The 72,089-nt window shown below is 33.5% G+C and overlaps 3 protein-coding genes and 1 long non-coding RNA gene across 8 annotated transcripts in view; 2 read left to right on the top strand and 2 right to left on the bottom strand.

The window, feature by feature from the left end:
- Positions 1-936: 936 nt before the first annotated feature.
- Positions 937-4,000, top strand: LOC108344462 (SWI/SNF complex component SNF12 homolog). Of its 2 annotated transcripts, XM_017582904.2 has the most exons (3): positions 937-1,260; positions 1,498-3,082; positions 3,488-4,000. In XM_017582904.2, exons 2-3 carry the CDS (start codon positions 1,518-1,520, stop codon positions 3,558-3,560), a joined length of 1,638 nt encoding a protein of 545 aa, XP_017438393.2. In that variant the 5' UTR covers positions 937-1,260; positions 1,498-1,517; the 3' UTR covers positions 3,561-4,000. The 2 variants fall into 2 exon arrangements, with proteins under 2 accessions (XP_017438393.2, XP_052722950.1); XM_052866990.1 differs by having other exon boundaries at positions 937-3,082.
- An 11,107-nt stretch (positions 4,001-15,107) lies between these two features.
- On the bottom strand, positions 15,108-23,490 carry LOC108346040 (uncharacterized). Of its 3 annotated transcripts, none has more exons than XM_017584969.2 (7): positions 23,358-23,490; positions 22,990-23,169; positions 22,013-22,148; positions 21,143-21,227; positions 20,996-21,043; positions 16,481-16,581; positions 15,108-15,466 (listed from the first exon to the last, which is right to left on the bottom strand). In XM_017584969.2, exons 2-7 carry the CDS (start codon positions 23,153-23,155, stop codon positions 15,325-15,327), a joined length of 678 nt encoding a protein of 225 aa, XP_017440458.1. In that variant the 5' UTR covers positions 23,156-23,169; positions 23,358-23,490; the 3' UTR covers positions 15,108-15,324. The 3 variants fall into 3 exon arrangements, with proteins under 3 accessions (XP_017440458.1, XP_052723415.1, XP_017440459.1); XM_052867455.1 differs by having other exon boundaries at positions 23,376-23,464; XM_017584970.2 differs by having other exon boundaries at positions 22,990-23,172; positions 23,358-23,437.
- Positions 23,491-27,476: 3,986 nt separating this feature from the next.
- LOC108345677 (sulfite oxidase) lies at positions 27,477-40,282 on the bottom strand. Its single transcript, XM_017584344.2, has 12 exons — positions 40,108-40,282; positions 39,895-40,010; positions 39,755-39,817; positions 38,559-38,595; positions 38,384-38,465; positions 37,852-37,970; positions 37,639-37,734; positions 32,199-32,309; positions 32,011-32,112; positions 31,306-31,353; positions 30,488-30,703; positions 27,477-27,822 (listed from the first exon to the last, which is right to left on the bottom strand). The coding sequence occupies exons 1-12, from the start codon at positions 40,180-40,182 to the stop codon at positions 27,706-27,708; spliced, it is 1,182 nt and encodes a 393-aa protein (XP_017439833.1). The 5' UTR covers positions 40,183-40,282; the 3' UTR covers positions 27,477-27,705.
- A 29,980-nt stretch (positions 40,283-70,262) lies between these two features.
- LOC128193459 (uncharacterized) overlaps positions 70,263-72,089 on the top strand; it is a 2,799-nt gene continuing 972 nt past the window's right edge. Inside the window, exons 1-2 of one of the 2 annotated variants that reach the window (XR_008244692.1) lie at positions 70,263-71,339; positions 71,462-71,788. This is a non-coding gene — a long non-coding RNA (uncharacterized LOC128193459). Of the gene's footprint in view, positions 71,340-71,461 lie in introns of both variants that reach the window. The other variant, XR_008244691.1, reaches the window with a different exon arrangement.

Raw genomic sequence — 72,089 nt, 5'->3', positions numbered from 1 at the left:
TTGATTTTTATTTAAAGTTAAAGGTCTTTGATTACTGTATAATTTTAGTTTTTATTTGATTTCCGCGAATACAGAATATTTCTCTTTGTTTTAATATATTAAAAACCCTTTTAATTTATTAAAATGGGTTAATATGGAAATTTTAGTAGTTTTAATTGATTAAAAAGTTAATTTACTTTATTAATAACAGCATATTATTGTTTTCAAAACTCTACCAATACATTTAACACATTAAATTTCCTTTTAATAGTTAAAATGATTTTATTATAATCTATTTCTTTTGAATTTTAATTTGTTTTAATCACCATAAGAAGTCCCTTTATGTCAAAATCAACCAATTACCTATTGTGTTTTACTAAATTAAAATACCAAATTCAATGATCTTATGTTCAAATGGGTCGAATGCACCAAAGTTTGACTGACTCCTGACTACTTACCAAATTTGGAAAAATTCTATTTTAAAGTGACCAGTCTAGTTAGTAAGTTAATTCCATTGCAGTTAAAACCGTTGGACTAGTTAAGCTTTTGAAATCATAACTCGGGTATCAAAGTTTATTTTCTTCCTAATATTAAAAGTTGATTATATTTTTAAAGTCTTACCAAATATGTTCCTCAATATTTTAAAATTTTTATTTTCCTTATCTAATATTGCAAAGTCACTTAACATTTTAAAAGATATAGTTAATTATTGAATGTAAAACAAACAGAAATACATCAAGTTATTTTAGCTGTGCTTTAAATAATATTTTAAAACTTTCTCAAAAACATGTATAGAGATGTCCCTAATTTAGTATTTTATAATAACTAGCAATCATTTATAATGAGATCAAAATGAATAAAATAAATTCATAATGAAAAAACAAAACAAAAAAAAATAACTATATACTTATTATTAAAATATTTGTAGAAAATATCACTTTGTAGGAAGGACGATGCAACACGAACGACGGCGTTTTGCTGGAAAGCTAGAAGGGAAGGCGTACTCATTCAGTGACTAAACTTTGAGGTTTGACCTCCCAAAATTGGGCCATTTTCCTAACCCTAGCCACGCTTCACCGCAATCATCGTCCACCTTCCAGAAAAGAACCACTCCCAATTTTTCTCACTCTTTCCCATTTCTCTAATTTAGCCCTCTTTCTCCTCAAGTTCCAGATCCTTCCAATCCATCCCTCTCTCCCACCGAAGCCCCATGCGCCGAAGCTAATCTCGTGTTCTTCTAATCACCTGGAGTTACGTGGATCCTTCCAAAGCCAGATCGAGGTAAACCCTAGTCGATTCAGTGGTTTTTCGTTTTCGGTTCTTTGTAATTTTCCGGGGCAATGCAAATTCGTAGTTGGTGGCGACTCACGCGAGTTTTGAATTTGGACGCTTGATTTTGTTGGTTATTTTCCCACTTGGTTCACTGGTTAAGATCGAGAGTTAAAAGACAGGATCTCTTCATTTTGGTATTGAGGTTTTTGTTTTTGTTTTTTGTTTTGCCCATTTCTGGTTGACTAGTGGATTAGGTTTGGACAGTGATGTCTGTGAACAATAATAACCCTTCTAAGGGCATTGGGGCATCTTCGTCATCCTTTGGCAATGCTGGAATACCCTCCAATTCTATACCTGCAAACCATGGTTTTTCACAGTCCCAAGGACAAGGCCAGATTCCCGTTGGTTTTCAAGGGCAGTTTCCACTTTCCCAGGCTCATGCTATTGTCCAAGCTCAGTCCAAGGCCCAGGCCCAGGCTCAGGCCCATGCCCAAGCAGCAGCTGCAGCCCATGCTCAAATCCAGGCTCATTTGCAAGCACAGGGGTTGACTCTTAATCAGAACCAAGGTGGTGGTTTGGGGAGTTTGGGGCTGTCGTCGGCTATTTCCACACCGGGAAGTGGGAAACGGATCCCTCTAAAACCCCCAATTCGGCCAGTGGGATTTTCCCCTCCTAACAGCTTCTCCCCTTTGAGACCGATGGAGCTCACACCTGCTTCGCGGAGGAAGAAGCAGAAGCTTCCCGAGAAACAGCTGCAAGATAAAGTGGCAGCTATACTACCTGAGTCTGCACTGTACACACAGCTTCTAGAGTTTGAGTCTCGTGTTGATGCGTCACTTGCTAGAAAGAAGGCTGACATCCAGGAAGCGCTCAAAAACCCACCCTGTATTCAGAAAACTCTTCGCATCTATGTATTTAACACTTTTGCTAATCAAATTCGCACAATTCCAAAGAAGCCGAGTGCAGAGCCTCCAACCTGGACGCTGAAGATAGTTGGAAGGATATTGGAAGATGGTGTAGACCCTGATCAGCCAGGAGTGGTTCAGAAGTCCACTCCTCTGTATCCGAAGTTTTCAGCTTTCTTCAAAAGAGTAACCATTTCTTTAGATCAGAGACTATATCCAGATAATCACATTATTATGTGGGAGAATGCTCGATCACCTGCTCCACATGAAGGTTTTGAAGTAAAGAGGAAAGGGGATAAAGAGTTTACCGTGAATATACGTCTGGAAATGCATTATGTGCCTGAGAAGTTTAAGCTTTCACCAGCTTTGACAGAGGTTCTTGGTATTGAGGTTGATACCCGCCCAAGGATTGTTGCTGCGATCTGGCACTATGTAAAGGCCAGGAAGTTGCAAAACCCTAATGACCCTTCTTTCTTTCACTGTGATCAGCCTCTTCAGAAAGTATTTGGAGAAGAAAAGATGAAGTTTACAATGGTTTCGCAGAAAATATCTTCACATTTATTCCCTCCACAGCCTATACTTTTGGAACACAAGATCAAGCTATCGGGAAACAGTCCAGTTGGGACTGCTTGTTATGATGTGATGGTTGATGTTCCTTTCCCAATTCAGAGGGAGTTGTCTGCTTTATTGGCTAATGTGGAAAAGAACAAAGAGATTGAGACATGTGATGAAGCAATATGTGGAATCATTAGAAAAATTCATGAGCACAGAAGGAGACGGTCATTCTTTCTTGGTTTCAGTCAATCGCCAGTAGAATTTATTAATGCATTGATTGAATCGCAAAGCAGGGATCTGAAACTTGTTTCCGGAGAACCAAGTCGCAATGCAGAGAAAGAGCGTCGATCAGATTTCTTCAACCAACCATGGTAAGCTTTAACATTTATCTTATTTTTTGTTCATTATACTGTCAACATTGCTACCATTGATGTAATGAGAATAATTTAAAATCTAGCTTTATAGTTTAGAGATTAATAGTTTACTTGGATATGCTGCCTTTGTTTAGTGTGATGTATGATATTCTTTGGATTCTATTTTACTTGACTGATGCACTTTCACCAATTCATATCCATGGGAGGATTTCATTTCAAAATTCAGATGTGACTAAAAGTGAATAACATGTTTTTCCTTTGAGCAAATCATATTGACACCCCTGAGGCTTCTCAAGATTGCACTTATAAAATCAGTGTTTATGTGCTTTTTCTTCGATGTTATATAAATGCACGTCAGTTACAATCATTGTAAAATTTGATCTTGTTTGACAACTTGAACAGGGTTGAAGATGCTGTTATTCGATATCTGAATCGCAAACCAGCTGTGGGAAGTGATGCTCCAGGAAGCACATGACACCGGGATTTCGAGGGCCTCATACTCAGTTATTCATCCCTTTTGGCGATGTATTTGAAGATATATACTACGAGAATTTCTGAAGTAGCTAGTTTTCCGACTTCCATGCTGTATTAGTGGCGGGAAGGAATGCTGCTCCATGGTAATTAATATATACAATATGTTGTTGTATGGGTAGTATGAGCACAACTAGTTGCAGTGCTGATGATTGTTTATTAGGATAAATGGTACCACAGTTTCACGTCTAGTTGTAGTCAACTGTGGTGAATTCTTTGGTAACCTCACTTCATTTCTCCGCGCAAGATGCTTGTCGTTATGGAAAATTGTATTAGGAAGGATTTGATTGGTGTACAGTATCTTCAGTTGTCATGCGACAACACGAGAAAGAACAAATGTTGCACCCCATGGCTCCTATTTCATCCATCTCTAGGTTCTGTTCACATTGATTTTTGGACTGTTACTTGCTCAGTATGAATGTTAGTGTTAGTGGTACATAAATAATTCTGTAACAGTAAAATTTGGTTGCTGTTCTTCTTTTACTTTAACTCAACCTCAAACAATGCAACACTATGTAACAGGCATAACCATGGCGTACGCTTTACCAATAATGGTTATTGGATTAGTTGATAATTTATAATGATTATACATGAAAATTATACTCAATAATCTGATTTATTCTAGTATGATTTGCTGAACATAGTTTCATTTTAGTTATCAAAGCAACATAAGGTTCTAACTGTGTGAAATTGTTCAGGTCATCTCCAGTACAGTTGTTCGTTGCGTAACTGTGGCCTAACATAATTTGTTTGATGCTTAACATAACTGTTGTCGAACATAAGTTATCACTAGAGCAAACAATATGACGTGGTAATACAAACACCGTTGTTTATATGATGCTTTGAATAAGCAAAACTAACAGAGATATTACTTTTAAGTAATAAAGTGGAGTTAATTATGCAACTAGCAAAATTATATTAAACACTAATTTTGAAAACGTGTATATTCGGATAACAAAATTAAAATTTTAAACATTTCTTTATAGTTTGTGCGTGTTCTTTATAAATGTAATTTAGTCCATTTTATTTTAGTACTCCACTAACATGATATTTGATTTATTAAAACACTTACAACTAATATTTTTCAATCGAGGAGATCATTTGTTGAGATGATATTTTTAACTTTTTCAACCCATAAAAAGAAAATACAAGATTGATGAAAGAAAAGGAAAAAACCATCAATTTTTTTACTGGTTTGATTCAACTTGAACATACCACATGTTTCTTTCAAGCAACCTGAGTTTAGAAGATTTGTACTATAGTCAAAGAGTTTATAGAATTATAAGTACACCTTAATAATTCTAAACCTTAAGATATCAAGAACTTGATATACCTATTAAGAACCAAAACTCTAGATGCAATACTTCACACAATTACATCAAGATTATCATTTGCAACGTAAATACAATTCAAGAAATGGAAAAATGTAAAAAGTAAATGAAATGAGTATACCCAAAGTGTAAACTTACGAATGAGTTCTATATCCAAGCAAGATATCAATCAAATTCATCTTGATAGCTTTTTCATGAATTTTAGAAAACCTAACAATTGCTCTTTTCAAGAACTCAAGAATGGTTTTTTTCTTACATTATCAACTCTTAGGTATGAAAATTTGTGTATTAGAAAGATAATAGAGTTTGTTTTTTTTAAAGAAAAAACAATTTACTTATGTGTTTTTATGATGGCCAACCTGCATTTAAGATCAAATACCTTTCTCCCCCTTTCGACATTAGCAAACATAGGGAGAGACAAATATCAAAGACAAATGAACCATGAAACATAAAGATAGATTTATTTCTAATTATATCAATTGATGGTAGAAATGGATTGTTCACAATAGCATGATAGACCATAACTATTGAACCACAACATTAAAGTAAATTATTTAGCAAAGCATACCAGATTGTTCAGTAACAGAACAAACATGAACAGAGCAAACAAAAGATCAAGTGAACAAAAGGTGTAACAACAAAGCAGGCAATCTAAGGTTCTAAGCAATCAAAGTAATTTAAGATGTAACAAAAGAAATAACAAAGAGAAAGAGCATTTAGTCTTCTTCAGATGTCTCTGTGTCTTTTTCTTATAGCTCATCTTCCTCATCAGCATCAACATCGAAGTCCTCACTGCCACCGCCAATATTGTGCTCTTTGAGTTGTTTGTGGATGCTTGCAATTTCCTTATATAAGTTGAATGGTTCGAGACAAGCATGGTCAGTTGCTTCAACACACATTTTCCAAAATCATTCTTTGGTCTCACAATAGGTGAAATATGTGACTTATCAACAATCATTGGATCGACATCTTCCCCTTGGTCAACTTGAGGCTCATCTTTGGACTATGTGAAGTGCCAAAATTTTCAATCTTATTTGTGTTATTGTAACCCATGGATACTTTATCATTTAGATTCACATGGTAACATTCAAATACTTTGGAGAGAAAGACAACATAAGGTAATCTAGCCATAGGTACCTTTGTAGTTTCTATAATGGTGTCACTTAGTTTGAATGTGCCCTTTGAGTACATGGATGAGGTAGATGTCTTATGTAGTTAATTGAGCATGGTTACTCCCCCTGAGAATCAGAACCCATGCAAGAATAAATGTTAACAGTTTGTCATCCCTTTTCATGATATCATATTTAAACAAAGTGTAATCTCTTGGTCAAGGGCCTGCTACTCGGCCTCATCCATCAATCGTTCAGGACACCAGCTAGTCCCCCTAAATGTTGTTCTCTCCTGAGATCAAGCGGACCAAGGGAAGAAAAGATGTAGCATGGAGGGCGAGAAATCATCCTCACACAAAAGAAGTCGTAAGGAGACCAGGCCCCCAAGCAACTAGCTCGTGAGATCTTTGGTAGAGAGTTCTATCTCGGCAACAAGCTGAACTTCCGTCTGGCTCCAAATGAGAAAGATATGATTGAACAATTGTTCGAGTAAGAACTAGCGGACACGGCCCTAGAACTCGATGCTCGGGCTACGCTAATGAATTGACACTTAGCATATGCCTTCGACCAAAGGTCCAACGAGAGGTTGCACGCTTAATTGTCCGAGTCGCAAGAGTTCGCCAATTGTTTATGCACGAAATCGAAAGAGGCCACCATTTCTCATGCTGGGTGCCAGGAGAAACAATAGGAGGTCAATCGGCTTCTTCAAGAGGCTCACAAGGTGATGAAGGATACCACCGAAGTTGGTTGGGCCCTCCAACAAGATTATGACATCTTGGGTGAAGCGAATCGTAATCTCAAAGTGATAATGACCGAGCTATCTTCCCAATATGTTGAACTAATAGAAGAAAAGGGGAATTTAGTCAAGGAGAACGTCAGCCTATCGACTCGAGCTGAAGACTTGACCGTCAAGGTGCGTGAAACGAATGAGGCTATCTTTGAGGAGCACTAGGCGAGCTTCAACAAGGCCATCCGTCAAGCGACTTTTCTTTTCAATAACTCAACGGATGAAGCGGCTTTGACCCGACGTTTACAACGGAGACCTCGTGCCTATTGCCAACATTCTTGAGGAGGAAGAGGTAAATGTTGTAGGGCTGGACAGGGGGATAACACTACACGGAGGGAGTAGATCTCAAATGACCCGATCGAGGTAGAGGTGATTGGGCATGAATAGACCATAAGGGTTTATTATTTTTTGTGGTGGTCGGGCAACAAACAACCTCTTTCGTTTGGTTGTTTGTGCGCCAACCACCTATTCTTTTTGTACACCACAGTTCCATCAATGAAATACTTGAGTTTGGCTTTGCTCTTATGGTTATGTATGCCTTTTTTTTAATTTACTTGTCATTGTCGCGAATATTGTGTTCGAACCGATCGAGTTCCTCTATTCTTGCATCTTTCTTACGGGACTTATATTAACTTAATGAAGTTAGAAATTCAAGTAGAATGTTACTGAACTTATCAATTTTCTTCATTTTCCCAGCCTTATCTCGTGGATAATTTAAACGAAGTTAATAGTGGTGCGAGTAAGAACGTATCATTAGAAGTACCTGAAAAACACTAAAAGGGGGCTGAATAATGTTAATGGAAAACTTTTCGCAACCCTTCTGATATAGCACATTATCAAGCTCTTGAAATTTTCCTTTAAATGATTGGTAGCTCGACTTAATAGATTTGTATAATAATAGCTTTTAACGTGCTATTTAGAATGTAGATACTGCAACGTTTTGTTAAGAACTTCCTTTATGAACAAGATTGTTTAGCTTGGAAGATTCTTATGTTTAAAAATAAAGCATAACTACAGGTTTTCACAAGAAGATCGTTTAGGTAAGAGAAGATATAATTACACAATAGATTTTATACTGGTTCGCTCCAACTGAGCTACGTCTTGTCTCCTCCATAAAGGGTTCCACTATAATCTTCAAACGACTACAAATGAGTATTAGCACCACTTCTGATACTCAGCAACCTCGTCGATATTTCCTTTGAGGTCGCACTACTCCTGGTACTTAGCAACCCCGTCAAGATTTCCTTTAAGTATTTGCACTACTCCTGACACTCAGCAACCCTGCCGATTTTTCCTTTAAGTATTCGAACAACTTCTGGTACTTATCAACATTGCCAAGATTCCTTTACTCAAACAGAGTTCAGTTGTAAGTATTTTAATTCTCTTTAGAATTGCAATCAACGATTGGTTACAAACAATTCAGACTATATCTCTCATAGAGAGAATTTAATTAAAATACAAAGTAGTCTAAACACTCGCAAGTGTTTCTCTCTTCTCTCTAACAATAATAAGAAATATGACAATGAAGCTTAAGAGTATTTCTTTCTCTTTTTCTCTTCTCTTATGTTTTCTTCAGCTCATATGTATTCTTTTTCTTAAGTTCTTTCTCTACTTCTTTTTAGGATGAATATATCGTTGTAAGCTTTGCTTTTGTTATTCTCTTATGTTATCATCTTGATTTTCTTCTTGAGAGATCTTCTATTTATAAGCTTTAAGATTATTTTTTCGTTAGACCGAGTTTGTAGCCTTGATACTTGTGTTTTCTCTTTCTTCTTTCCACAGTAGCCATTGGGTAAGTCAACTTCTTAAAGCAGACATGCTTTTTCAATCATTTCCTTGAAGTAGGTTGTACGATATTTTTAGACTTTGCTTCAAGTGAGGAACATTCTGTTAATATCTCCTTGTCTCTAACATCCACTTTTTGATATTTGATTTGTAGTACTGTGGATGTGTGTATAATAGCTTATCTACAAGATTAGAGTAAATTGTGCATGCAGAAGATACGTCTTTTCTCATCACTTTTATTGTTTTTGAACGTTGAGCATTTAATGTCATTTAATGCTTGCTCAAAACAACGAAGTGCTTTTTGATTTTCTACCGTTAGGTAGCATTTTTTTTATTAAGCTTTTTTCTCTAAGGATACCAAGCATAGATATATACTTCATCATAAGATGAGGTACTTGTTAAGCTCATGACATCGTATAGTCAAGTAAACGCTTCTTTAGCTTGCTTAAGCTAGAAGCTGAATACATATTCCAGATATTATAAGGAGTAAGCTTTTAACTCAATCTCTCTTGGACGCTTTAGGCACAACAATGTTTAGCCATGCATCTGCATGTTTGAACCTAGATGTTTTTCTATTTCCTAAGACCTAAGTGTTTACCTAAGTTTTTCTATGTTTGGGGATTTTGGTTCTAGGTTGTGTATGTTTGGGGTTCAAGCTCTAAGTCTTCTATTTTCACCCTAAGTTATTTTCTGATTATTGTCTCGTTTTAATGTTATTTTATTAAACTTCAAAACATGAGAGCTTTTGGGCGCATAGATGATTTCATCTTTAACATTGCCCGCTAACTTTTTTGTTATTCTTAGATTGATTGGTGAGGTTGGTTGTGGTTCACGAATAAGCACTATGTTCATCAACCTTTGATTAATAATGTTTCAAATAAGCGACAGTGGTTCACAAGGGGAACTCGTTGTTCACCAACCTATAACAGGCATATAAAGGCATCTATTCGTGCACTTTTTTGGAGTTTTTTCCAAGAACACCTCGTTCCATTAATTGACTTAAAATTGTTACAATTGATCAACTGAAATAAAACTTCAAGTGAGAGGCGTTTCGCATGTTGGACACTACTTTCCTGTCTGGGTGACATAAGCGATAGGCTTCATTGTTCAAGTCCTCTACCACTCTGAATGGTCCCTCCAGTTAGCTACAAGCTTATTGTGGCGTTGGCATTTTTCGTGATTCGCAGGTCTTTCGCCATTACCAAGTCTCCTTCGTTAAAGCCCCTCGGTCAAACCTTGGTGTTGTACCTCCATGCGACCATCTTTTTACACACCTCTGATCGCTTGGCTGCAGCTTCCATTTCCTTTAGCAAGGTGTCCAACTCGACTCAAAGCTCATCCTCATTAATGCTCATATCCTGGATTTTCCTTCTCAACGATGGCTTTCCCACTTCAACCGGTAGTATAACATTAGTAATATACGTGAGATTGAACGAGGTTTCTCTATTTGTATCGTGCAGTGAACAACGTTACGCCCATAGGACTTCAGGAAACTCATCTACCCAAGCACTGTTTGCCTCCCTTAAACGTCTCTTGAGCTCAGACACAATGCTTTTGTTGACGACCTCTACTTGGTCATTCGTCCAGGGATGCTCCACTGAGCTTGTAACATATTTGATGTCCAGGTTCTTGTAAAATTTTGATAGCTTCTTGTCGATGAAGTGGTGGCCATTGTCTGTAATAATTGTTCAAGGTAGCCCGAAACGACATATCAGTTTCCACACAAACTTTTGAACTTGCTGAGCAATGATGATGACTAAGGCTTTTGCTTCCACCCATTTCATGAAGTAATCAATGGCCACCAGAAGGAACCTCTATTGGGCTTGGCTGATCGGGAATGGTCCAACGATATTCATTCCCCACTAAACGAACAACTAAGGAGAGTTAATGTTGTGCAGCTCAACGAGAGGTATTTTAACATTGATGATATGCTCTTGGAAACTCTTTCATTTCTGGGTGAAGGTCTTACAGTCCTCCTCCATGGTCAGCCAATATTAATCTGCTTGTAGCGTCCTTGCCTTCAACATGCACCGTCCGGTGTGAAATCCATTAACACCGTTATGCAGCTTGTTCAACACATATTGTGATTCTTCTAGCAATAAGCACTTCAAGAGTAGGGTGGTGAACCCTTTTCTACACAGGTCTTCGCCAACAAGAACGAATCGTGCAATCTTTTTGGTCCCGGTCAAGCGTATGGTTTCACCTTCTTCTTCCTTTCGCAAAATCTCTTTGATTTCCTCCCTCTAATCCTTTTGGCTGAGCGTTGTCGTGGTTATGCATTCCACGAATTACTTCACTAGTATCTAACAGATGATTGTGGACAGTTGGCCATTTTCCTTACCACTTGCAAGTTTGGATAGCATGTCTGCTCGGTTGTTCTTCGCCCGAGGGATGTGCCTGATTTCCACGCATTGGAACTCCTTGATAAGCTCTGTTACCTTGTGGAAATACTGGAGGTGGTGGTCGTCTTTAACTTAGAATTAGGCCTTCATTTGTCTTACAAGAAATTGGAAATTCGTTCAACATTCAACCTACCAAGCCCCCACGTCCTTTGCCAACAGTAGCTTGGCCACAAAGCCCTTGTATTTGGCCTGGTTATTAGAAATTTTAAATCTAAAAATGAGCGAGTGCTTAATTCTTATATCGTTTGGTCCTTCAAGCACCACAACTGCTCCTCCTACTTTTTTGTTTGACGAGTTATCCACAAACAACTTCCAAAATGGATCCGGGTGGTTGTCTTTCTAAAGGAGCTTAACTATGAACTTTGTTAGGTGTTTCCTTTTGACGAAACCGCGTGATTCAAAATGCAGCACGAACTCTGACAGTTCTACTAACCATCAATCATACAGCCTGCTAGGTCGAGCTTCCTATGGATTTTTGCAATTGGGTGGTCCGTGCGAACCACCATTTAATGACTTTAGAAGTAAGGCCTTAGCCACCTTGCTATCGTTAACAAGCCAACACTAGCTTTTCAAGTTTCTAGATCCTGGAAAACCCTGAAATAAACTAGTTTAGGCTCGAGGGTTTCTTGGAATAGAGCGACATTAATGGCCTCATTAGAGACTGCGAGTTGCAACTGCAACTCCTTGCCCTTAACTGATTGACATATAACGGGCGTGTTAGCCAACAATGCCTTTACCTCCGTGAACGTGATCTCGCACTACTCATCCCATCTTTAGGAGGAGTTCTTCTTCATCATCTTCAAGACCAACTGTATCTTCTCCACCAATATTGGGATAAAATGGGAAAGGGAGATCAAACAGTCCATCAACCACCGCGCCTTTGTTAGGTTTTGTGGGCTCCTCATCTTCAAGATTCACCTTTTTACCCCGAGTAGTCAACATGAACCACGTTGGCTAGTCATGTGGTATAGGTAACCTCTTAAACAAAATCTGCCTCCCTCAACTTCTTCACTTCCACTTCTACTGCATTTCTCTTCTCCTCGCTTAAGCATCGTTTCTTCTAAGCGACCGAACGTGCCTCCTTGAAAAGGGATAGCTCTTGGGACATCACTGCTGGATGAATGTCAACATGTTTGTGGCAATCCACATGAAAAAGTCGCTATTATCCTTCAACACCTTGATCAATGCCCCTTCGGCCTCCTTCTCCAGTTCGTTGGCCAAGATGGTAACTTGGCCCTTTTCCTTCCCTAAAGGGAGCTTATTGGTCTCACATTGTAGCTCTTTCTGGTTATCCATGTTCGTTCGGGTGGATAGTGTTAAGTGTTTGAATTCTCTTTAGAATTTTCAATCAATTACATCGCTTACAAGTCCTTAAATGATTACTCTCACAGAGAGGATGTGTATACAATAGAATTCAATCTAACAGACTTTTAGAGTTTTCTTTCTTCTTACAATAAAGCTTATGATTTTATGAAGCTTGAGAGTATTTTCTTTCTCGTTTAAGCTCGCTTTTCTTAACAAATATTTTCTTCCATGTTTGTGTGCTTATTCTCATACTCTTTTCTTCAATGTTATTCAATTTATAGGCTTCAAGAAAATGTCTGTTAGATAGTACTTGCTTTGATCTTCGGATCTTCTTAGCCTTGTCATAGGTACAACCATTGATTAAAGTCAATTTGTTAGAGCAGACATGTTTTTTCATTACTTTATCAAAAGTAGGTTGTACGAACTTTTTGGCGCGGATTTTGATAAAGAGAACATTCCATGAATGTCTTCTTTGTCTCTAACATTCACTTCTTAACCTTGTCATAGGTAGCGGTCATTTTGTTAAAGTCAATTTGTTAGAGTAAACATGTTTTTTCAGTACTTTATCAAAAGTAGGTTGTACGAACTTTTTGGCGCGACTTTTGATAGAGAGAACATACCGTGAATGTCTTCTTTGTCTCTAACATCCATTTCTGATTTGTATATGGTAGAGCAGGTGGATACTTGACATAGGTAAACTACACAAAGTAGAGTAGATATGGATGTAGGCATATATGTACTTTTTCTTATCAGTTTTGTTGTTTTTAAACATTGTACATTTAATGTGATTTAATGTTCGTTCATAACAACTATAAGCATTTCAAAATTTCATTGCTCAAGCAATATTTGATCGTTTAAGCCTTCTAGTAGAGATACCTAACAATTCATAAGAGTTTCATCGTTAAATGAAAACTTCGTTTAGCATAGGGTATCGTTTAGCCTATGCAAGGCTTTTCCTAATAGTGCCTTGTTTAGTAAAAAGTCATTTGATTCAAGTGCGCATTTAGTGAGATATCTTTCAACATAAGTTTTTGGAGCAATGTTTGTACCTTTTAGTACGTTTACCAAAAACATCGTTTTATATATCATGGTGAGAGCTCATCTAACTTTGTTTAGCAAAGTATAACACGAGTGCATTTAGCAAGACTCTCTCATATAGCACATTGACACATTTAGTAGGAAAATCGTTTAGTAGTGTGTCTACCTATGTATTAGCGCGTTTACTACCTATGTGATCTAGCTTATGCACCTCCACTTTAACTGTAAAGTCAAATGTCCTCACCATAGAGACCACTTTGAAATACCACATATCCACGTCAGCCTTTGTTTAAGTTGTCACGTATGTGAGAAAGTTACATCTCATTCACTCATGGCTCACGTAGACACTGTTATTAACGATTTAGACGTCGTCATAGAAAAGGTCCAAATTAAACAAACATTACAAAAATTTGGACCATTTTAAATACTCAAAAAAAGTCGAGAATCATTTTAAATAAACCTGATGAAACTATAGATAACAAGAGTTATTAAGTATTATATTTATATGTTCAATCAAAAAATCAAGATGTTGGACTTTTGCTCTAATAGTTTGATTATTAACATTACATGCAATAAATAACTTAAAAGTCCTATGATTTAGCACAATGTTAGGAGGTCATTATTTAGAATGTAATGAAACCAAACTGTGTAATGAAAAAGTAAAATCTAAAGTATGAATAAAACTATGGATACATTATTGTTAAGCTCTTTCAAGGAAATGAAATGTCTATCAATAGAACCAAATGAATGAGAACAAGATTAGGTGATTTATCACTGTACATAAATGTAACTACAATTAGACCTGCTCTTTTAACTGCATGATGAGATTATCAATTATGGACAGGATGTAAGCATGATAAGTTTTATAAAATCATGTTATTTAAAGATAAAATGATCAAATTAAAATTAATCGTTTAAATATATGATAAAAAGAGCTCTTGAAATCTTCTAGCAAATATTACGTTATTTTGAAGTTGACTTAATAATGGTATTTTTGTGGAGTTTTTGGATAAATCAAATAATTCCAAAACTTAAACTCTTCAATTTAAGATGAAAGTAACGTGCAGATAAAGAATCAATCAATTCTAACTTTAACTAACTAAACTAAAATTGAGACAAAACTGATCAAAGAAAGTCAAAAGTCAACCATTTATAATAGAGACCAAATTTATCAGCAAGTTAGAAACAAAAAATTGGCAACTACAAAATCTTTTGCAATTTACCATCTTTATTGTACTTTAACCCAAGTGTGTCTTTTTCAACTTAGAGGAGTCATCCCACAATACTTGCCATAATTTTGGCTCAAGTTAATATATTATTCTTAATAGGTTATAAATGTGAAAATAATTCTTTTACGGTTGTCTAATATTTCTTTTCTGGAAAGAAATTGTTTCTTCAGTATTCCTTTTTGAATTTAACTCTTCCTCTCTGGAAACTTCGTCACATTCTTAACCAAATTCATGTTTGGCAATAATTTCTGCTGCACATTTATGTGTTTGCTAACATATTTACATAACTTTCTAACAAAATATCCACATATATTTATTCAAAGAACTAGACTACGCGAACATACGTATAATTAATAACTGGAAAGTTGCTAGTTTTATATCAGCATGCAAATAAGACACACTGACATATAGAATTTGAAAAGTCAAATTCTCATACAATCAACACCACGATTTCAAGTCATTGGAAAACGTTGAATAATTGGTTAGATAAAAACACATTTCAATATAAAGAAAAACCAACCTCTTCATCACTAACCGATCAACTAATTTGTCAAGTGTTACTACTCAAGGTAGACATTTTACCACAATTTTAACATTTCCTTAAACCAGAGAGGCATTATGAAAATCCCAAATAACCATGAAATGAAAAAAAAACTAGTTAAATACTCTATGCTCTGTTAAAGTAGTACTAATATAATACCAGCACCAGTAAGGGGCATGCATTACTGCAAAATTTGTACCGAAATGCGACTGTTTTGGCAAAATGTTCCATTTTTTGCGATGAATGCATTAATTGCTTGAGTCCTTGAATGGAAACGCACTGTGGCCAATTTAATAGGTTCTGCAGCCCACTCTTCTCCTCGCCTGAAAGTAAGAAAAGAATTACCATTTTGAAAATATAATCCAAGCAGCAGTTTGTTTCAAGGCATCGTGAAAGTGAACTTGAGAATATGATATTCTCATGTTTGAGACAAGTTTTGTAAACACATTCTCAGGAATGGTTCTTGCAAATGAATATAAATTACACTTTTGTGTTACTTCTTATTCCATTACCTAAGTATTTTGTATTCCCATTTGAATAAAAGTTACTTTCTACAACAATTACCTACCTCACCTCATCCCTTTTTGTTCAATTAAATAAACTCTAATTCTTTTATAAACTACTAGCATTTTTCGGGAATAATGTTCCCGACAATGTGGTTCCGGAGGAGAGGATGGTTGGGAACAAAGATACAATTTATTAAAGTACAAAATTGAGAGATCCTTCGATAAAGTGAGACCTGCCAAAATTTGTGATTTTCAGTAAATTTCAATAAATGAGTGTGTTTTCAGAATGTTAAGAGCGTAGTATTCCAAGCATTTCTTTCTACAAATACATGAGAGGGTTTAAACATTAATTTAGTCCTTATCAATGCAGAACTGTTCACCTTGAGACCCTAAAACTAAAACGATCGCATCTAATTCATTAGCTTACAAAAATGTGTCAAGTGTGATCCTTGTCCACTACAGAAGTTTTTCTCTTTTGGGTCTCCTTTGAAAATGGGGATCACATATGATACATTTCCATTAAGGTGACTAAAAGCACTTGTAGAGAAGAAAATAAGAAATGCACTAAACGTCTCCATAAACTAAAATTGATTTATGCATTTAGAAGAAGTTCTCTCGTTAGTTTTTCAAAAATAAGATTTTTAACTAAAGCGTAAAGTAGTAATTAGTAGAAGTTTTCTCACTTATTTTAATTTTATCTTCTCCTATATGTATGAAGAAGTTAAAACACACACATTCTTAACCAAACTAAAAACTGCCCTATTTACAAAGACTAAAAACCTGTCTAACTCTAAAATAAAATATAAAATTTCAAGTATATTTGATGTTTACCTCAAAAACAAGTTGATGGAGGAGGAATCATATTCACAACCGGACAGGGTTCGCACTACATCTTCAAAATTAGCAGTTCGAGCCATTCCTTGAATCAAAATCTAAAAAAAAAAATAGACACTGTTAGGTAAATGTGCTATTTCCATAGTAATGTTTGCATGAAACAAAAATTATAACACTTCAACTAGTAGCCTTCAGTTTAAAAAGTTATTCTAAATATAAGTTCAGTCTCAGCCAGCATATCACACAACAGTGGTAAACGGAAGCACAACACTAAATACCAAATATTTATGGAATTCGCACCACAATCTTGGTACTTTTTCCATACCGATAATTCAAGCGATCATAATGCATTCAATAAGTCATGCATAGATAAACTGAATAAATTTGATGTCGTAACTTGTTGTAAATAAAGGATTATTATTATAAAAATATTTTTAATATCTTTATAGTAATTAAAAGAAAAATATATTTAGAATCTTCTTATTCATTTACTTGAACAAAAAAGATAGAGGAAAATCAGTGCATTCCACCTACATGGTTTTTCATTGATGTATACATAGGAGTTACCAAAGGTAAGGCACTTTTCTTATACTCTAACCCTAAAGCTGGGTATATACAACAGAAATTATAATAAAATAACATTACATTTTAATACTCCCCCTCAAGTTGAAACATATAGGTCATAGGTACCAAACTTGGAACATACAAACTAAATTGTAGGTCCTCCCAGAGATTTAGTTACAGTGATTTAAGTGGTTTGTTAGAACTGGCAAACTTAGTAATAAAATCTTTGGATAACAATTTCTCTCTGAAAAAATGACAATCAATTTTTGTATATTTAGTTCTCTCATGAAATACTGGATTGGAGGCTATATGAAAAGTTGCCTAATTGTCACAATACAACTTTATTAGTTCCTTTTCACAAAATTTCAACTCTTGAACGAGTTGTTTACCCCACACAAGTTCACGTGTTACTAAAGTCATGGATCTATATTAGATTTCTACCCTAGATCAGGTAACAAAACTTTGTTTCTTACTTTTCCACCATAAGAGATTTCCCTCCAAGGAATACACAAACATCCTATGGTAGATCTCTTATCAATGGGACAATCAACCTAATCTGCATCACAATACTCAATCTACAATACAATACCCTAAGGGTTGAGCATTTCCCTTGTTTTAGTGTTATCCATATAGGATAATGAAAAATATCGATGACCTAAAAATACATAATAAAGTTATAACGGAAACTATAACGGGTTATGACGGAAACATTGCAGTCAAAAGAAATATAATACCACCACATAATTCTAATGCAAAAGTAATGATAATATGTCTAAAAATTCAAAATAATAATAACATCATATCAAAACACCATAAATTTGTAGTTCAAAACATAAAATGAATGTATTAAGTTTCTAATAATCAGACTCTTCTTCAATCCCAACATATTGTCTTCAATATTATCACCCAATGGGGCATATCCATCCTCTTCTTCCCTTTTTGAGAGACTCTTGTCAAAGTTAAGTAATCTTTCAAACTCGGAATCAGAGTTATCATGCAATTCATTCTGAACCCCAATTTGAGTCTTCTCTTTACCCTTCCCTGTTAGTGTTGGAGTTGCGCCTAGACCTGTCTTAGAAGCATGGGAAGATCCAATAACAATACCACCACTTAATGGTTGCTTTCTTTCATTGGTTGCTTGTCTCCTTGTATAAACTATTGGTTCTCCAATACCTGAAGCTTCATAAACAGTTGCCCAATTAAGAGTGGGATCATCATCAAAAACCAACCATTTCCCACCTATTCATTATCATTATCATCATCAACTTCTCCCACTAACCACTCATTACATTCATCAATGTCATTCAATACAATAGGGTCAGTCTATTTCATCCCTAATATTGTATCTGTGAACAAGTTGTTGATTATACTTTATGTAAACCAAATCATGCAACCCTTTGTGGTCCAGCCTATTCCTTTTCTTTGAATGAATCTGCATTATAAATAAGTAAAATGTGAATTAATTTCTCTACACTCTACAAATAAGATAATGAAATGAGTCATGTCTTATTACTTGCTCAACAAAACTCCAATTGTGCTCACATCCCGATGAACTACATGTCAAACTTAATATCTTAATTGCTAGCTTTTGTATGTTGGGAGCTGCATGCCCATAATTCTTCCAACATTGAGCTACAAAAGTAAAGAAAGTAACTTAGAATGTAACCATTATATCTTGGCGCAATAACTTAGAATGTAACCATTATATCTTGGTGCAATTTAGAAAGTGTTTAAGTGTCTGAACTAGGGCTGTGCTCTTCTTTGATTCTTTGGCAAAATCATCACCATAGAGTCTACTTGCACCATTAAGTGTTTAAGTCTATTTAGCTGCACATCTTTCCTTGGCACCAACCTCCTTATGCAACCATACAATCCATTTGTAACTTCCAAATCATATTCCATGTCTGGATTGGAATAATAGAACTTCGGGTTCAAAAAGTGAAGCTGCATGCAAGGGGCGATGAAATGTCCATCAATTATCAATGATTGTAAATACATCATTGTATTTACTTTCATTGTTGTTGAATGACTTCATTATTATTTCCTTGACTTTCTCCATTGCTTCATATATATAGCCCATAACTTATTTTCTTTCCCCATCCACTAGATGAAGCACATGAACAAGAGGAGCCATGACTTTGACAATAAATACGACATGATTCCAAAATGAAGGCATAGAACAATTTTTGTAGCCTCCCTGCCCTTAGTTTCCTTAAACAGCTTGTTATTGCTCAATTCATCAAAAGTGAACATCTTTCTCAAATTTCCCTTCTCTTGATGCAACCTTTGTAATGATATAAATAAGAGGTACCAAACCTTGTAACAACATATCTTACTAATTCCCTCTTATTTGTAAATTGTCTCAACAAACTCAAGGTACTAGAATGGCCATAGATAAAGCCAATAAGACTAACTCCTCTTTGAACGTCTTCTTTATCAAAGGAAGCTTTCCAATGTCTTCAAGCATCAAATCTATACAATGGGCACCATAAGGAGTCCAATAGAGATGGGATCTTTTCTCTTCCAACAACTTACCATCCAGCACATAATTGCTCCCATTATCTGTTATAACTTGAACAACATTTTCTTCTCCAATTTCCCCCACAGGGAATCACGCATCCCAAATAGTTTTTCTCCTGTCTTCATAAATTTAGAACCATCAATGGACTTGACAAACATTGTCCCTGCAGGAGAGCTCACCAAAATGTTAATTAAGCATCATTGGTTTCAATCCGTCCATGCATCTGACATAATATAACAGCTATGTTTGCTTCATTGCAATTTATGATCTTGCAACAACTTCTCAATATAGTCAACTTCCTTGTTGAGAAGTGAAACTCTGATTTCATGATAGGTAGGAACCATATCTTGAAAAATTTTCAACCTCACAAGGTTGAATGACAATCCTGCTTGGTACCAAAACCGAGCAATATATTGATGAACCAAGGCCTCCAAATTTTTGTCACATGACTCTTTGATATTAGCTTGCCTTAGTTTTTTCTTTTTTTGTCTTCTCTATTGCAGCAGCTATGTTTGCTCCATTGCAATTTATGATCTTGCAACAACTTCTCAATATAGTCAACTTCCTTGTTGAGAAGTGAAACTCTGATTTCATGATAGGTAGGAACCATATCTTGAAAATTTTTCAACCTCACAAGGTTGAATGCATAAATTGACTAGTAACTCACAATGGATAAGAAAGATCAGCTCTTATTATTGTATAAATGAGTTTTCCCACCAACCTCCTATATCTCTCTAGATTTGAGAAAATTTCATAGTGGTTTCTCATTAACATTAGAGTTGAGTCCATAGGACTATCAATGAGCCTACAATTTGCTAAGTTTGTATCCTGCAAAATATCAAGAACATATTTGAAATGATAACACCCCTTGATTGTGTCACTTCAATAATAAAAATATTTTAGTTAGTCCAAATCTTTGGTATGAAAGAGGCACAATAAATGTTGTTTTAATTGAGCAATTCTAGTGATATCTATCCATGTAATAACAATAGCATCAACAAAGAGCATAAGATAAACACACTTCCCATGATAAGTATGACAGTAAAACACTAAATGATTTGCCTCACCCCGATCCAAAAATCAACAAAATGGACAAATGTTCTAAATTTTTCATTTACCAACAGAGAAACAATAATTTTCACTCTTAACAAAGAATAAAGACGTTACATAAAAGATTAAAACTTTTAAGAATTTACCTCCAAATTGGTGTGATTTACTCACAACTTAAAAATCGAACAATAAGAGAACCTTATGGTTATGGGAAAAACTGTCTTAAATCATGCTCTCTATTTTACTAGTTCAAAATTTTCAAAACCCAACATCTAACAGTTTCAGCATTTGGGCAGTTTAAATATATGACAAACATCAAAAAATAATTAGTATTCAAAAAACAAGACAAGCAAAGATAGGTAAGAATCTGTACTGACAGTTTTTCCATCATATGGCTTTACTATATCCCATTGGGATCGATTAGCCTGATATTAGAAAAAGGAAAAAATATCAAATAGTTTCCAATTATAAACAAATATAAAAAAAATGATTTTAGAAAAAGACATGTGAGCAGAGCAGCATACCCTATCCAATTTGTAGATGCGACCCTTCTTTACAATCACCCTTATAGCATTGTCATAGGAATCACGAGAAGGGAATTGCAACAACCTGACCCAAAATGTTTAAATGATAATTTCAAGTATTGACTCTAAGATGAGGCCCATTGAGAAAACACAATGATAATAACGAAATGCTAGATGATTAGCTATGATGCCAGATGATTACGGAGAGTCGTGCGGATGAACCAAGATAATAACGAAATGCTAATTGTAGCAATTGAGGAAGAAAAAGATAAGTAAATTGGTTAGAATAAAAAGGGCAGAAGGAAGAAATAGGTAGGCAATAATTGGATAAGGATTGCAAAGGAAGGCTGGCACACCCTCAAGAAAGCTACTCTTTATCCATTCACTTTTCCTGTATTCTGATTTTACCCCAGCAATTGGGATTATTTCTACTTGTCTTCAATGAAATACATGGGTTCATATAACAGGACGAGTATGACAAAATCTAGCACTCCATATTTTGGAACGATACCTTAATTACAGTTCAAAGTGGTGTTTCTTTTATGGTGTTTAGTTTCAGTGACTAAAAATATAACTTAAATAGAACTTATATATATATATATATATTGGACAATCCTCTCCTGACAAGTTGGTTGTTTTATAGGATTTTAGGGCTTGAAAGTCCAAATTCTGAGAGCATGACATGTTACAAACAAGTATATAATTAAATTGAACTTTCTCTTTTGTTTTCGGAAACATCATTCAGAGTAAAAGAAAAAGAAAAGAAAATGCAATTCCCTGTGATAGGCATGAAAATGCACTGATTATATTTCTATGACAAAAATAACTTTCACAATACCCCAAAAGCAAGACAAAGATGGAATACATTACGTTGAAACTGGTATAAGGCTACGGTTGTAATCAAATTTAACATCCTCCAGAGTCAAATTACAACCTTCAAGGAAGTTGATGATATCTGTTTTCAGTACATGTTTACGGATACCAAGCAGCCTAGCATATGTCACTCCTAAAGAAAGAACGAGAAAGGAAAACAGTCATTAACTAGGATGGAAATTATTTAAAATAAAAGAACTGTAAAGTGTTGAAAGGTATTATTTATATAACATGGCTAGCAGTGATTTGGTTAGAAACCTAACATCTTATTTTCAAAATCCAAATGTATACAAAAATATAGTCACTAGCATCAATGATATATACTGTATGTCAAATTTATATAATCTTATGCATTTATTATGTTCACATTGTCAAATCCGAAAACTATTTGGCTTTAGAATGTTAGAACACATGAATTGACAATAGGTTTATGGGTCCTTCTATTTATATACTAGTCATCATCATACTCATTTTGATTCAAGGGACTTGAACTCACCTTGAATTCCTAACAACATCGATGATAGTGAGTGATAGCAATAATGGTGAGAGTGTCTGTTATGATAACAAGGATGACATTGATGATACAGATTTAGTGACACGAATGGTAGTAGTGACCATGTGGTGCTAGTGATACTTGCTATGATAGAAATAATTATCCTATACAACAAAACCAAACAACTCATTAGAACAGCTATTATTTTATAGATAAATTATCCGATTATAACATATCCTAGCCACCGAGCGAGTCCTAAAAGTAACAGCAGCAACAAGGTTTAGATATTAGTCGGCAACTGTGACCACAATTTTGGCCACAATGTCAAGGTTTTTGGATTCTGACATTTTTTTGTCCGCATTTTCCTGTAATGTCAAGGAAATTATAACCTCGAGCTGCGGTAGAACAGTTTTTTCGTAAAAGCTAAAGCATGTCTAAGAGCGATAGAAATGGGAGAATAAGTGCATAAATAGGGTGGTACCAGAATGGTCAACGTCAAAGAAGGGAGGAGGGGTAGTTGAATTCAGAGGTGGCTGTTCTGCTTCAGTGGAGAAACACCTCACGGGGAGGCCAAAACTTCTCTGAACAAATGCACAAACACTTGGACTGCAATTGGATCTCAATGCAGCCCTAACAATACAACTCATCTTTCACAACACACCTGCTATTTCCAAACCATATAATGAAAAGTTAAAAACAACAATGATAGGGTCGTAGCCACCACCCAATTCATTTTTATATATGAAGCATAAGTTAACAAGTCTTTTGTAAATGGAAATGCAATAGAAAGAACTGCGAAAACAAAAACGAAAATGGGTACGTGAAAAGATTATACTTCTGCGAAAGTACCTGTTTCGATTTTGATACCTTGATCACCAGGAAGAAGATTGGGGAAGCAGTGCAGCGGGAACGAGAACACAAACACAAGTTCAGGGCAGTAGATTTTGTTTCGGGTGCCAGATTGGCCCATTACTGTTCCCAAAAGGCCCACCTACTTTGAACGTGCAAATCAATTGAGCCCAAGATAACAAATGTGCGAATTGCGGAATTTTCATAATTATAATGTGAATGTTATAATTACATAATACTAATTTTGACAAAGAGAAGAGATAATTATTAAGAATGAGATTTTTAATAAATTTCACCTAAGGCAAAAGAGTATTTGTAATATTTTTTCATTGTAAAATATATTTTTTGTAAGTGTAATATGTACTAATTAACAATCATTTTTGAAGTTTTAATTGGGAAGTTTTAGTTAAGTGATTCTTGTACTCTTTTATACTAATTTTCTATAATACTCCAATTTCAAATAAATTTTCTAAATCAAATGTAAATTTATTGATGACATGTTTTTATTTTAATTTAATATATTTATGATATATTTTTCTTGTAAAGTATTTATCTTATGTGAGAGCTTAGAAAATTATTATAGTGTTGTGATGGTTTTTATAAAAAAATAAAATAGAACTCTGCAATATTTTAATTCTAATAGGTTAAGTTATATAAAGTTTTTTAATAAGGAAAGTTTTTTTATATATAAAAAAACACTTATTCTCTAAAAACTATTTTTCCTATATCTTTTTTTACTTTTTTTTTTGTTTTTTACTTCAATCTTCATCTAATTAAAGATAAAAAATCGTAGATTGATCCTCACGACGATTTCTAAATTTCTAGCTGATTGAATAGTCTAACGAAATAAGTTTTCGTTTTTTTCTCTTTTAGGTATTTTCTGATTTTAAGTTGCATGTGGAGTTTAGAATCGTACATGTGACTTAAGGTTACTCTTAGTGAATCTTTGTTGTTTTATAATCATGAAGTTATGTTTATAATTCTAATCGTGGTTTTGATTGGTTTTTAAGAGAAATTGTGTATGTAAAGCTTTAGAGAGCAATTGTGTAAATCAAGGGCTTTCTTTGTCTCAAGTGAGAGAAGTTGATTTAACTACTTTATGATTTTTTTGTAATTCACTCTCCTATGTGTTGGTTGATTTTAGAATAAATTGTAATTTGCATGGTTGAATTGGTATGTTAATTTAGGCTAATTGAAATTTGGAGATGAATGAATGCTAAAATGGAGGTTCATGTGAGAATTGGAATTCTATGTTGTATAATTCGAGATGTTGGCTTATCATGACTGGAATTGCTCATTTTAATATTGCCTTTGATGTGTTCGTAAATGGTTTGAAACATGTGAGAAAGTTTTAGGTTGTGTTGGCCATTGTCAAACCGCAAAATTTGAGTTTATACGTTATGTAGGCTCCTTGGACGAGCAAACAACTCATTGTGTGAGTGCCAAAATTTATTTTGGTTGAGAGATTTTCTCGTTGGGCAAGTTAGATTTTCCTAGTCTAAGTCATTTGGGAAATTTAGGTTTTCTCATCAATAGTCCATTAGGCATAGGGCTTAGGTTCCTACACGTTATTATCAGTAATAGTAGGAACAAAAGGATCATTTTCAAGAACATCCCAAATACCAATATCGACATACTCTAAAAATATTTGCATTATTATTTTTCAAAAAGCATAATTTTTCCCAACAAAAAGAGGGGGTTTGTTAATTGAAGCACCCTATGCAAATGTTCGATATTATCCAGACATAAAAAAATTGAATAACTATCAAAGCAAGCTTTGATACCAATTGCTAGAGGAGTGCAGTGAAATGGTTAACGTATTTGGACAAAAATCAAGATGACGGAGTGAATTGATTTCTTGTGCTTTAAAATATTTTTTCTTCTCTCTTTATAATATTTATTTAACAAATACTATCAACAACAATAAAGAGTGTAAGGAAATAGAGATATGCACAAGGAATTTTATACTAGTTCAGATCATAAGGATCCTACGTCTAGTTGTTAATCCCAAACAGAGATTAATTATCCACTGTCACAAAACCTATAAACTATTACAATCACACAGAAAGACAAGTTTAAGGGTTTAGAAACACCTCTCTTGTTACTAAAATAGATGATACTCACTTCTCCTGAAAACCACAAGGGATGAACACCTCCCCCGAATGTTTCACGAAGGATGAACACTTCCTTTGAATCTTCACAAAGGATGACAGACTTCACTCAACAATAGCAACAACACTCGATCATACTTCTAGTGAAAATTCTCGTTTTATGCTAACACCAAGTTCTCAAAACCACAACACAAGGGTTACATAAACCCTAGATCAAACTTCACCTAGTTTAACAAGTATAATTGTGTGTGTTAGAATGAGAGTCTAAAACATCTTTATAAAGACCTCACTCAAGAACTCCTCCAAAAATCCGTTGTCAGTTATTTAATGTGTGATAATCGATTATCCCATTAAGATAATCGATTATGCATTTAATAATGCACAATTGTCAAAAACATGCCTAAAAACTTCAACGGCTAGTCTTGATAATCGATTATGGTAAGTCATAATTGATTATGGATAATCGATTATCATTAGTTGGTCATCGATTACTTCAGAGACAAAATGAGTTTTTAGCTATTTTAAAAAATCTCTTTGTGATAATCAATTATCTTAAGTGTTAATCTATTGTTGTAGAGTTTTTCTAACTACAAAACGAATTTTAAAGCATACAATAGTTTAATACGCATTAATAGTTTGAGTTGCCGAATTATTACTAACTTTATCATTGGAGTACCTTCTGCAGGTAACCTATAGACATAACGGACAAACAGCAAGGACGAATGATAGCATAAAGACGAACATTTGGACTACTAGCAATTCATACGATAGTAAACCGTTGACCTCGACTCTCACACCCGAAACATAAACCTTTCCTGAGACATGTCTCCAACTATTAATACCTTTGCCTCTACCAAAGTTCTTTCTATTATCAGTGGTTATAATAAACACTATGGTTTTTTCATCAAAACTTGGGTTACCTTTCTTAGTGAAAAAGCTTAGAGAAGGTAAAGGATACATCAACAATATCTAAGATTTCGCTATACTAAAATAATCATTCAAACCACTTAGGAACTAAATAATTCTATCTTCATGTCCATAATTTCTTACCTTACTTGTGACTTGATTGAACATGACAAGTGCAAGTAAGAATCGGCCTACAACATTCAAACTCCTTCCACAACCTTTTAAGCTCACTGAAAAATTCAATTTCACCAAAGGTTATTGTTTGAAATTATAGATTTTCTATTGAAACTCGAAAACACAAATCAAATTTCCTTGTGAGAATCATTCTTTTAAATCATACCAGATAACATTTTTCATGAAAACAACAATGGGGGATGGAATTCGTTATTCATGAATTCATTAAATTGTTACATCTTTCCCAAGCAAAATGGTAGCAATATGTAATAGGTGGTACTACGAGAGTTTTGTCAACAAATATGTATTTGATATTAACAATCAAAGCTTGACACACCATTCTAACCCTAATTTTTCTCATTAGAAACAACTTCATTTGGCTCCCAGTCATGAATCGGAATTTGGGCCATTTAAGTTGCGTAGCAGATCTCCCAAAGAAAGGGGAGCGACATACCATAAGAAGAAATCTGGATTAGTAAAAGAAGTAATGTAATCTCATTCAAGTTTTGAATACAAAGTGTTTCATTTGTATACAAAAGAAAAGAATCGTGACAAAACAGACATGTTTGTTTTCCATAACCGTGTAACAAATTTCTTCATGTGCTAGGTGTGACATATGATAGAGGATCTTTTTTCTATATCAACAACGTGGTAGAGGATCATCATTTGCTTATTCGGTGGTGGTGGTGGATGAATCATGTAATATACGTTGCTACTATTTTACGACTTTGATTTTTGTTACTTTTATATTTGTTTGTTAGTTAGACTACTTTTTACTGCTCTAATAACTGCTTCAAAAACACTAATTCTATTTTTCAAAGTTCAGAATGATAATTTACTAGGATAACAATAAATCAAATGCGTAGATGTGACACAATTTAAGGTGCGGGGAAAATGATAAAACGAGTGAAAAGTAAATGCATAATGATGATCTCAAATTATTTCCTTGAAGAGAAGGAGCAGCAGATATTCCATGAAAAACTCAGCGAAACTAGAGTACAACGATTAGTTATATATAACACCTTTCCTACAGCTTATTTGTATAAAAAGACTACACAGCTTGTCGCGATGCCTTGTTCAGTGTTTTGAGTGCTCAAAGGTAAGTGCAAAAAGAGGAGATATTTGTAAGTGCCAAATGTCAAATATTGGTGCTACTTTTACAGGTTTGAGAGACTCGCTTGGACTTTTACCCGGTGCCATGAAGTGTTTAAAATTCCTCTCAGGTTCCAGATGTCTTCAACCTTTTCAGGCTGGACATTAGCAGAAGAATCTACCTGCAAATTAGACAAAAGGTGAGGTGTCAAAAAAGATCTCCGACTAAATTAGAGGGATGATCCTCTGAACCATAATGAAAACGGTGTGAACATATTAGAAGAGTTATTCAACTTCTTGAGCAGTAAGTTGTTAGCCAAGTAGTTAAGTCAATTACACAACTGACTATGTTGTTAATTATTATAGTTAAGTAAGGCGTTAATATATAGATAGTTATACCGCTCTCACTATACTATCACAACTACACTAATCCTTTAAATTCTTCCGTGTAACCTTGTTCTTTCAAGTAGTAAAATTTCTATCCCGTTTAACAGAGCATCTAGAGCTTGAAGGTCCTCAAGGGTTAAACCTACTCCTTCCACTTTGCTTACCTCCTCTCTTCTAAACTCAACACATTCTCACGCCCAATCTCTGGAAAACTATGACATGATTTCTTCTACGGTACTAGCAGGTAGAATCTACAAGCGAAGTTTATTGCCTCCAACATTTAACTCTCAATAATCCATGTAATCGATCATGGTCATGCATAATACATTATGTTGGTACATAATCAATTATGGAAAGCTTATAATTGATTATACACATGACATTGTACACATCATAGACCAGCCCTCTATATCTCACTTGTAAATATCACAAATGACAAAAATGATCTATATATCGATGCTAGCATGACTTTCCCTAGAATTCTGGCATTTGAAGAGCAAATTCAGTTTACAATAAATCATTGATCCAAATCCTTGCATTTCACCTAGAATAAACTCAGCTTTCATACAGATCAACACTAATTCATACGTGCCTACGGTAAAAACACTGAAACAATCAAAGACTGAAAACAAAGTTTGCAGACTATCTTTCACAGCATCCCTACCCTTTTTTCCCTCTTTCTTTCCTTTCATGACAAATTTCTCACTTCCTTCCGAGCCTCTTCCATGATTCAAGAGTTCTTGTAGCATGTCTTTCATTTCTTGGACGATTTCCCTTATTTCTTGCATACTGTCTTTTTTTACTGTCATGGCTCTTCCTTGTTTGCTAGCCCCTTTCTCTAAAGTATTTACTGTTTCTTCCATATCTCTTTCTCCCTTTCTTGCTCTGTCAACAAATTCCTTTCTTCCTTTTGAGTCCCTTTCTTGATTTTGGTATTCTTGTATCATTTCTTTCAATTCTTGGAAACCTTCCCTGCTTTCTTCCCTTAATTTGACTATGGCTCTACTCCGTTTCGTGCCAATCTTTCCTAGGCATTGACTCTCCCTTCCATGCTTCTATACCTTCTTTATCCGGTAGGTCGGACCAATTTGTTAGGAACCAAGAATTGAAAAGAGAAAGAAGAGTAATATTCTTTATGGTATAGACTAAAAAGAACACAAAAATAGGAGAGCACTCTCTCCTCCAAGGGTTTCCCCTTCACAAAGAGCTAAAGCTCAATCTACAAAATTATCAAAAGGAAACCTCACTCACCCTAACAACTACTTCTTAACTTGTTTCCTTCTATCATACACATTATATCCTATCACTTTAACACATGACTCATGTTAAGAAATGAACTTTCAACCTAACTCAAGCCCACAAAACCAACTTGTAAGGTGAGACTTGCACCCACTTATATATTGTGATTTGGCCTTATTTCTAGTTGATTTGAGACTTCCAATAGTTAGATATTGTTAAGATACTGTTAGTTACAATATTATGTGTATCTAGGCTTAGCCCATATTTTCTTCATTATTCTCTAGTATAAATATAGCACCCTATATGTATTTTTAACATAATGAGAATTAACCCTATACCTAGTTTTCACTACTTCAACATGATATCATAGCCATATTTTTTAGTTTATCCTAACTAGATTTGTTGTTTGTTAGACCTATATTGCCACCTACTATCGGGCTGCTATCAGACACCCATTAATGTCTAATCCCTTCGAGAAGTATATGCCTCGACATGAGAGGGTGTGTAGGAGATCCCAAATTGACTAGAGATAAGGAAAGTTTAAAATATATAACTGGGTGTAAATCTCACGTTACAAGTCGATTTTGTGAGGTTGAGTTAGGCTTAAAGTCTATTTCTTAACATTGTCTTTTTAGGATTCACTGGATCAAAAAATGGATATAAATGTTTCTCTCCCTCTCTTAACCATTATTTTATTTCAGCTAATGCCACATTCAACAAGTCTTCTTTCTACTTCAAGTCTCCTTCTTCTCCATGCCTGTCTCTGCCTCTACTATAGTTAATATTTCTACTATTTGCGATCCCACTGTTGTATCTAGTCCACCTCCAATTTCTCCACCTCCACCAACCTTTCAGGCGTATAGTTGATGACAACATTCTCATCATCCACTAGATGGCTCACTTCTAGTGCCCAATCCTCCATCCCCTCCAACTCTGACAATTGAGTCTGAACTTCCAATTTTCCTTCATAAAGGTATACACTCTACTGTAATCCATCTCTTCATTGCACTCCTTTGAGTTATATCATAGATTATCTCCATCTTTTTATACCAACTTTTTGTGTATTTCTATTATGTCAATTCCAAAATCTCTAGGTGATGTCGAATGACCATTATCCTACCATCATGGTTGTACATGATACCTCTATACAAGTTAACAAATGTACAGACTCATTAGGTACACTAAAAAAGATAATAGCATTACAACAATGGGATAACATACCGCTTTTGCAATAATCTCAGTGCTATGACAAATATCAACTGTGACTTCAAAGAATACCCATGCCCATTTGTCACTGCTGGCATGCTCTGATATATAGGGAACACCACTTTTCTGAAATCTTGAAGCTTCCATCCATGTTTTGCCTCCATCAATAGACACATCTACTCTCTCAATGCCTCTGCCACCTCCTGCGGCCGCATATCCACTAATTTTTACCTGCACACCATGTGCAAGAATTAAGATTTCAGTCAATTACAACAACTGACAGAAAATGTACAAAAAAAGAAGCTAAAACTCATGAAATGGAACATATGCCAAAATTTGAGTTTAGATGGATGGATAAGTTCCTATTGAAAATTCATGTGGGCAAAGAAAGGGTGTATGTATGTGTTTTCATTTTCAGGAAACTTCAAATAAAAATATAATTTGAATTTACTTTAGAGGAAAAAAATCTCAGTACAAGAATCGATTAGGGAACATGAACAATATGTTTTGAAGCAAAAAGTAAAATACAGTGATGATAATTGAACTCTAGAAAATTCTAGTCAAAGTTCCAAAGATGGATGCCATGTTTAATGAGATCAAGATAAAGGAAAAACAAAGCAAATGTATATGTTGTGGAACTTCATAGCTACTAATAAAAACACATTCATGTAACTTATAAAAAAAACAGCAAAGGAATAAGCTAAAATTAGACAAGCCGAGACTGAGCTTCTACAAATTAGCTTATGAATAAGCCAATTTCAATTTTTCTCTCCTAAAAGGAACTTGTGGAGAAACCCATCCAAACAGGTATACACTTGATTAAATAAACTAACCTTCCCAGGCTTCATTGTGCTCACATCTTCTAGAGAACATATAACACACTGCCACAAAAAATAATAAGTATTAGCTTTTGAATGAAACCAAGCAGAAATCCTAATACACAACACCTACTCTGCTACAAAAAGAGTAACAAAGTGTTTGTATTCCTTCACACAACCTTGTAGCCACACACACCTAGGTAAACAAATTACACCACTCCTCCACACCCAGCCGCGCTCACAAAGGGAGCAGTGTCTTTTTCACACTAGAAAAGCCCAGTACATCAATGTAATAGCATGAGCTGAAAAATTCTCTACTACAACAAAGGACATATTTACTAGGCCAAAACACATACTAACTACCCGGTTACAACTAATTACAATTTTAACCCCTTTAAACTTTTTCTTCTATGATAGACCTGTGAAGGTCGTCCTCACTTGTTTTGGGTCCTGTCACCATTTCAATACTTTCAAAGAGGTTTGGTAAAACAAACATACACTTGCTCTGCTTGGTTCAGCATGGCCTGATTACTCAACATGTAACAAATTATATTTACATGTTAGGTTTCTTGATAAAAGAAACCTGATTATCAGTAACAACCTTTCTCCTAACATATACATTCATAATCCTATCAGAACAAAACATGGTTTAAGAAATACTAACTAAGAGATTTTTTTTACATAAAAAGGAAAGCAGAAACAGTAAAATAATCAAAATACCTGAACTGGGAAATCCATTTGGGGTCTGCGGGTGGACCAATCAATATTATCCCAATTAACTGATGGTGGAAACATTTTGTAGTCCTTTTGCATGAAAAAACCCTGATACATGATAATATAAAGTTATAGGGGCATTTTAAACAGGAATTTTTTGGTACATCGTTACAACTCTAGATAATATATTAGACCTGGCATTCTTCTGCGATGATATTGATCTCTTCCAGCCATTTAACAGACCGGGCTCCAATGACACCAGGAACAACCACACGTAATGGATACCCATGATCCCTATTAAGAGGCTAATGAAAGGGATATTAAACTGAGCTGTAAACACTAACTAAAATAATAATAACATAATATACATTACCACCCAAAGCCAAAAGAAAAATCCAGAAGTAAATTCACATTGAAAGTATAATGTATAATTGCGTTACAAAGGAAAGATACATTAAAAATATTTATGATTCAATGTCAAAGCCTATGATGAATTGTACTCATGCATACCCCTTAGAAGTTCTTCTCGTTACCTAGAAGGAAGGAATTGTTTTAAACTTTGTGAAATCTATTCAATAGCTAATCTTATTTATTCTACTGTGAATTTATTGGATACATGTGAAGAAGTAGGAAAAATGAAAAAAAGGAAAATCAATAAATATTATAAATAAAAGATACTTGATTTCTGTCACATGTATGACAGTTCAAAGCCCACACTAGTGCCTCACGTACTTGTTGGCAAAAATAGGTGTTACTCTCTTGGAATAAAATAATACATTTCATATCATATCATATTATTCAGAATGTTAATGAGTCCCCTATATGTTGTTTCCTCCTTTTCCACCGAGAACACAGATTTGATGAGGGCCTCCATTTCATATCTAACATTATTATTGTTATAATTTTAGAAAAAAGGAGTTGATCACACACACATACAATAAAAGCATTCTAATATTCATGTTCTTTTCGTAGGTTATGACTCTCTAAGCCTCTTTCCTATTAGGTGGGTTTGGCTACCTAGATCCAACACTGCAATGATAATGTGCAACTGCTAATCACATCTATAGTCATTAGGCAAATCGTTGACTACTTAATCCTTCTTAATGGCTTTGCCTATAGTTATTCTTGACCTCCTAGCTTTACATGATAGGGCTACACTCCATTGGATCTCCTTAGTAGGGTTTAAATCTTCTCCATACATGCATAAATTACCTATAGTAAAATGACTGACTTTTTTTCGTGTTCCAACTCTGAAGGTAGAAATTTTCAAGTATCTACACGTGGAAGAGAAGTTTGTGGAATTACAATAGGATGTGACAGTAGAGGACATCCTCAATGCACATATTGTAAAAAAGTGGGTCATACCCAAGAAAACTGCTACTTTCTCCATAGCTTTTCTAACAAGATAGTCAGTATCTAAATCTGAGGTTGTTGGACTAAAGTTTTTTTGAGAAATATAAGGAATATTTGAGGTTGAAATCCAACAACCTAGCACAATCATCCACAAATCCCTGTTTGTCAACAACTTTCATTTCACAACCAGTGGAAATCAAAGTTTAAAGATAATTGACTCAGGTTCTTTTGATCATATTTATGGTGATACCTCTATATGTTTTCTTTCCTTTCTTTTCCTAATATTCCTCATCTCAAAACATTATACAATGACTCTAAAGTTATTTTCTAAGGGAATTTGTTCTCCTTGTTCCTACCTATGCCTTCAATCTTATTTCTTCAAGTCAATTAACCAATTCATTGATTTGTTCAATAACCTTGGATGCTAGGTTATCTGCTCCTGTTTTTATCCCCATTCATCAATGTTTATGTTGGATACAATATTACCAGCAACAGTCACAATTCTTTTCCAACATATTAACGATGAGTACCAGTCGACGATTTTCCTATGAATATTGTTTACTACCAACTTTTTTCCAACAAGTACACTTTACAATTGATGTTTTCTAAGTCAGTATAGTTTACTATCAACGTTTTTTCAGTGAATCAACATTTTTCAAGAGAATACTATTTACCATTGATGTTTCTCCGCCAAAAAAATGGATCACAAAACTCAGCCTCTCATGATTCTCTTCAGCCTTGAACTTTATAGCTCACATGACAGTTTTGAGGCCTACAACCTGTCTCTAGTGGTGTGACCTTAGCCTCCATCTCCTTTGATGGCATTTGCTAGTTTTGTCACTAAGGACCACTCCTTCCTCTCTCTAATGCAGTTGATTAGACCAAATTGTTACGAACCAAAAAACAAGGAAATGAAAATGTAAATCAAGGAAGGATTTGTATTATTTGCAAACAAAAAGAAAAAAATAGAAGAAATGAAACCAACTACCACATAGCAAGGCTCCTACAAAGAGGTTACTACCCTTTGGCCATATCAAAGTTCACAATACAAGATGACCTTTCTCCTCATTCCCTATATATCCCCAATGCCCCACTTAGACATTTGGAAATTTTTTTACACTAGCTACCTCGTCACCTTTACACTTCTCACTGTGTTCCCTCCTAACATACACCCTTAAACCTTTGGTCCTTCCCTCTACGTTGCTACGAACCTATTTGCAGAATTATTGATGGGAGGTTGAGTAACCAACTTAGCAAGCCTTTGCATGCAGCTTCCCATTAGGTTTATACAAAGAGAAGAAAGTGCTTGCATCAAATGAAGATAATGGCTTAGTTTATGCTATGTATAAATTGAAATTTAAAAGCAAACAAATTAGAAAAATTGTTCAATCAAAAACTAGAGGCCATGTTGACAAAGAGAATGTTGAGGATGAGCAATCTTAGGGTGAATGTGAAGGTGATGTTGGAGGAAGCTCAATTAATACATATCTAGATGCATTTGAAATTATAGCAAGGACGAGTCAAGTCATCATAAGACACAAGTCTTGAATCTCATAGGTCTTGTCTTTAACACACAAGTTCTAATCATAACAAACAAGATAGTTTTTGTTGAAATGTAATGTTTTTTTTTTTTATTATTAATGTTTATACAGGGGACAATAGTTCAAAATACCAAAGGTTAGGAAGCTCCTAAAAAACCTAATAGAAAGTTCCCCTACATAAACATTAATAATAATAAAGAACATTACATTTCAACAATTTTCATTTCTCTAATATAAGCTACCTAGTGTGAAATGGGTATTACACGATGTAAACAAACAATTATACCAAATGAAGCACAAGTTGTTGGAAAAACACAATAAGACCTTGAAGAATAAATTGCTAGATCAAACGAGCTCAAAATAGTCCCATAAAAGTTTGCACAAGAACGGACCCATATGCTTAAAGTGCTAGACATACAAAAGAATAAATGAGTCAAGCACAGAGGCCTGAAGGCCAAATGATCACATCAAGAACACAATCAAATTGTCAATTGATGTTTTGCTCTAATACAAGATAATAATTTAGAAGACATGATGTACCTCATTGAACCATCTATCTTTGAAGAATCTCTAGAAGAATGGAGGTGCTAGACGATGTTCAAGAACATATGTATCTAGCAAAAGTAGACATATGCTACATTAGACGTCACCAAGCAAGGACACACAAGTTTGCTAAAGCGTGAAGCAACCGGTGACCTCACAAGTCAAGTAGAATAGACACACATCATGTATGTTGTACTACACATATCTTTACAATGTCACATTATCTAATCTCTATGGGTTGATTATGAACACTTCTTAAGGAAAATTCTAACATAAATTACCAATCATCAATGAGAAAAAGCTTCATTCAGTATTGTAAGTGGTACAAAGACATCACAGAGATAAAGAGAGTTGTACACTCATCTCATCTCATCATACTACACAGTAGAGGATGTCAGTAGAAAGTCATGAAAAGCTTTGAGTCATGATGCTTCAGGCACACAGAACTACATCAAACCTCTTTAGATGCCCATATAAGGAAGCACTAAGATGCAAAAGAGACTAAGTTTCCAAAACATGACTAATGAGCCTTCTTTGCATGAGTAAAGTGTTGAAAAGCATCAAAATAGCTTAAGTTGTAGCTTGTCTTCTAGGAAACTTAAACAAAGGGATATCTATATTCTAAATCCTAAACGTCTACGAAGTTATCTCTAGAAGCAAGGAGCGTATAATTTCATATCCACTAGTTTGAGTGTAAAGCTTGTAATCAAACTACTTATTGTAGTATAGTCAGAATAGACTCTGTGTACTTACTTGGAGAGGTTTTGTCTACTTGTGCTTAAGCTCAAGGGGAGTTTAAGTGATAGTGTGGAGAGGCTTGGTTTTATGTACTTAGATTAGAGAGGAGTTGTGTTGTGTACTTGAATAACCAAGAGTGGCTTTATATACTCATAAGCCAGAAGTGGCAATAATGATACTTGTAATTTGATTTGATCAGTGAAATTCTTTTTCGTTGGCATTGAAGAATTGCACGTAGGCTGGGTTGGAGTGACCAATATAAAATTTTGTTATTGTTAATCTTTCTATCACACATTACATTACTTATTAGTTATCCCTTTCAAAAGGCTTCTGAATGTATTTTTTAAAACCATCAAACAATCCCGCACAAAGTCTAATAAGCTATTTGTGAACGGTTTTACAACAGTGTTTTAATAGACTTGAAACAAATACAAAAGAATAAAGAATAAGTTAAAGATTTATTCCCCTCTCTTAGGTTCTCGTATTTATAATGACATTAGAAGTTCAAATACAATGAATGAGAGGAAAGAGAAAAGAATAAGAAAGGTCATATCTAGAAACTAGATACAGCACAAAGCACATGCCAGCTTTTCAATAAAGTCTATATAAGATGACCTATTCTAATAAATAGCTCTATTCAAAGCCTTCCTTACTAGAGTTTACTTGTCTTTGATTTGATCTTCCTAATATAGTTTTGGATGCCAATGTTAATGGTGCACAATTTTTCATATGACGAAGAGCTTCATGGCTATGAAGATGGTGATGATGCTGACAAAAAAATGGACATGGTGATGATGATGATCTTGGGATGATGTTATTAGAGGATTACACATGGACTTTTGAAGACATTTGTCTTTATTTAGTTATTGAAAAGTTATCATGTCAAGAACTTGTATTTTATTTGTGTTGTATGAACTTGTGTTTTATTTGATGCTATTTGAACTTATAGTAGCAATGTCCTACTGGACTTAATTATTTCCTTACTGAGGTTTATTATTTACTTCATCATGGGATTGACATGTTGATTTATTATAATATTTATAGACATTTAATATTTTCTTTTATGTGTAGTAAACTCTTACAAATTGGGAGAGCTCTTACAAGTTTACGTAAATTCTAAGGTTTGAGAACCTTAAAACAATATATTGGCAGCATATATAATGAATTAGGTGAAAAAAAGGAGAAATCGTGTGTCTCAATGACCAAAACATACAAAAAACAGAAAAAGGAAACCATTCATGTAATAAACATGCACTATATTCGTTCAATATCTCACAGACAAATTAAACAATGAAACCTACAGAGCAGTACTTCTAGTAAAGACATCAGAAACCTACAGTGTGGCATGAACAGAGAACCCTTTTATATTTGTTTCTTCTACAAAATAATGAAATCTCACAATAAAAAAATCTTGAAAACTTTAGTGCTGCAAGAAGATAGCATAGTCAAAGCCACTTACTTCACCATTCATTTCATAAGCTAGCAGAACATCGGCTTCGGGATTTGTGGCCTGACTAAGTGGTATTGAAGCCTTGTATGGGCCTCCATTTTCCTCCTATCAGTTTTTTGTAATTTTATAGAAAAAAATCAATAAAACACTTCAACTGGGTAGTACAAATAATCAAAATGAAGTCAAAGTATCTAGAGTAAACATACAAGCCGTAGTCATCACCTTGCACTTATCAACGCTTACAAACTCGACATGTCTTCCACCAAATTGAGTTACACTAGTTAACTTTGGAATTCCAACGAGTTCTAGAACATCAGACAATTTGGCACCACCCCATATAGCTGAGAAAGGAAAATATAATATGTTTTAGTTTGTATCTATTATGATAGAGCTTTAGTTTGTAGATAAGTACTCAAAAGCCATCCAAGTTGCTTTGGAAATTAATTAATAAGAGTTCAATGTGTTTTTTCTGTTTCCACCTTTATAAAAGTTTTATGAGCGTTGAACCAGAGGCTAGACATTATAGCTTTCACATAAAAGGTTCGATTTGACATGAGTTTTCATGTGCGTATTGAATGGGAATCCAAACAATCACTCAGTCCTAAGCCAGGTCATTTACACTTTGGTCTACCCTCCCCTTCCATTGCAGGCTTTAGATTTCCTTCGTAACCCCCACCCAACAAAAAAAAGCTCATTCAATCCTTTATCATGTCAATTTTCATCACATTATTCCAAGAAACCTGACAATACTAACCATTTCCAATAGCAGAAACATTCCAGCCAACTCCCCTCACTGTTTTGGTCTTGCTCATAGCAGTCCTTCTATTACCTGCACACTGAGATAAATCATTTGCAGGATGTAAATATCTTATCAACAGCACAAGATCCATGGCTCCAATTCAATCCATGTTCTGCAAAAGAGCACACACCTGTAATGTAGCAGTGACATTATACTTTGGGAGCATCCTGTCATCAAATAACATGGTCACTTCATTGTAAACACGACCAATATTAAAAAACCAGAATTATTTTCCCAGAACAGGTTCGTGTTGTCCATTACTCTTAGATAAATGAAATGTCACTATCATTGTGACTTGTCCAATTTTTACTGAGTATATAATCAAATAATTCTTGAAAGCAAGGTTATTCAATACCGACTGCCCAAAATATTATTTGAATTGTGAATCATAAATGATATCAAATCATAAAACTTAGTCACAGCAAAAAAATGTAGATTGAAATATATCATAAAAATAATGTTTGGTAACATTTAAAACCAGAAATTGACAATATACAAGGTTTGTAAAACAAAACATCAAGTCATGACTAAGGGCATGAACTCCATTTCTGAAGACTGATAATAGAACAATGGAACAGCTGAATGTAGTTCATGGAATGAATGTCACAGTATAAAACGTATAAGAAAAATAAAAATATAGCATTTGAATAATCAAATAGGGTACGTTCAACACGACTACTTCCTTTCCTTTTCTTTTAACAATTTAAGCTAGTCTAACTTTTCAACCTTTTTATTTAAAACAGCCGGTGAACAGAAGTAGAAAATAACAAAAAATTCAAATTGATGAATTTTATGATTCATATTGGTGACATGGACTCACATTAGTCTTGAAAGATAAAAATTACAACCGTGGCCTCTCGATATGCATTTTAGCCATAAAAAATACTTTATAAGAGGTCCACAACTACACGGCCACAATGTCAATTTTTGGAGTTTTAGTGACCTCAACACAACCATAATTAAGGCTGCATCGGCCGCCTTTGTTCCTAATTCCCCGGTGCAAGGAATGCAACAAGACTACAATTGTGGCTTTGCACCAAGATACAATTGTGGCTGCATCAACCGCATTCGTTTGTAAGTTCCCAAACTATAAGGTATGCAACCAAACCACAACCGAGACTCTAATTCAAAACCATGGTCATCAATCAAAATCCTTAGGCATAGTTCACAACATGCAAGAACCAATTCACCAACACTGTAAAACTATGTGATTAATTTGACATGTTAACCAACATTCACCGTCAAATCGTGCCGTGGCAAATCCTAGCTAAATCACGATATTCAATGCAACAGTTTAAACATTAACTACACCAAACACACACTAACCAGATATCTTTCATCGTGAGCTGTTTGGGACGCTCCAGCAAACCGGACACGAACACGGAGTATCTGCTCCTCAAAACCAAACACGTCACAAAGCAAGATAAACTAAAACCTACGTATTTATGGCACAGCGATGGAGGAACCTGTTTATGTCCTCGACGATGGGTATCGGACCGTGATTCCTCTTGTAAAAGAAATCGCAAGGGGTGACATAGGAGGCACCCAAGGCAGAACGCGGTGGCTCCGCATTGAATGGCGTCTGAAACGGAAAAAGGAAAAACGCGGCGGCGATTTGTGATTAGCGTTTGGAAAAATTGGGAAACACGGAGAGAGAAAGGGATAGTAAATTGGCTTGCCTTGGCGTTGATAAGAAGAGAAGGGTGACGTGGAGGCTCCTGGGAGTAATCAGATGGTGCTGTGAGACCTGGCATTTTCGCTGAAATGGAAAAACAAAGAGGAGAAAGCGAGTGGAGCAGTGCAGTGCGTTGTGATATTGCGTCTTAATTGAGAATGTTTGTGGTTTATATAGGTGCCATTGGAGGAGTGATAGTTTCAATGTCTCACTTTGGTATTGAAGGAAGGGACGGATGGATAAAATTAATTGTTAAAAACAAATGTTAGATTCATTTTTTTTCTATTTTTATTTAATCCTTTTATAATTTCTCTTACTTTATTTTTTACTGGATTTTTTCATATTTATTATTTTAATTGATAAAATATATGGAAATTGAAAAATATAATAATAAATAATTAAATTATGGAATGTTCATTATGTCCAACCATTATTCAGGAGTCGAAGTAAAAATAGATGATAAATAAATAATTAAGTATACTAAATAATCAATATTAAATACAAGTAAGCGAATTGAGTTAGAATTAAAACATAGAATAAAGAAATAACAATAAAATAAAAGAGTTTTATCAAAGTATTAAAATATGATAAAACAAATTATAGATTATGCATGTCAACCAATCCATCATGACCCAAAGTAAAAAAATTGATTTAATTACAAATTCTATCTCCAATTTTCCGAAACATAAAGACAACACTGCCACAGCTTCGAGTGAGTACCAAAGCTGGAAACTGATTAGTGTAATAAATTTTAATTAATTATAAAAAATTATTAAACTTTCCTTAAGTGCTTGTCGAGTTTTCCACGGATTTATCGAACACTTCCAGTGCACTAGTGGGCAGGGCACCCTGATATATTTGTAATCTGTGGGTACTTTTGTCTCATAGTGCATTCCAACCTTCTCTCCTACCTTTTTTTTTTCTTTTAAAATAATTACAACAAGGATTTTTTTAACAAATTACCAAAATAAAACTAATGGGAGAGCCTTGGTATTTTAAAATGAATAGACATGTTCACATTACATGGTTAGAATTTAATGACGGAGAAGTAGAATTTCGACCTTCAAAACTCATTGTTTTCGTCTATACATATATGAAAGCATTTCCATAACTATTTTTTGTGTAAATTTTCTTTTCAAATAATTTTATAATAATTACTTTTCATATTTTAATTAATTATAATAAAAAAATAAATATTTTTTTAATATTTAAAATTATACATAAAATTGAAAAGTCTCTTTGACGTAACTTTGTTCCTAAATTTAAAAGTGAATCTATATAGTTTCTTTAATTCATGTGTTAAATTTTTTATGTCTTACATTATATTTGAAATTGACATTCGAATATAAAAATACATTAAAATGTACAAATTTCTCAATACTTTAAAGTATTTGTTTCAAACATATTAATTATAATTTACTATTTATTAAATAAATAATATGTTTCTTTGATAAAACTTGTAGTTTATTATTATACGGAAAATAAAAGTACGACCTTCTAAAGACATGTCTACATCAAAGATCTTTTAAAGATAGTACATAAAGCTCTTCCACACCAATAATACTTCTAACTCGTTAAAATCTATCCTTTAACAAAGTCACATATGGTCCTTTGTTTTACTCTATTTTGAAAAAAAAAATATTTAACCTAAACTTGATATATCATGTCATGTATAAAAGTATTGTTTGAAGGAGAGAATTGCAATTATTGTTGTACAAAGAGTATTTTAACGATAATGCCTAAATATTTGAGTATTTTAACAACTCTTGGTATCCTAGACGCTCCTGGTATCAAACTGATACACCGTTTAGTTGAGTTTAACTCACTCCTTGTTGTCCTTGTATACAAGTAGCCACCTACATTATGACCTTGACTGAGTTTCACCCACTTTTGGTTATGCAGTATTCTTCACCACTTCTGGTATCCCTATACAATCTTGGTATCCCCGAATACGCTACCTAGTTGAGTTTAACTCACTCTTGATTGTCCTTGTCAAGCTAGTAACCACTTGTTACTGTGACCTCGACTGAGTTACACTCACTCTTGATTATGCAGTATTTTTCCCCACTCTTGGTTGTCCATGTCAACCCAGTAACCACATGTTATTGTGACCTCGACTAAGTTTCACCCACTCCTGATTGCGTAGTATTCTTCACAACTCCTTGTATCCCTAGTCAACGAATAAAACTTGTTACCCTGATTAGTTGAGTTTCACCCACTCCTGGTTTCTGCTAGACAATCCTAGTATCAACTTGATACAATGCCTAGTAATCCTTAACTCTCCTTAGTTAATTAACAAGTATTTTAATTCTTTTTACAATATGCAATCAAATTGATTGCTTACAACTTGTTAGACGATTACTCTCGCAAAGAGGATATATGTTTAATACAATATTATCTACAGACTTGCTAGGAGTTTTTCTCTCTTTTCTCTCTACTTACAAATAATAAGCTAATATTACAATGAAGCTTGAGAGTATTTCTTAGTGTTTCTCTTTGTCTCTCTCTTTCCTATTTCTCTCCTTACATAAGTAAGCTTATAACACTAAAGCTTGAGAGTGTTTTCTTTTCTTGAGTTATTCTTTTTTTTCTCTTCTTCTTTCTTCTCATGTGTAGAATGATTTGACTCTAGTGGCTCAGAGAAACTTCTTGGCTCTTCCTCGATGATGATTTTTCTTTACACTATATGGATCTTCGTCATCTCTTTTCTTCTTTTTTGATCTTCTATTTATACACCTTTGATTATATTGTCGTTAGATGATGCTTGTCTTGAGATTTGGTGACAATATAACTGTTGGATGAAGTTTGTCCTTATGTTTTGACTTTTCGTAGCTTTTAGCATAGATGGAAGTCATAGGTTGATGTTTAGTTGTCAAAACAAACTTGTTTTTTAGAACTTTATCAAAAGCATATTAGAGTATTCATGTGGCACGAATTTTGATGAATGGAACATTTCACTTATATCCTTTTCTTCTTTCTAACGTTCATTTCTAACTTGCAGGCGAATGCTTGTAGTAGATAACCTGCATAATGTATAATAGATGTTTACATAGTAGATATATCATTTTCCTTATTTATCTTGTTACTTTTAATCATTGAGCATTTAATGATATTTAATGCTTGTTCAGAATTTGTATGTTTTCTACGGTTTGATTTGGATTTGACTGTTTGAGTTTTCTAATAAGAATATTATATGCTTTACAATAATTTTATCGTTGAATGAAATTGTGTTTCCCATGTGGTGTAGTTTAGCTTGTAAGAGATTTTTTCTTAGCTAGTGTATGTTTGGTAGATACTCGTTATTGTTAAGATCGCGTTTAGTGTGAATGTCTTTTATTATGGGTTTTAAAGTTTTGTTCTTTTGTTGTGTTTTCTAGACTCATCATTTCATGGTGAGAGCTTGTCTAGCTTGGTTATGTCATGTGGCTTTCTCTAACCGACATGTTTGGCACAATGTTTTCCATTTCATCGTTTGAGACTTTCTAGTCATGCCATTTGACACTTTTATCAAGCTACGACTTACTAAGAGAATATTATCATCTATTGTAAACACTTTAGGATTCTACTTTCTTCAAAAGAATCGTTTAACGAGTGTTCTTCTATTGATTATGACTTTCAAATAGCTTACCAAGAATGTTGTCTCGACGCTTTTGTCTATTTAAGAGTTTTGACTAATTACCGTTTGGTACAGTAAGGTTTCTTCGCTTAGTAGGACTTCTCTCATAAATGCTTTAACCTTTTGGGAATCATTTAATGTTGCGTCTAGGTTGAGCCTAAGTGTTTTTCTATGAGTTTCCTAGATCATTAGATTTTTTAACTTTGGAAGTTGTTTAGTGTTGCATAGAATTCTTATATCTTTTTCAATTCTTTTTTATTTCCAACTATGCTTGGAATTAGTTTGATCATTGTTTGGTGAGGCTCATCTAGTGTTTGTATTTTCTACGGAAGTCGTTTATAGATGCTTCTTACAAGACCCTTAATTCCTAGTAGTTTTCTTTAATCCTTGTTTATCTATTGTGGATTGCTAGTGTTTTGTTATTTATTGATGAGTTAGATTTGTTAGACTGTTTGTGTAGACACCTTCTATTTTAAACTTAGTGTTCATATATAACGTTTAGTGTTTTAACTATTTTACACTCTAAAACTATATCCAAGACTACTTCATTCGATGTTATTTGTTTAAACTTCAAAACCAAAGTTGTTGTAGACGAGCTTGTCTTGTCTCAACACATCAAAATGTAAAAGAAACAAAGAAATAGAATCGAGAATGTAGAATTTTACTAAAAGCATAAAAGAGATGAAGTTTGCAATACAATCACTAATAAGAACTAGAAAACTCCTCCATCTTTGTGGCTTGTGTTAGGATACGACAAGCTCGCTACAAGACAAGCTTGTCTGATAGAAACCTTGATTTTGAAGTTTAACCAAATAACATGAAACTAAGAAGTCTCCGCGTGTGGAAAAGTAACAAAGAAGCCTCTGTGTATGAAAAGTCAACTCTAAGCTAAAACAACATTTAACAAGCCAACCAGGTTAGACACACTAAGATAGAAAACAAACACCCGACACACTAGGATAGAAAACTCCAAGCTGATCAACCTTAAGATAGGAAACAAACATATGACAAACTAGGATAGAAATCCCCAAGTCAGAAAACCAAGCTCAAGATAGAAAATATACATCAAATGCTAAGAAATAACATCGAACACCAAACACAAAGAAAGAAAACTCTTAAGACCAATCCTAGGATAGAATCCGTTAAACTAGAAAAACCAAATAGAGAAAAACTAGAGAAAATACCAACCTTAGAAAAACACTAGAAAACCATGAAACAAAAAAGTAAATAAGATAAAAAGTGAATAAGATAACGGTTCATAGAAATGAAAACAAAAACACTAGCACAAAACTCTAAGCTAAAAAGAACATACCCAAAAGATGCAGATGATCGTCTAGGAAAAAGGATTGAACATAGAAAAACTAGGCTAAGGAACTCAGAAGAAAAGCTCAAAAAGAAAAACTTGACGTACTAGCTGAAGACAAACAACTCAGGGTGAAAACACATAAAACCTAGAACCAGAACCCCCAACATAGAAAAACTTAGGAAAACACTCAAGTACTTAGGAAATAGAAAAACATCTAGGTCAAAACACCTAGACGCATGCTAAACGATGTTGTGCCTAAAGCGTCTAAGAGAGTTAAAAAATTAAATGTTTAATGCTTATCATACCTGAAAAAGGTATTCATTATAGCTCTCAAAAATAAAATAGGTCGAGACAATGTCTCTGACAAAACAACTTAAAAGACATAAAAATCAAAACATAAAAGAAAGCTTAAACAAGCTAAGCGCAATCTGTCTTAAAAGAGACAAAACCAAAACAAGCGTTTACTTGACTAAACGGTACCATGAGCTTAACCAGTACCTCATCTAACGATGAAGTATTTATACTATGTTTGGTATCTTTAGAGAAAATAGATTAATTGCAAAATGCTACTTAACGATAGGAAATCAAAAAACACTTTGTTGGTTCTGAGCAAGCATTAAATGACATTAAATGACATAAAATGCTCAATGTTCAAAAACAACAAGATGATATCTGATGAATTAATTGTACACCAAAATTCGATCAGATCATTAATGGGTAATAGGAAAGGCATTCACAAATACCTATGTCAAAACAAATCATGAAACCATTAATCATGAACCAACTAGTAGACACAAAACATTAGGTAACACAGAAACTTAAACAAATAATTAAAACAATTAAGAGATCAAAGTAAAAAAAAAAGTAAACATACTTGTTATATACTTCTCTATCTTGTGCAGGACAATCCCTACAAGCGTTCATCTTATAAGACCAAAATGAACGTTGAGAAAAAGACAAAAAGAAGCACTGATCAAATGATCAAAAGTTGTGCCAAAAAGTTATGACAAGACTACTTTTGATAAAGAGATCTGAAAAACAAGCCTGCTTTGACAAAGGACACCATCCTATGACTACACATACACCAATAACCAGAAGACAACAAATCTCAAGACAAGCTTCATCAAAACGGTCATATTATTAAGTTTCAAAACAAGTATCGTCATAACGGCTATATCAACAAGGTGTATGAATAGAAGACTAGAAGAAAGAAGAAAGAGATGATGAGTACTCAAATGATGGTTATTCGTTGATCAGGGATACCATGAGTGGTGAACAATACTACACAACCACAAGTGGGGGAAACTAAACTAGATGATGTTTCTCAGTTGTATTGGGAGCGTCTAGGGATACCATGAGTGGTGAATAATACTACGTAATCAGGAGTGAGTTAAACTTAAATGTACTTCATTGAATATCTAATGGAACCCTCTAAGTTAAGTTAGAGGAGAACTCGACGTAGCCCTAATAGATGAACCAGTATAAAACATGTGTGTTTTAATCTGTTGATAAACGATGTAGCTTAAATAACTTCTCCTATGCTTTCTCTCTCTGACGATACATGTCACTCCTTCTAAGGTCATTGCTATATTCAAACTTGGATACCTTGAGTTGGCTAAGCAAACAATCTCTACATAATAGCATGTGTTCTTTAAGTTCAACCAACTTACTAAGTGTTACGTACATTATGATCATCTAGCAAGTTGCGAAAAAGTATGAAAACACTATTCAATCCCCCTTCTAGTGTTTTCTCGCACCTTTAGCTTAGATCTTTGCTAACGAAGTCGTTGATGTGATTAAATTAATGCTACTTTACTATAGATATTTAAGTATTGCTAAGAAAATATCCAACAAAATAGAAAGGGTAAATTCAACCATAAGTCGTCTTCCAACGAATATAGAAAATTGATTCCTAAAAAATTAGTTCTTATAAAATCTATACACTAGAAATGTTAGTCAAATACAATAAAAATAATACAGAAAGATAAAGATAAAGAAAACCCAGCTCTGGTGCCAATTGTAAGAAATGTTAGGCCTTATTTCTCCTACCAAGTGTGGGGAAGGGGTGAATTGGTTTTTAACAAAAATACTTTCTTTTTCTATCATTTGGAAAATCTTTAGAACTTTCTTTAATCACACAAAACAATAAAAAGAATAATGCAGTAAAACAGATAAGAGATAGAAAAACCAACATAGATTTTTATACTAGTTCGGCCAAGCCTATATCCTGTCTTCTTCAACAACCTTAGTTGAAGGAAACTACTATAATGATTGAGTTTACAAGCAAGAATGATACCTCTCAATGCACCCTCCTTCCCCACTCAAAATCAATTATAGCAAATAAGAGGTGAACACCTTCACACTCTCACAACCTAGAAAGCAATCCCAACTTTCTATAACCTTAGAGTAATCCTAACTCTAAGAAAACGTTGAGAGTAATCCCAACTCTAAAAAAGAACAAACACAATTCTCTCCTCTAACACAAATGCACAGAAACTCAATCTATAGATTGAAAAATATAAACTTGATCTTCACAGGAGACACTCCAAAAGTGTAGATATGATAAAAAAACCTTTGAGCACAATTCTTGACAGAATCTTGATGTATCAACTCAGATTTAATCCTTGATTCTTCAAGATGGTTCTTGGACGCTTTCTGCAATCAAAACTCAATCAAATGTTAGTTATTAAATTGTATATTTTGTATGTTGTTTTGAAACAGCGTGCAAGACAACTATTTATAGGATTTTCATAATACTGATGCAGTTTAATCGATTACGAAATTAATGTAGTCGGTTAAGCTTTTAACAGTGTTATGTCAGATATACATTAACATAGATTTAACTGATTAAGTAATTTATGTAATCGATTGCATATATATTGTAAGTCAAAACATTTGAAAATATGACCGTTATAGTTTTCAATGTGTACCAGATTTAATCGATTAAGGAAACTGTGTAATCAGTTAAGTATTACATTTAAGCAATTTTGAAAAAAAATTCTCCTCAAAACACATCACTACACTCAACAAACAGATGTTAGGAAAGGCATGAGTTTTAATCGATTATGCATATAATGTAATCGGTTAAAACTTGCAATTTGCTACAATTAAGCATTTTGCTGATATCTGATGAGACTAATTGATTACATAAACACTGTAATCAACTACTTCATATAGATATGCTTTGTGCAAGTGGTTTTGTCATTTAAAAACATGAGTATGCATTCTAGAGATGTAAACACATGTATGACCATAGTAAGTATGCAAACCAATCAGTTCAAGCACAAGCAAACATGTAAATGTAGCTATGCAGATAAAAAACATTTCACTGTTGTGCAAGAAACATATAGAAACATTTTTGTTGTTGTCATCATCAAAAACAAAACACACAAGGGATTGGGTTTACATTGCTCCCCTTATCAACAAATTTTATCACTGCGGTTGTTTCTAATATATTGGGTATATTTTTAGGGATATATTAGAGGGAGGAGGGAGAAAAAAAATCCTAGGCACTATGACGTAGATTTTGAGATAGTGAGAATTTTGACTTGATACACCAAAGACTAGTGGTGGACGTGTTTGGAGGTTGATTAAGAGTAATGTTTGATTGGATTAGAGGTAAGAGGAGCTAGCCTTTAATATTTATATCTATATGTCTGTATGTTCTTGTTTATTACATTTTTGGGTGAATGTTGTGTTACTATAAACTTAAATTTTAGGGATTCATTAAAATCTTATTTTATTACTTTTGGGTTTAGTAATATTTAGTTTGATTTTGATAGAGATAAAATAGGTATAGGAAGTTTTGATTTTCCATTTATTTAGAAGAATATTATTTTATTTTATTAATATAAGATAGAGATAGATTAAGTAAATTTTATTTTAAGTTAGTTGATATTTTATTGTCAGTTTTTATTATTTGTACTTGGCCCAAGACCCTATTTGCACCTATTTAAAGGTTGCCAAGGTTCAATGAAAAGTAACCCAGTGAATTTAAGAGTCAAATTATTTGTGTGGGTCATGTTTTTTAACAAAGTGGTATAAATCAATTATGATAATTGGTGCTACAGATGAAGGCGTTGTTAAGTTCCCAAGACATTTGGGATAAGGTGGAAGATAGGTATGTTGAACCTGATGAGGGCGAACATGAGACGGTGGCACAAATGACAACATGGAAGAAATCACGGGCAAAAGATGGGTCGGCATTGTATTTTCTCTACAATGTAGTAGATGAGTGGGGATTCGAAAAAATAGAAAATACCAAATCAACAAAGGATGTTTGAGAGATATTAGAGGTTGCGTATAAAGGTGACAACCGCGTTAGACAAGTCTGAATACAAACTCTCAGAGGAGAGTTTGAAAAGTTGAAGATTGAGCCCAAAAAGCATATTACCGAGTCCATAACTCGGGTGGAGAAGGTGGCCAACCAACTTGGTAGGAATGGAGAACAAATGCCATCTAGCCGGATTGTGCGAAAAATTTTGAGATCCCTTACAAAAGATTTCAAGAGTATCGTGTGCGCCATCGAAGAATCGAAGGACTTGTCGAGTGGTTAAATGCATAATTTGTACTAGTGTTATAGCATTGTGTAGTTGCCAAGTTAATTGGATTGTGTGTCGAGTGGAACATGAGTTGGTTAAGTTGGTTTTTTTCATAAGGGTTGTTTGATAAGTCATGTTGATGGGTGACTGTGAATCTTGTGTTTTCTTACATACTCAATGGCGAATGACGCGAGAAAGTCCTACGTTGGTGCGTAGGCCCTGTTTTGGTGAACAGGAAAGTCTCCGTTGGTGTGTTGGCCCAGTTTTGGTAAATCGAAAAATCCTGCATTTGTGTATAACCCTGTTTAGGTGAACAGTTCGTGTATGCTGGAGTATGGAAGAAGACACATGGTGATAGTGCTTGGGAGTGGTGGCATGGTTTGTCTAAGTTGGAGTTGGATTAATAATGTGTTATTATGTTGGAAATTTTATTTAAGTAGGGGTGTTATGAGTTTGGAGTTTATTTGATAATTGCATTATAATAATTGTATTATTATATGTGATTTTGATGTTGGTTTGGTTAGCTCACCCTTGCATTCGTGGTGATGGTTTTCACTGCGATGATCGTATTTATACGAGAACAGATGATATTGTAGTGAATATTGTTGATAATGGTGATGCTGTGTAGAATAATAAACAAGTGAGGAATTATGAACGAGGTTTGAAAATGTTATTTTTCTATTTAAATAAATCATGTTAAGGATTATCAGTATGTTATTTTAAGTTGTATTAGGATTAATTATTATTTATGTATGTTTTTATTTAAATCTTAAGAATGTAATAAAGTTTTAAATATTCACTATTAAAGTTAAGTATTCTCTAAGTAATGGAAGTAATTTAACTAGGATGTCACAAGTACTGAGCATCGGGTGCTTCCCTCTTTTAGGTTTTAGATAGTTTCAGTAAAATTTCAATTCTCGATTTATTAATTATTGGATTAAGTGAATTTTTCACGTCTAGTTTTAGATATAAAAATGTACTGTTGGAATATTTTATTAGAGATATATATGATTATAAAATAAACATTGATTTAACAAGAAAAAGTTTACCATTATTTTCACTTTGATTACAAGTGGTTAACAAGAAAAAGAGAATAAATTATTTATTTAAAATAAAACCTATTATATCTATTGTAGTCTTAAAATGTATAGTATATAACAGTTTGTAGATTGTTTGTGTTCATAAAAATGCTATTGATTTAACATTTTTACAAAATGGTGTATTATATACAATAGAAAAAATTATCGGTATTAAAAGTGTATCTCTTTTATGAACGAACACACACATATATACAAAAGTTATTTCAATAAAAAAAAATATTTAACAATTCTTAACTACCGACAAATTTTATAAATACTTTATAAGCTTTCCAGTGGTATTTTAGCTACTTTTAATAAAAAAAACAATGCATCAATGTCACATTATTGTAGAAACAAAATGGGTGTTACTCCATACACCACCACACATTGCTTCTTGTACCACCACATTTTTTTTAAATTCCAAAATTATTCTTTATATCTTAAAATCTTCTACACCCCTCCTTTTTTCTTGAACGGACGTCGACATCCGTTGAAGAGAAAATTCTTCAACGGATATGGGACATCCGCACATTCGTTTAGTTTTTTTTTTAAAATTTTTAGATTTTTTAAGTTTTTAAATTAATATATAAATATTATTTAATTTTTTTAAAAATTATTACTTAACTATTTATAAATTAATTTTATTTTATTTAATAAAATAATTATTATAATTTAATTTATATATTATTATTTTAAATAATAATTAAAATACTTTTAAAATTTTATTAAAATGGATACGGATGTGGTAACATCCGTAAAATTTTTTTCTTTTTAAAGTTTTTAGTTTTTTATTATATTATATTTTAAATTAATATATAAATATTATTTAATTTTTTTAAAATTATTATTTAATTAATTATAAAATAATTTTATTTTATTTAATAAAATAATTATTATTAATTTAATTTATGTATTATTATTTAAATAATAAAATAGTTTTTAAAAATTTATTAAAATGAATGTGGGCAATTCATGAAGGTTTTTCTTTTTAAATTTTTAGTTTTTAATTTATTATATTTTAAATTAATATATAAATATTATTTAATTAATTTAAAATTATTACTTAATTATTTATAAATTAATTTTATTTTATTTAATAAAATAATTATTATTAATTTAATTTATATATTATTATTTAAATAATAATCAAAATACTTTTAAAATATTTTATTGAAACGGATGTGCCAATCCGTTAACGGATCTCGCCACATCCGTTGAAGATTTTTTTTTTAAGTTTTTAGTTTTTTTAAGTTTTTAAATTAATATATAAATATTATTTAATTAATTTAAAATTATTACTTAATTTTTTATGAATTAATTTTATTTTATTTAATAAAATAATAATTATTAATTTAATTTATATATTATTATTTAAATAATAATCAAAATACTTTTAAAATTTTTTATTGAAACGGATGTGGCAATCCGTTAACGGATCTCGCCACATCCGTTGAAGATTATTATTATTTTTTAAATAAAAATAATAAATTAAAATATAAAATATGTGAATAGACGGATGTCAACATCCGTTGAAGGTGAAACGGATGTTGACATCCGTTTTAGAGAAGGGTAAAATTGGCATGGGGTGGTGTAAGGAACATTCGGTGGTGGTGGAGGGAGTAACTGCCAAACAAAATTATTAGTTTTAAATGTTAGTAGGATGGAAGAAAAAAGAAAAAAAAAACATTTTACAGATATTAAAAAACCATTCTTTTATAAAGATTAAAAAACACATAAATAACCAATAATAAATTTTTGCATCTCACTGTACAAGTGATTAATTTATGAAGCGTAGCTTTATAAGTTGGGCTGTGGGCATGACATAGAGTAGTAATAAAGGACAATTGGATAAGGATGGAGCTGGAGGAAAGCCCGCAGATAGGCCCATTTCAACAAAAAATATTGAAACACAATAATGAGATGGAGGAATTAAAGGCAGTGAGTGACCCACAAAAACAAAAATATTTGAGCCAGAAGTAATAATTTTTATATATTGAATTAAAAATTATACAGTGACCTAAAAAAGAAGGTATACCCTAATGGGTAGCGACCAGACTGAGCCCTGCGAGAGGAACGAATATATGGTACCCCATGCAAGGGTGCTAAACTCCTACCTACCAACCCATCCATTACTCGCATATGGGGAACACCTACCTTTCCAAATCATTCTCTTGGCTACCCTTTTTAACTATTATTTTTAATTTTTTATATTTTATAGATATTTGAAATTTTATATTTTTGAATTGAATTTCCATCGTTTAAACTTTTTTTAAATTTGACGACATTGTTTGCTCCTCATGCTTTTCAAGTATTAAAAATTATGAAATTTAATGATTAATATAAAATTACTTGTCTTTTACATTATTTGTAATGCTATTTTACTTTCATCATAAAATTTCACATTTCTTAATACATAATGATGATAATGATGAGATGAGATAATAGTCATGCCACTTAATTAATGAAAAAAATTAAAAAACAATAATTCAATTGAAATATATAAAAAAAATTGTGTGTCAATAAAAAAATTAATACAAATTTAATTGAAATTTTTAGAGATTTAAAATTTAATTAAATCTTTTGCTATTGGTTGTGTTACTTTTTAAATTAAAATTGAAGTTTTATATTTTTGTGTGGTAAGAAAAAGAAAAAAAAAGTGAAAGACATACAAATAGGTGAATTAAGTAATAATATTTTTATTGGAAAGAATGTTGTTTTTTTATCAAATGGGAAGGAGTCTTATTTCGAGTTTTATAAAAGGACTGAAAATAAACTTTTATTTGTAAATAATACTTGGAACGTCAAACGAGCTTTTGATGAATAATATAAAGACTAATTGAATAAATTGAATGATTAATGTTTTATATAATATTGAGATGTATTTATATGGATTTCTGATAAAACAAGTAACTAAAGAAATAAATTCAACTTTTACGACGTACTAAAGTATTAAATTTCTATTTTAGTTTATTTTTAAAAAATTGTTAATTATGAATAACCAAGAAGAATTCCATTTTGATATTCTTAAATTATCGGTATAATTATCAATTTGAGTGTATAGGGAGGTAGGCAAGTCAAGTGAGAAGGACTTTTCTATTATTTACAAAATAAGCATAAATAAAATATAATGAAAAGATGGACACTTGTAATGAACTTTATTTAGCACAATTATGGTCATTATTTGTATTTCGCATTTCCGTTATTTTTATACATATTTTAGTATCAATTTTTATTTAATGTTTTTCTAATTTAATCATATTTTTGTTAAACTAAACACATTTTTACTTTATTTTTAACATTTTTCTAGTCTTTCTCACATATTTACTTTCATTTATTATTTTTATTTCGAAACAATGATAGAAAAAAATACTATACGACAAAACTTCAATTATGATTGAGTACACCAATAGACAAGTACAACAAGCACACAGTCACTGACAGTTGTTCATGTATCTTACTAAATTATTTATATGGTTATTTAACCAATTAACCAAATAATGTAAGTGATTAATATATTTTTTAAAGATTGTTCTCACCTCATTTTTTTTAAATAATATTATTAAAATTATTTATGATGTTTGAAATATTGCTTATTTTGGAATTTGGATTTCTTTTAACGGTTATATTTTTAAAAGGTATCTTAAAATATTAAAAAAAAGTATTTAAGTTATTATTGATTTTAATTCTTAATTGATATTAGACTATAACTATATTGAAATAACTCTCTACAATGTTTAAATGGATTAAGAATTTATTTTTTAAACTGTTCTCATTTTCGAGTTGAGAGTTAAGAAAGTCATAATTTATTTTTGAAATCATTTTTCCTTTTCTTTAGAAGACAATAATTTGTCTTTGAAATCTCATTTTGTTCATACAGGTAGTATCTATATTCTGACCTCAAATCCGTCAAAATAATTTCCTTAAAAACATTTGTTACATCTAAAGTATTGTTTAAAGCTGAAATTTTTGTTTTACAATTGATAAAAAATTAAACTATCATTAATTTGATTCTTTCATTGCAATTATCAGTTTAAATTTTGTTTATAACAAGTATAAGAACGTTTTTAAGTGTTTTGACATAAATTTTTTTATTTCAATAATTGTTTTTTCTTATTTTAATTTTTAATAAATCATTTCAAATAATGACATATAACTCTTGAAATTTAAAGTATCAACTTCGATATCATAGTTCACATTCATATCTAACATAAAATATTTATATATAAAAAAAATAAACTAGACAGGTGTCCTTAACTTATATTTAGAGCAATAATTTGCATCTAATATGGAGAAGACACGATTGAGTGTCCCCTTTTACTTTTCATATATTAAAATTCAAAATTTTCTCATCCTCACCAAACTGCTGGTACTTAATCATGTTGGTTTTATCTGAAAGTTTTAGGAATCTATATTATTAATGGAGTTAATGACAATGCACAAGTACTATATTACGTTTTTTCATATGTATCACATGTTCGAACAAGAGGAAATATGTTTCTCTTTGTACACACATTATATATGTTCCAACTTTCATGGTCAATGTTTAATAATATTATTATGAATTTATGATGCTCCTTAATGTGTGTTAATGGTGTCGTACGTTTATCATTTGCCTCGTTTCCTGAAAATTGAAGACATAATTATACCAACGGTATTTCTTTAACACAGAAAGCAAGGTGCCTATAATTGTCGTAAGAACACGTCCGAATCCAAAATTTTCATAATCATTTCATTAAAAAAGAAATTAACAACTTGTTTATAAAATAAAACTCATAAATTTGAAACTATATATAACTTAGTTATAAGAATTGAAAAGAAAATTTGTTTTCTATTTGAGGGCTAATACTTAACTATACCACATACAAAACCATACATTATTAAATTTCTTACGGTTAGGATGATGATAAATCAAGTTGGTAATTAACTCTTAATTAACGATAGTCAAATTGATTCTAAGAAACAAAAAGTTAAACTAATGATCATGTTATGTAATTTTCTGAAATATAGTTAGCTTTTAATTAAATAAATGTTTTGTTTTAATAAATAAACTTCTCTTAAAAATAGTTCCCAGATATAATTTAAATATATACTTTTTTTTTAATTTTTTGAATTGTCTTTTAACGACAATTCACATTATCTTTCTAATAGTCATATATCACTTCAAAATTGAGATTAAAAAATAATTTAAAATAATTTTGTTTTTAAATAAATTCTAAACTTCAACTTAAACAACTTGAATTTGATAATTATGAATTTTTAAGTATGGGTTTGAGTTTGGAATTTTTAGCATATTCAAATAAAGATGGTGTTTGTCCTTGTGCTAATATTTAATTTGGTACTTCTAGCCATGTTCTTTTATATAAGGACCTTTCCTAACCCTAATCCATACCATCTCACCAAACCTTCCTCTTCATCTTTTAATTACACTCTTCCTCCTCTCACAACACTTGAAGAACATGGAAAAGAAAGTCCTCAAACTTTTTCTTTCTCTTTTGTTTCTTTCCTATGTTCTGTATGTTGCTGCAGTTCCTGCAACCAGTAAGTGTCATTCAGTTCCACCTTCTAGGGTTTTTGATGCATCTTTATACAGTTTATTTATAGTTTACATACAGAACTTAAGGATATATATGTTTGAATATGTGCTTTTAGGATTTTCCATGACCAAGAAAGTGGATGCATTATTGCTTGAAGATCACACTAAGGTAATATATATCTTCCTCTCTATAAGTGAAAAATGTTTATATAGCTATTTCACAAATATTTCACCAATTTCGATTCTCGGTTAGATTTTTTTTTTATGGACACTAATTTTGATGACAATACTAAAAAATACCCATATTTCACATATTTAATACTAATATCACAAACAATTATACTTTTTGTGTAGCAGTGCTAGTGCTTGTTACCATTTACGATTTTTTTCTTTAAATTTAAAGTATAACTGGTTTTCCAGCTGCAAGAAAGCAAGACACTAGTAATTTTAATACAGTATTAATCCCAAATCCTTTTCAGTCTATATAGAGATGTTTATAAAGTTTCTCTTAAAAATATTTTAGTTCTTAAGTAAGAAGAAAAACTTCTGATCTAAATGAGTTTATACACAACATAACTTATGAATAAGTCAAATTTAGTTCATGAACTACTCTTTTTCTGGAAGTGAGAAATTTATGCAAGTAGGATCTATTTCTTTCTAGATCATCGCAACACGAATCATCTAACCCGTTACACCAATCATACAATTCCAAATGCATGACAACAACAATCTCATATAATATGAATAGAGTCACAATAATAATAGGGGAGAATTTATTTGCATTTCTAAAATTTGACAGATATTCATCGGCATGTAAATTACAACAAACCCTAGGAGAGAAAAGCATAAATACTAAAACGTGTGAATAAAATCACCCAAAACCCTATCAAACACTTGTAACCAAACAGTAACAAATGAATACAGTTCCAACTATATATCATTTCATGATATAAAAACATGTAATAGAGGATGTTGATACAGCTTTTCAGCATGAATATGGAAATTCTACCTCGTTAATACGAGTGTTAAACATCACTGATATTGTTTTCGTGACTAATGATCACAAAATTAGTTAAATTATATGAAACTGTGTTTCTGATAAGAAAATTTTCTGAGTACAGTACAGTATACTTCTAAGATTTTAAATTTGTTAGACAAGATTAAAGAAATTATTGTTTGCCTACTGCTAAATGACTTTTTTTTTAAAACTAAGTTGTTCTTACTAAAAGAATCAAGATAATGTGGTATAATTGTAACACTTCTATTTTTCTGATCTAATCTTTGATGTAAATATTTATTCTTAATTTCTTATTAAATATGTTATTCATCTTATGAGAGACCACAAAGAAAAATAACCTCAAAATAATGTTTGAAATTGTACGGGACTGTAAAAGATTTTCAAAGGTTTCATACTCGTTTTATGTTGATACTTAGTCAAGAATCTACAAAAATGGGAAAGAAATTAAGTAATCCAAAGTACCCTATTTTACGATTTGTATAATCTCTTCAAATAAATACCTAGTTCATAGCCATATATTTTTTCATCATTGCTGAAGGTTCTAAGGTTTTATATATCTATTGCAGGAGAATGTAGTTGTGAACATAAGGAACCAGAAGGGCTTGTTTGAGACGAAGGAAGTTGAAGAGAAAAGAATGATTATGGATATTAATGATTACTCTCCAACTGGGCCAAATCATTCTCATACCCCAAAATCCCCTGGAAAACCTGGGAATTAAGGGCTTCTATATGTGCATAAGCTAAATTACAATATTTTTTGGATTGACCTGGCTTCTCATATATTGGATTTGATCATCTGTATACGTGGTTTTATCCTTGTTAAGTACATTTAAATGCTTTTCTTTTTTACTCAAGGTTTGTATAGTTTTGTGATGTAAGATAAAGTGTTGTATTTATATTTTGTGTGGCAAACTCGATCTTTTGCTGGTTGATCAGAACTGTTTGTAAGCTTCATTTCCATAGTTATATGTGAATTAAGTTTTGGTTTGCTTTTTATATCTACTTGTGTATCTATCAAATTGCTAATTAAAAAAAATGTTAAGTGACCTTCTTTTATCTAAATCCACGCACGTCTACATCGTTCTCACAAATCTTCTACTAGATGTTAAACGTTATATCAATGTTCAAAGGATTCAAGACATGCGTTGAATTTAGCTTGACGAAATCGTGATACTTGATGACATCGAGATTGAAACCGTGAGAAAAAGTTCCAAATCTTCAAATCAGATATATAATATCTAAATTCATATATTACCTAAAATATATTTTAATGGATTTATTTTAAATCTAAATTCATTTAGGGTTTTAAGTTCAATCTATTTAATTAATTGAATTTCAATTACATAGTTTTTTTACTTTTTGAAAATTCAAAATCAATGAGTTTTTCAAGTTCAAATTGTAGTTTGTTAAGTAAGTCACCCTATGTAATAGCTTTGATTGAACCTAATTCATGTAAAGTTGGGTCTGTGTTGGACTAATTAAGGCAACAAAGTCCACCGTTAAGCTCATGCCAAACTAAATTGAAAATCTCATCGTTTGAGTCAAGTTTAGGTCAAATCGAGCCTAGGATGGAGTCGATTCAAACCCATATGAGGTATAGTTAAGTTGGATCCATGTACGATTGACATGAGTGAGTCAAGGTAGGCTAAGTCAAAACCCATCCTAGGCAGAGACAAGTCAAGTTGAAACTACATTAATTAGTCAAATCAAATCAGGTTCATATCAACCTATGTTAGGTTCATCACATGTCGAGCCAAATCAAATTGATATAGTCTAGCCTAGACCATACATGATTAGATTTAGCACACGCTAAATGAGTCAAGATGGATTCAAACTGAGTCAAGTTAGGATCGTCAAGATAGGTGGGTCAAGTTGAGGCAGACCAAGTTGGACTGAAATGGGTTAATCTTATATCAAGTCAAGTTTGATCAATCTAAAGTCATTGATTCAAGTTGTTCCATGTTAGATATGGTTGATTCAAGCTCAAGCACTAGTACAAATCTACCCTTTTACAATTATATATTACATCGGTTTGATAAAAAAAACATTGAAAAACAAAAAGCGGTGACAATTTTGTAATAAAAGTGACATATTACATCGGTTAATCTTAGAACTAGTGTAAAATCAACGACGAGGTCTCCTGTTACATTGGTTGGATCATGAACTGATATGAAGTTATAATTGAAATATTCTATTACATCGATTGTATCATGAAATCATTATAAAAATTGGGTTAAAAAACTGAAATTTCCCTCTCACTCAATGCTCTATTTTCCAAAGGCAGTCCCCCTTCTTCTTTCATCTTCATCTTTTACACAAACAATCTTGATTCTTCCTTAATCTTCATCTTTTCCAAATGCATGCAACCCCTCCGTCTTCCCTTTTACAATGTGGACCTCCATCACTCATTACCTTATCGGTACTCGTGAAGCATGTCAACTTTGGTTTCTTCGTATTTTGGGTTTTTGTCCAAATCAGAATCGCTCTGGTCGCTAACATGTCACCAAAAACAGTTAGATGCAGAGGTGTTCACCTTGCGTCGTAGTGGGCTTGACGTAGGGAACCTACTATAGTTAAAGCAAGGCACTCAGGATAACTATGAGTAATGAATGATCATATTACTCACGAACGTATTGTATAACAAAATTTAGAGTTGTTAATGTTATTAGACTTTTACTGATGGGTAGATGCATTCACAAAGCTCAATGGAGAGAAAGTTGTAAAAGAGTGAACTTTTTTTTATTCTTGTTTCTACTCCTAGGTGTGATGCTAATAGTAAATACAATCACTAAAAACGGCATGTACAAAAATAAATATGATGAGTAAATCCTGGTGTGTTTTGCTTGAATCTAGAAGAGGGAAAAGATCTAGTTAGATTTGTTTTCTACAAGGATGATGAAACTTTTAGAGAGGATGAAGGAGAATCTTAGAAAAACAAGTTCATATACCACACCAGTTCAACCATAATCGACGTAAAAAATCTTGAGCTTATTACATCAATTATTTTTACTTCAAATTCAAAACTGATGTAATGAATCCTAACTAATTGGTGTAAAAAGTATTTTTTTTTTCACTAGTGAAGTTAGCTATAATCAAGCCCAATTCAACTATAATTGGGCCCAATTAGGTCGAGTTGGGTTAAAATCAACTCAAGCTAAGTCAAGTTGGACTTTAATTAGACTAAGTCAGGTTGCATCTTGGTCATGCCTACTTTAGGTTAGGTCCAAGTCATGTAAGGTCAGGTTTGTTCGCAAAATCATGAAGTTGGAAGTTTTGATGATGCTCAAATCAAGTCTCAAGTGTTCACTTTGCAATAAGACCTTCATGAAGACTTGTTTTATGTGTTAAAGCTTTTGTAATAAGTAGATTTATGTATAGGGTTTTATTTGTTGTTGATTCTTATATGTAGTGCTTTAAAATTTGTTTTGGAGTAAAACAGTTCTACAATAATCGATTAGCTACTTAAGATAATCTATTATCATTACAAAGGTTTTTGAAGGTTGATGAAAACTCAATTTTGGCTCTGTAATAATCGATTACCAACCTATGATAATCGATTATGACTTATTATAATCGATTATCACAACTAGCCGTTAGAGTTTTTAGGCATGTTTTTGGCTGTTGTGTATTCATTAAATGCATAATCGATCACCATAAATGGATAATCGATTATCACACGAGAAAAAGCTGACAACAAATTTTCGGAGGTGTCCTTGAGGAAGGTCTTTATAAAGATGTTTTAGAATCTCATTCTAACACACGAAACATATTTGTTTTGTTTTGAACTGTGAAAAGTGTGATATAAAGTTTGTGTAACCCTTGTACTTTGGCTTTGAGAACTTAGTGTTGGCATATATAGACAACTTTCACTAGGAGTGGGATTGATTGTTTTTGTTGTTGTTGAGTGAAGTCTTTCATCCTTTGTGAAGATTCAAGGGAAGTGTTCATCCTTCGTGAAACATTCAGAGGAGGTGTTCATCCCTGGCCTCTAGGGAAGTGAGTTTAATCTCTTATGGTAACAAGAGAGGTGTTTTCTAAACCCTTAAACTTTTCTTTTGTGTGATTATAATAGTTTATTGGTTTTGTGATAGTGAAATGTTAATCTCCATTTAGGATTAACAACTAGTCGTAGGATCCTTGTTATCTGAACTAGTATAAAATTATCTATGCAGTTTTCTCTTTTTCTTACTCTTTATTATTGTTTAATTATTCGCTAAGAAAATTGAAATTAAGAGAAAATTATTAAAGGTGCACGTTTGTGATAAGAAACCAATTCACTCCTCTCTTGGTTTATTGTTCACGCTAAACATTCTATTGCATCGCTTTGACAATTGGTATCAGAGCTTGCTTTGATAGTAATTCAAATGACGGGGCAACATCAAATCTTTGCTGAGAGTGCCTCTATCAACAAATATAATAAAAGGCTTAAATAGTAATTTGGACCCTATATGTTTTACATAGAGATAATGTGGTCTATTTTCTATCAACATCATCCTCAACAAATCTTGGGAATGAATCTAAAAGTCACAACTAGATTTATGTGATCATTTTTAACGATGCAGTAGAGATAAACGAAAATCTTGAATCTATGATCTTATATCTGAAGGAAGCGATCTCAATAAGATTGTGACCAGAGAATAAGGGGTTAGAGAGGGCGAAGAGTGTTTGGATTCACACATGCTCACCTCTTAATGATGTTAATGCTAATTCACTTAATGGATCACATTGCCTCTATTTAAAAAACTATAGAAACTCAATTAAGTAAAAACAAAATATAATAATTACATTGACTTATACCTAAATAAAAAAAATCAAATTATTAATTAAACTTTTTATTGGACTATAACACGTTATATTTTTCAAACTACATTAAAGATAATTTAGTGAAATAGATCACATTCACTCTATCTAATAAGAAATTAAAACTCAATTAAATAAAAAATATAATATAGAAACCAAAACGAATAAAAGAAATCAAAATTTAGAAACTAAATTATTAATTAAAATAATTTAATAAAAATAAATAAGTTATGAAACGAGAAAATTAATACAATTTTATTTACTTTTTAATTGAAGAGACATTGATGAATATACGTTTTTTTTATGGTTATACGATTCACAGATAGCATTCATCTATCATGTTGGTGGCTAATTTTTGTAGGGAGATTTAGTTAACCATTTTAAGTGAATTTTTTTCTCAATGTATTTTTTTTCATTTACATAACTCCAATTTGAGATAAGTTAAGAGGATAATGAACTATTAAAAATAATTTGAAATTATTCTTTTTTTAAAATATGATTTATTATAAGATTTAACTACTTAATCCCTTAGTAACACAAATTTTATAATAAAAGGAAAAATTATGAGGGAATAAAATGTAATTGCATTCATATCTTAGTTTATGTTTTATAAATGCTGACAAAATTACGAACAAAATTTTCTGAGGGGTGAGAGTTACTGTCCTTGAGGACTTATCCGCAGTGTATGCGCAAGTCCCACAGGATACAACAGGAACTTCCCAGATTATTTCTGAGGATATCAAAACTAGCAAGAAACTCTAAAAAGAGTATAAAATAAACCCAAAATATTTTTAGGAGAGGGAAAAAAAGAAAGGAGAAATATAGAAGACTGCTTTTTTTGTTTTTGGAAGGGGGGAAAAGCTCTCTATTTATAGAGCTAGGAAAGAATAAAATAAATAAAAGACAATAAAAGCCATTAAATATTTTATCGTTGGAGCACTTAATAAAATGAATTTAAACGTTATTGACAATTAAAGTTTTGACCGTTGCAATCCAACGTTTTTCTTTTGCAATAATCTAACATTATTACAACAATCCTCCACTTATTGCAAAAGAAAAAAAGATAAGAAACTTTTCTTCTGGGTCTCATAGGATGTAATGCATTAGAGCTGGTATAGCAAGCTATATGAACCAGTCTTAGATTGAAATACTTAACACACAGTGTAGTTGGTATAGCAAGCTATATGAACCAAAGACACTTGACATGTGCTAGAGGTTTATCAATCACAATACACCCCCACAATCCTTGCTGTTATCGCTGTGTTACGCTTACTAGGCCATGCGTGTGCCCGGTATTCATGAGTGCTCTAGAGATCATATCAAGATCTCATGCAAGCGGCCCCACTCGACACTCATATAGGTGATTTCATCAAGTGTATGATGCAAATCATACACCACCCATAAGGGATATGAAAATCATTAAAAACTTTATTTAAGCTAAAATTCTTTCACCACGTAGAATTTTAATAACAAAGTTTAGCCTCTCAATAATGCAGTCTCTAGCACTTTCACACACACCATAGGAATGGGCATAATTGATTAAAATCAATTTAGTGCTATCAGAACTAACAAGTGACTTGTTTTTACCCATATGAACCTTATTCATGGGATCTCCAATCACAAAGGTTGGGTTACCATCACTTATTTGTTTGCAAGTGGCTTAAGTCTCATTCCCCTCGATGTTTCTAATATCATTTATCTTCCCAGGGGTTTTGTCAGAGGATCTACTAGATTCCGTTTTGACTTCACATAGTCAATGGAAATAGTTCTTTAGCAGCTGTTTCACCAAATTGTGTCTTTATTCTTTCCATTGTAATTCTTGTTTTTAGCTATAGCTATTGCCGATCGGCAATCATAGTGTATTGAAACAGGTGGGGTTGGTTTCATTCCTAGTGGAATGTTTGCTAAGAAGTTTTTCAACCACTCAACCTCACTACCAGCCATCTCAAGAGCTACAAACTCATATTCCATTGTTGATCTTGCAATAATTGTTTGTCTGGTTGATCTCCATGTAATCGCACCGCCCCTAAGTGTGAATACATAACTACTAGTAGATTTTGTCTCATCTGAATCAAAGATCCAGTTAACATCACTATACCCTTCTAGTACAGTGGGATCCACTATATTCAATGGCATAATCCATTGAACCTCTTAAGTATCTCATAAGCCTGGAAAGTGCATCTCAATGTTCTTGATTTGGACATTAAGTGTACCTACTCAGTCTACCTACTGCATAAGCAATATCAGGTCTAGAAAAACTCATCAAGTGCAGTAAGCTCCCAATTATCTGGGCATACTGAGGCTGAGATAATGATTCTCCTTTATTTTTCATTAATTTAGAATTAGCATCATAAGGGGTACTCACTGGTTTTAAGTCATAAAACCCAAACTTCTTAAGAAGTTTCTCAATGTATTGTTCTTGAGATAATAATATACTATCTCCCTTCCTTATATTCTAATACATAAAATCACATTGGCTTCACCCGTGTCTTTCATTTCAAATTTTGATCCTAGAAACAAATTAATTCTAGCACAATTTCATTGCATGTACCAAATATTAGCATGTCATCCACATGTAAACATGTAATGATATATTCTCTACTTTCAAATTTAAAATACTATCAATATCATTAAGTGAAAAGCCAAATTTATTTTCTTCAAGTAATTAAATAAAATTACCTACACCCCCACAGTTTAAAAATATTTAAGATTGGTAAACGAGAAAATACCTGGTTGTGCTTTCCTCTTTGTAGGTAAAGTATACGAAAATTTACTCAAGTACCTCATCTTCTTCGTCCTCATCCGCAGTCCTTACAAATGCGACCGGAAGCCATCGTTGCTGCAAGCACCTTGGCAGCCTCCGAAGTTATGGGTTTCACAAACATTGTCTGAGTTCTGAAAACAAAGTTTTGATCCTCCGAGATTGAGTTGTTGATGTCAGCCCTAAGTCCTTAAGATTTTTGTATAAATGTTGACAAAATCACGAACAAAATTTCCTGAGGCGTGTTGAGTTACTGTCCTTAAGGACTTATCCGCGGTGTATGCGCAAGTCCCCCAAGATACAACAGGAACTTCCCAGAATATTTCTGAGGATATCAGAACTAGCAAGAAACTCTAAAAAGAGTATAAAATAAACCCAAAATATTTTTAGGAGAGGGAAAAAAAGAAAGGAGAAAGAGAAAAGACTGCTTTTTTTGTTTTTGGAATGGGGAAAAACTCTCTATTTATAGAGCTACGAAAGAATAAAATCAATAAAAGACAATAAAAGCCATTAAATATTTTACCGTTGGAGCACTTAATAAAATGAATTTAAACGTTATTGCCAATTAAAGTTTTGACCGTTGTAATCCAACGTTTTTCTTTTGCAATAATCTAACATTATTACAACAGTTTAGGCCATTTGCATACATAATTGAATTAATTGAATGATTTGGTCATGCATTATTCTTGTTTCGCATCATACATTAGGATTTTGTGTTTTTCTTGTAGATTGGTAATTCTAAGTGTCAAAATCACAATTTGGGAAGAATTGATGTATAAGATGAAGAGATGAAACCAGAGAGTTCCACGACCTAGTTGTGGACAGTTCCACGACCAGTGGATTTTGCTTGAGAGAATAGAAGACAAAACAGAGTGTTTCACAAGTGAGTTGTGACTTTTACCACAACATGTGGATTTACGTCAGGAATTGCAGAATTGAAAGCAGAGAAGAGCACATACAGATTGGGGATTTTTCCATGAGCTCTGAAATTTTCCAGAGCAAATACTAATCTCTTTTATGACGTGGATTTAAAGAGATTAAAATTAAATAGAAATTGGGGGAAGCTACTTAGAGGGAGTAACTACTTTCCAAAAAAAGGGGAATTGATGCAAAGTTATAGGAGGATTGATAGGAGAGGATTTAAAAGGTAATTTGAGAGAAAGAAAGGGGAAAAAAACTTAGGGGGACGTACCAGGACATCAATGTTCACGGCTTCAAGACTACTTCTTCTCTTTCTTCTGGTTTGGTTTTGAATTTTACATTATGCAGAACTAAATTTCCTTTTGTTAGATGATTGATGTAGTACTTTGGATTATAAATTCTGAACCTTTTCAATTGGTGTTAAGTTAATTTTAATTATCCCAGTGTTTTATTTATGTTTTAATGTTTATACTATGAACAATTTCACAATTTCACAATTGGGAGATTGGAGATTGTTTACGACTCTAAATAGAACAGATTAGATGTTGTCACAATTGGGAGATTGGACACATCTAATTAGTTTTCAATTAAGATAACAATTGTTCTTTATGATTTTATTGAATTTTATAACTGACTTAAGGGATTCGGGTTAGAATTCAATAGATAAGTTTGTCTTACTAAGGGATTAAGGGTAAACAAGCTCTTCATAAACTCAAGTGGATAATTATAATTTACACATCGATCGGAAAGAAGAGGAATTTATATGAAAATGTATGAAATCAATTCTCTAACATTGTTTATATTATTTGAATTTCAATCACTTGTTTATGTTCATCATTTAACTTGATATTTTTGTTGCTCCAAATTACGTAAATTAGGAATCTAGTACTCAACCCATGATGTATATAAAGATTGAAATGCAATGTTTTGAAATATAAATAATAACAGTAAAATGAAAATTGTAACTATGAAAACCAAATATGTAACCAGATTTTGATATGATAGTGGGAAAGGAAGAATTAGGTAACAACTTTTGAAAACCAAATATTGGGTACACTCCCCCTTACCCGAAATACGAAGTAAGAAGAAGGCCGCAAGTTGCAAGAAGAGGCTTGGTTACTGAAGAATAATGTGACAGAATCACGGAACCTTAATTTGCAAGTTGGGATACAAATAAAGACCATAAAACGTCGTACAAAAGACACTTGCCTCGTGAGAAAGAAACAGCACCAACAAACATTTAACAACAACGTCAACACCAAAGTGCCACCAGGGAAGGAACTTGTTCTTCAAAAGTTCGTAACAGTGACCCATTTGGCTCGATTTCTCCCTTTTAAACTCACCTAATTTCAAGAAATTCAACAACATTAACTATCGATTACGTATACAAATCATTACAAATTTATATTAAATTAACATTTGAAACATAGTTAAGATTTCCAATAAAAAATAACAATATTCAAATAAATTTAAATAAAATGCAATACATTATTACAATAAATTTCAAATAAAATTTAAATAAATTTAAATTTATGCTAGTCCAAATAAAATTACAAAAATAAATATTAAATCACATATAACATAATAATTTTTTTATTAATATATCTATATGTATTTTAATAAATTAAAAATGAATAAATATAAATAAAAAAGATACTCATAACCATTATTTTTATAATATTTATTTTTTATCTATTGTGGATTTTATCCATATATTTAGTATTTAGGGATTTCTTTAACGTCCTAATGAAATGTCGTAAAATATATTTTAAAATTATAAAAATCACGTTCTTTTATAAACAGTAAAAAAAATAGATTCTTTTGATTTTTTGATATAAGTTATGTATTTTTAACAATTAGCATTCTAATAAGAAGTATTAACGAGTTTTTCGGTGGAACTCTGCCATCAGCCTAGGTAACCACGAAGACCTTGCAGACAATACTAACCTCCCTTTGTAGTGCAACCTTCCGTGTTCCACCGTGTACGCCGGGTGAGAATTTGGATCCTCCTTAATCTCTTCAATCACCTTTCGTAGCCTTTCGTCCTCCTCCACTTCCCTCGTGACTTCTTCAAAGTCTTGCTAGTAAGGTCTGGCTATCACCGTCAGTTCCTTGTTCTCTTCTTTTTCACCCTCTGCTATTCGGGATAAAGCATCAATAGCTCGGTTGGTCGTCCCAGTCTTATACATAATTTCAAAATCATATCCCAATAGTTTAACTATCCAGTTTTGTTGATTCTGCGTCGTGATCCTCTGCTCCAATAGATACCTGAGGCTCTTCTGGTCAGTGTGCACTATGAATTTCTGCCCTAGTAGGTAAGGACGCCAATGTTGGATAGCTAACACGAGAGCCATCAATTCCTTCTCGTAAATGGATTTGCTGAGAGTTCCTTCAGATAAAGCCTTGATGAAGAAAGCGATTGGTTTCTTCCCCTGCATCAGTACAGCACCCACTCCTTTACCCGACGCGTCACACTCAATGTGAAATGGTTGCTGAAAATCGGGTAAGGACAACACCAAAGCTGTCGTGACGGCTGTCTTCAGTGTTTGCCATGCCTCTTTTGCCCTTTCGTTCCAAGCAAAGCCCCCTTTTTTCAACATTTCCGTTAGAGGTCTGCTGATTTTGCCATAATCCCTAATGAACCTCCGATAATACCCTGACAAACCCAAAAATCCCCTTAAACTCTTTACCAATTTTGGCCATTCCCAATCCACCACCGCCTTTATCTTTTCATCGTCCATCTCCACGCCTCTATGCAAGATGATATGTCCCAAGTATTTGACGTGGGTTTGCCCAAACTCACACTTCCTTCGATTGGCCACCCATTGGTCCCGACTCAGTGTTGCCAGGACCTTCCCGACATGCTCCAAGTGTTCATCCCAGGTTCGACTGTAAACGAGAATGTCGTCGAAGAAGACTAGCACAAACTTTTGCAAATAGGGCTTGAAGAGGTGATTCATAGTGCTCTGAAATGTCACCGGCGCGTTGGTGAGTCTGAAAGGCATCACCACGAATTCATAATGCCCCTGGTGCGTGCAGAACGCCGTCTTTTCTATATCCTTCTCAGCCATGCGGATTTGGTGATACCCGACCTTCAAATCCACCTTCGAAAAATAGGTAGCCCCTCCTAAGTCGTCCAACAACTCCTCTATCACCGGTATGGGGAACTTATTCGGCACCTTCGCTCGATTTAGGGCTCGGTAATCGATGCAGAAGCGCCAACTTCCATCTTTCTTCTTGACTAAAATCACTGGGCTCGAGTACGGGCTATTGCTTGGTCAGACCACCCCCGTCTGGAGCATCTCCGTCACTTGTTGCTCGATTTCATCTTTCAACACGTGTGGGTATAGATACGGTCGGACATTGATCAGACCTGTGCCCTCTTTAAGGGTGATCTGATGCACCATCTCTCTGCTAGGTGGCAACCCCACGAACTCCACGAACACCACGTCATGAAATTTTAGTAACTTCTCCATCTGATGTTTTTGACTTTCAGTAAGCCCCAAACAATTTGCGCCGCTCGCCTGGGTCTCACACAAGCCCAATTCCCAAACCAATAACCACACTGCCACGCCATCTATTTTCTGTAAAGCTCTGGGGCCCACCACTCTCCGTTCTAAAGTGGGATCCCCTTTCACTATTATCTTCCTATCTCCCTGTCGGTACTTCATCGTCGATTCTTTCCAGTCCACCGTCACTTTCCCAAGATTTTCTAACCATTCCACCCCCAGAATGACGTCGACTCCGCCCAACTCAAAAATATAGAAGCGTTCAACCAATTCTGCTTCCCCCATCACCAATGCCACCTGTTCACAACACCTGCTAATTCGTTCCCTCTGTCCGTTCCCCAAGCTCACCATATACAGTGGGGTTTCCACCACCGTCATCTCTAATTCCTTCACCACCCGTCAACTTATAAAATTGTGGCTAGCGCCACTGTCAATTAGAACCAATACCTCACATTGACCAATTCTCCCTCGTAGCTTTATCGTTCGAGGCGTCGTGAGGCCACCGGCAGAAAGGGTCGATAACTCCATCTTGGTGATGTTCAGTTCATCCTCCCCGTCATTTTCCGATTCTTCCTCCTCTTCGGCCAAAATCATCGTTCTTATCCCCCTCTCCGTACAACGATGACCGGGGCTAAAAGGTCCGCCGCACCAGAAACATTTCCCCTCTTCCCTCCGTTTGATGTATTCAGAGTAGGGAAGATTGCGGACACTCCATTCATTTCCGCTGCCGCTGTCTCTCCTGTGATTTCCCCCGTGGGTCGCACCTTTGTTTACAGAACCGACACTTTCAGCTTGTCCCCCTCGTCCCGCCGATTCGCGATTCGTCTCCACCTTCATCACTGATCCAGATGTTCTTCCCCAAGAACTTGGATTCTTGGATATCCATCCTCCTCCCGTCTTCGTGCACAGTTTTTCCACATCTATCGCCACCCGCATAGCGGTCATCAAATCCGGTGGATCATGAGGCCGGACATGATCGCTCACTTCTTCTCTTAAACCGGACAAAAAATACCCCATGATCTGCTCCTCAGGTATCTGGGTCATTTGCCCTACCAGAACTTCAAAATCACGTATGGTGGAGAGTCTCTCGTACACCGTTCCTCGCGTTCCTCCCCCGAATCGGATACCCAGCGCTCTCTTCAACCCCTCCCAAGAAAGGTTCTTGGTTTTCTCTCGCCAGAATGGGAACCAACTTCCGGCGTAGCCATCCATGCTAATAAGGCCAATTCCAACTTCTCCTCCTCCGCCACCTTCTGGACTTCGAAAAACTTCTCCGCTCGGCCGATCCATACCCACGGTTCGCCCCCCTAAAAAACAGGTAATTCGACTCGCTTCCTCCACTAGCTCACCCCTCCTTGGTTACCTTCTCCCCCATTTCCTCCTCCGTCGTTTGGACCACCACCATTATCGTTCACCAACGACTGACTCTCCCCCTGTCGCTGTCCTTGGTTAATGGGTATACGTTCTCCCATCGCATCGCTTGGACGTCCTAGCGTATCGCCGCCGTATCAGCCTTTGTCTCAGCGATTGCCACTTCCATCGCCTCTAAGTGCCCTTCGACCACCACCATTTTTCCCTCCATCTCCACGCGCAAAAAATCTCTGATATTGATCCGGGAGGTCGGACCAAATGTTAGGTTCCTAAATTGGGAACCTAATTTCAAGACTCACTTCCTCTCCAAGAAACACAGAAAGAAGGAGAAATCTATATGTTATTCACAAGTATAGTATCTGTACAATCAAACGTAGAGGCATAACCCTTTTCCATAGGTATAAACCCGTAAGCAACTAAGGAATCAATAATATCCCGCAATCCCTTATACTCAGCCTCTATTTATACAATCTTACAATCTCACCAAAACTGTCCTAAACCGTTAGTTTGTTATATTCAGTTCCTCCTATTTCTCCTCTCATAAACTAACCATCCTTTCTTATTCTTATCCCTATCAGATAGGTACTACAGAAAATCACTGACATGGACGCAACACATAGAAGCTGTTATTGGAGTAGCAAAAGGCATCCAATATTTGCATGCAGGAATTGTTCCTGGTGTATATTCAAACAATCTCAAAATCACTGATGTTTTACTTGACCAAAATTTTGTTGCAAAAATCAAAATTTATGACCTGCCTTTATTATCTCTCATGAGGAAGGTATGGATTATTTTATGTTCTTTTCCGAGGAAAATAAATCATGTTCTACCATGATGTTTGGTCTTTCATTTTGCTTAATAAAATTGACTTCAGCTATTATTCATCCCTGCTTATTCTTTCAGGTTGGACAAGGTAATCCTTCTAGAGAATTCAAAAGTCCTAGCACTAACAAAAAGTGAGTGAGGGAAATTTAACTTGGTTTTGAGCTATATGTACTCAGCTTCTGTTAATGGAAAAGAGGATTCATCTTGCTTTATTTCTCTACGTGCATGAAAAAAAGTCACGTGATGCTGATGTGAAAATAATTATGAAAGAGATTGATTCAAGACATGTTGTTGTAGTGTAAAACAAGAAGATGAGTCTGATGTACATGACTTTGGAGTAATCTTGCTGGAACTCATTCTAGGAAGGACAATAAAATCAAGGAAGTGGACACTTTAAAGGATCTGGTAATGAAGGAGATTTTGGTTTATTCAATATTTTTCAGTTTTACTTTCTTTTTAAACCCTTTAAACCTTCAAAATTAGAGGACTTTGGTATGATCCAGTAGACATCCTGATAAGTGTTGGAAATCTTTTACTAGAATAAACTGGAGAGATTGACTACCTTTGAGGTATGAGTTCATACAAATGATTCCTGATCCAGCATAAAACCTTAAAAGTTTATGTTTATATGTCTTGTTCTTCTTATATACCACTCAACTTTCTTATTTGTACTCAATGTAAGACTTTCAACTTATACTTAGATTAC

This window comes from Vigna angularis, chromosome 8, assembly GCF_016808095.1.
Source record: "Vigna angularis cultivar LongXiaoDou No.4 chromosome 8, ASM1680809v1, whole genome shotgun sequence".
Taxonomy (NCBI): Eukaryota; Viridiplantae; Streptophyta; class Magnoliopsida; order Fabales; family Fabaceae; genus Vigna; species Vigna angularis.
This window is presented reverse-complemented; position numbering and strand designations above follow the sequence as displayed.

What these genes read in the sequence shown, in the direction of transcription:
- LOC108344462 (XM_017582904.2), top strand. Translation starts at nt 1,518, where the DNA reads ATGTCTGTGAACAATAATAACCCTTCTAAGGGCATTGGGGCATCTTCG. An exon ending in GATTTCTTCAACCAACCATG is followed by an intron (nt 3,083 to 3,487) that starts GTAAGCTTTAAC and finishes CAACTTGAACAG; the next exon opens with GGTTGAAGATGCTGTTATTC.
- LOC108346040 (XM_017584969.2), bottom strand. Translation starts at nt 23,155, where the DNA reads ATGAGTTGTATTGTTAGGGCTGCATTGAGATCCAATTGCAGTCCAAGT. An exon ending in AGCCATATGATGGAAAAACT is followed by an intron (nt 16,582 to 20,995) that starts GTCAGTACAGAT and finishes TTTTTTTTTTAG; the next exon opens with ATTTTGATTCAAGGAATGGC. An exon ending in TCCATCAACTTGTTTTTGAG is followed by an intron (nt 15,467 to 16,480) that starts GTAAACATCAAA and finishes TCTTACTTTCAG; the next exon opens with GCGAGGAGAAGAGTGGGCTG.
- LOC108345677 (XM_017584344.2), bottom strand. Translation starts at nt 40,182, where the DNA reads ATGCCAGGTCTCACAGCACCATCTGATTACTCCCAGGAGCCTCCACGT. An exon ending in CTCTTCTTATCAACGCCAAG is followed by an intron (nt 40,011 to 40,107) that starts GCAAGCCAATTT and finishes TTTCCGTTTCAG; the next exon opens with ACGCCATTCAATGCGGAGCC. An exon ending in ATGTCACTGCTACATTACAG is followed by an intron (nt 38,466 to 38,558) that starts GTGTGTGCTCTT and finishes GATTTATCTCAG; the next exon opens with TGTGCAGGTAATAGAAGGAC.